Genomic DNA, 72,089 nt, shown 5'->3' with positions numbered 1-72,089 from the left:
CCTCCCGAAACCTGCAGGGAAATTAAAGGCGGGAGCAACCTGGAGAGGGCTGGGAGAGTGGGAATGTTGGCATAAACAGGCCTTGGCACATCTGAGATATCCTATGCTAATCAACGAATATTTTCCAACTAGATCAGAGCTGACCCCCTAAACACATTGGGAGGGATTAACTGATTAGTTTGCAAATTGACTCAAATTGATGTGAGGGGTTTTCCTTGTGATTGCCTTGAAACCTCTGATTGAGGCTGGTGAATGACCTCTCATGCTGACAGGACAACAAGTGCCAAGTCATCTAATGACTACAGGAGCCAATAAAACCAGAACATCCAGTATGATCCCATGAGTCAAAGGAAGAGAGAGAGGGAGGGAGAGAGAAATAGCTTGGCTGATGTACCTACATAAAGTGAAATAATCCCCAATCTCCCCTTAAACCTAGGCAGTCGTGGTTTATGCAGGGTAATTAAGAAAGAGAAAAGTAATCAAAAAATCTAATCAGGACATGCTGTAATATCTGGGAGAGAGAGGGGGGGTTGCAAAAATTAGATCTGTTGAGGAACCATCAAGGCAATTGCTTGGAAGCATTTGAGATGCTGCGGATTTGATTAAATGTCACCCATTGCATCTCCAACAAAGTTTGTGCTGCAGTCAGAATTAGGAATGTAAGAAGTTGCCTAGCCCCAAATGAGGAGTGCAGAGGTGGTATTCAGCTGGTTCGGACTAGTTCGCCCAAACCTGTAGCAGAAATCGTGGGTGAGCCTGCCCACCCACCCCACCTCTATGCCATCCTATTTAGGCACATTTTTGAGGCCAGGCGCATGCATGGAAGGCACGTGCACAAGCAAAGTGCATGCGCAGAAGACCGAGTGCATGCCCCGAAGACCGAGTGCATGCGCAGAAGACCGAGTGCATGCGCAGAAGACCAAGTGCTTGTGCAGAAGACCGGGTGCATATGCGGAAGGGGTGCGTGCTCCTATGCACAGGGCGAACCAGTGGTAACAAAATTTAAAACCCACTGCTGGAGGAGTGGGACAGCCACTTCAGTACTTTATGGCTAGTACTGATTGAGTTTTGGATAGAAAAAGCTGGGAATTATATGAATCCCACAGACCCTTTCTTTCCAAGTTTTTCCAATGAGTTGGCATTTCTCCCTGTGATGTTTACCATCTCTGCACCAAGAACTGTCTGGGATACATGAACCTCTAACCATTGTGGATAAAAGCTCCCAGAACATTCCAAAATTTGATACCGATATTAATTTCACTGGAAAAATATAAGTGGGAAGTAATTATGTTTACTGTAGTTCAGTTTAACTAAATATAAATAGAGTAAAATTATTACAGTTGTATATCAATCAGTATAGAGCTGGAAGGGATCATGGAGGTCTTCTAGTCCAACCCCCTACTCAAGCAGGACACCTTATACCATTTCAGACAAGTGGCTGTCCAGTCTTTTTTTAAAAAAACCTCCAGTGATGAAGTACCTACAACCTTTGAAAGCAAACTATTCCACTGATTAATTGTCCTCACTGTTAGGAAATTTCTCCTTAATTCCTAGTTGTATACTATGTATACCTCTATACTATGTATATAAGTTTAGCAATTTTGCTTCAGTGAATCCCTGAATGAATAGAATCTGATATTACATTTATATGGTGCAAAGCTGAATACAATTTCATTCTGCAAATTTGAATGGATGATTGCTATTTATGTGCAGTTGTTTAGATTCAAAATAAGAAAATCACAAATATGGCAGGGATGGAAGTTTTCAATCAATTTAATGCTATTTATTTCCTCCCTCAAAGAAGTTAATAATGTAAATTGATTTGGTAGGTCTACAATTAGCCAGGTGAAGAAAATCCCTTAATGGACAAATGTTATGGCACGCTGACCAGAATGTTAAAATGAAAACAACATCAGAAACACCTAGAAACAAATTTGCTAGAGCTATCTGGAAACTGAACAGACCTGCAAATCAAAAACCACAGATCCTCACAATTGAAAGTTTAGTTGACTCTGGGGTCATCTACAGGCTCAGAGAACAGCACTTCTTATTGTTCAGAAAGAAAGTTGTCAGAAGGAAATATTTTCTCTGACTTCATCATAAAAGTCATCAGCTAAAGTATGCAAAAATATTGATAATCCCCAAATAGTTTGGAACAAAGTGCTTTGAACTGCTGAACAAAAAAAATGTACCATTTGGTCACAAGTGAAGAAGAGACAGAGAAAAAGTGAAGCTCTTGAAGGAAATAATACTTTTTCAACCATTACGTATGGGATGCTAGCCTTATTACACTTTGAGACAATATGGCAGCCAAAGGCACAGAAAATATTGTGTGGATGGAAAAAGGAATCCATTCAGGCATATATAACAGCCTCATGATGGTTGAGAGAGAGGGGGACTGGCCCAAAGTCACCCAGCAAACTTCAATGCCTAAGATGGGAATGGAACTCACCATATCTTGGTTTCTAGCCTTGTGCCTTAACCCAGGATGGCCTGTAACCAGTTTAACAACCGGTTCAGTGAGTGCGCGCACCTTCAAAATACAGCAATTTGAAGCTCAACTGCTTACCTTCTAAGGCTGCCCTAGTAAGTAGAACAGCTGTGCTATGCGAATCAGCTCAGCCAGAAAGAAGGAAATATAGGACAGGATAGGGCGGGAGTTGGTGGGCAGGGCCAGCTGATCGTCTGAAATACCGGTTCTCCTGACCTGGTTCGAAGAGGCAGCAGCCCCCCCTGCCTTAACCATCAGACCAAACTAACATACCAACATAGCTGAGAAGTTGCATCTCACATTCTGTAAAGAAACCGAAGCTGAAAGAAGCTGGATATTTCAACAAGATAAATCATCCAAAATATACTCTGAAATTAAACGGGAAAGAAAAGGTTTTGGGAATGGCCTTCATATTTCCTAGACTGGAAAATTATTGAAAAACTGTGGGAAGAGCTCACATATGCAATGCATTCTAGAAAGTCTAAGGCTATTTCTGAGCTAGAATAGTTCTGCCAGGAGGAGTGGGAAAACATCCCAAAAGCAAGAATAGAAAGATTCTTAGTTGGCTACAATACTTTTTTTTAAAAAAAAAATTCATTACAAAGGAGGTGTAAGAAAGTACTGACTTTTACACATGTTGCCTTCACTGGTTTCGAGTCAGATAGCAATAGAGTCTATCCACACTGTTCTCATGGCTCCATGTTCTTTCTAATATTGTCCCTCCCGATCTCAGATGACAACGTCAGACAGCTCAGGAATGGAATAAGATAAACAGGCCATTGACTCCTAGAGATGTAGTGATACATAAAATATATTAGACTCTCTAACTTACACCAGACTTACTTAAGTCTAGGAAACCAATTCAGGATACATACTGCAGTCTTACGATATAGATGAAGAATGGCAATCAAAATCGGCAACTTTTAATAACCACAACCAAACAGATCATGCAAATCTAACAAAACCACTTCCAGGAATGCAGCTCCCCCCCCCCCATCTAAAAATCTAGAAAGAGTACAGAGAAGAGCAACAAAGATGATTAGGGGCTGGAGGCTAAAACATATAAAGAACGGTTGCAGGAACTGGGTATGTCTAGTTTAAAGAAAAGAAGGACTAGGGGAGACATGATAGCAGTGTTTCAAAATCTCGGGGGATGCCTCAAAGAAGAGAGAGTCAAACTATTCTCCAAAGCTCCTGAGGGTAGAACAAGAAGCAATGGGTGTAAAGTAATCAAGGAGAGAAGCAACTTAAAACTGAAGAGAAATTTCCTGACAGTTAGAACAATTGATCAGTGGAATAACTTGCTTCCAGAAGTTGTGAATGCTCCAACCCTGGAAGTTTTTAAGAAGATGTTGGATATCGATTTGTCTGAAGTGGTGTAGGGTTTCCTGCCTAGGCAGGGAGTTGGACTAGAAGACCTCCAAGGTCCCTTCCAACTCTGTTATTCTATATGGAGCCACCTGAATAGAATTAGGACAGGCTATGCCAGAACTAAGGAAAAGCTCTTTAAGTGAGGAATGTGGTTGTGGTGCATCGGAATAAACAATAACATATCTAGTTTGAGAATGCCTCCTCAGGATATTTCAAGGCATTTGGGATGATCTCATTGCAGCCACACCAGAAGCAGTTAGATTGTTACTTTCCTTAAATATTGATTTATAACATATATTCATTTTGACTCTATGGCATCATATTATGGTGATTTTATTATAGTTTTTTTTCTTAATTTAATATTTTAGGTGGTATGGTGTATTGTCCACATACCATATAAGTTTGCTGATGCTTTATTTAAACTTGTATATAAGTGATTGCCTGATCTCTGCACTGTACGCTAAATAAACAAATAAATAAACAAAGCAATAAGAAATAAGGATGTAGATTTTTGTAGATAAAGGTTGTGTTTAACTTTGAAGCATGACAGGTTGTGTCAGCTTCTGTTCACTGAGGGATTCATTGAAATATGCCACATGACTAGAGCTGTTAAACTTTTTGATCTTGCTCTGTGCAACCCAACCTTTTATTGGAAACAAAGTCTTTTGCTCTGAAAAAGTTGCACATCTCTGATATATATGAGGTAATATTTATCTAGTTGATGTAACTAACAGTATATACTCTCAGGCTGTGGCCTATTTGGAATTGAGCCATGTGAGTGACTGGCCAGAGAGTGCGTGCACGCGCGCAGTTCATTTCCATGAGTGACGGGCCAATAGGCACTCACACACATGCATACCAGTCCACATCTCATGCCAGTCTGATGTTCATGTCAGGGCTGCATGCTTGTGTGGACCAGTTCCCCTCTTCCCCTGCCAGGCCGACAAGCAGCAAAGGATGGGGACCACTGTGTTAAAGGACTCTTATATGTATAAAATCCAGCTTTCTGTTTGGTAGAATATTTGACATGTCAGCTCCCAACCTGAACCACTAACATCCTGTCCTTCTTTCCATAGTTACGAAAAGCTGGTAAAAATCCATCATAACCATGGTGATGGTTAATGAGCCACAGTGGCGCAGTGGTTAGAGTGCAGTACTGCAGGCTACTTCCGCTGACTGCTGGCTGCCTGCAACTTGGCAGTTCGAATCTCACCAGGCTCAATGTTGACTCAGCCTTCCGTCCTTCCAAGGTGGATAATATGCTGACTCTCTAAACTGCATAGAGGGGGCTGTAAAGCACTGTAAAGTGGTATATAAGTCTAAGTGCTATAATGAAACTGTTGTGCAGGTTTCAGTCTATTTCAAGACAAGATAAATTCAAGATGCTACAATCTAGAGTTGTTTGCAAAGATGTATGTATTAAAATCTGCACAATGACAGATGTGATGTCACAACTGGAGCCCCACCCTGTTGTACATCCATATACAAAAGGTGTAGAGCTTTATCATGACACTGTACTACAGTGGTGGGTTCTGGATCCTGTTCCAACAGGTATGGTTGGAACGGGCCCCGCATTGCCCACATGGATGCGCACAGCACGCGTGCATGTGTTGTACCTGCCAGCAATGCTTCCGCAAGCCTCCACGATGCTCTAGCTGCTCAGCGGAGCGTCGCACAGGCGCTGTATGTGCCATGTGCATGCACGGAAGTGCCGAAGGCTTTAAAGGACAGGTAAGGACCTCGGGCAGGCAGGCAGGTGTTAGGAATATAATCTAATGGTTGGGTTGGCAATATACAAATCATGTAACAATGCTATACCTGTTTCTTTAAATCATACTGTAAAATGTGATTGATTGCTGTTTTCCTCAATTGGCCATAGGGGGGAGTCAGAATGTCTGTTAGCTCTCTTTGTTTGTTAGATGCTGGTCTGATCTGATCTGAGGTTTTTTGGAAGCTGGCTGTTAGAAAGTGCCGTGAGCTATTGTAAGTTTTGCAACTGCTAGCAAATTTTGAGTACTGAACTGAGTATATGATACTGGACTATGTTATTTGGATTATCCCTTAACTGAAAGACATTGATGACTGACTGTCTTATCCATGTATGACTTGGACTGTTTGATGGACTCTGATACCTCTATTTCCACGAAAGTAAAAGCCTATTTAAACTGCAGTGTCTCTGTATGCTAGCTTGTGTGTTCTCCAACACAACTCTCACAACACTTCTCTGAATGTACTCGCTCTCCCAACGGGGAGCTTACGTAATAGCAGGCCCTCCAGAGCACCGTACCGGAACAGTACACAGTGCTCCGGGCAGGCTCCAGTACACCCGTACTAGGGTGTACTGGCTGCAACCCACCACTGCTGTACTAGCACTTGCAGAGTCTCTGTGAATGTCCATGCAACAGTCCAAATATTTATCACAAAAAACGAGAAACCTAAAAAGGACCTAAATCCCGGCATCGATCCTTAACAGTGATGTAATTTAATAACGAACTTCAGGCTTCAAGATGGGTGTTTGTGCAATTAAGGCTATGAACATAACATACACAAACACAATTCCCTCATGAATGAAAATCTTTTGTGTGATAATTAATTCTCTGACCTATGGAAGCTAAGCTGAACAATTAAGGTGTCTATGTATGTTTTCATAAGGGACACATGGCTCAGTGGCTAAGACGCTGAACTTATTGATCAGAAAGGTCGGCACTTCGAATGCCTAGGACTATAGGGGAACATGGTGGCTCAGTGGCTAAGATGCTGAGCTTGCCAATCAGAAAGATTAGCAGTTCAGTGGTTCGAATCCCTAGTGCTGCATAACGGAGTGAGCTCCCGTTACTTGTTCCAGCTTCTGCCAACCTAGCAGTTGAAAAGCACGTAAAAAATGTAAGTAGAAAAATAGGGACCACTTTGGTGGGAAGGTAACAGTGCTCCGCATGCCTTTGGCCTTTAGCCACATGACCATGGAAACGTCTTCAGACAGCGCTAGCTCTTCGGCTTTGAAATGGAGATGAGCCCTAGAGTCAGGAATGGCTAACAGATATGTGTGAGGAGAACTTTTACCTTTCGGTATGTTTTCAAAATCATTTTTTAAACTACTTATGTTTTTTGAGTTGTCTCTGACCTCTGGCAAAGCTTCTTTTAACATACGCCAAACCTTTTATCTAACATAGAAATCAAACTGGCTTCTGTTTGAAAATAGTTCAGGGAAGAAGTTTAAGCACCTTAAAATATTGAGCAAAAACAAAAAGCAGAAAAAGGCAGGAGAGAAGGAGGGGGGGAGAACTGTTCCATATTGTGCTATACCAATGCTTTAAAAAAAAGCCGAATTGGCAATATTGCTAAAATATTATAGTTAGAAAAGGAAACTAAGAGTGGCAGCAGCTTGTATGCTGAGGTGGATAAAAATAATTATAGGAAAAGGCTCCTAAATTGAATAAAATTGATTACATCCTTATTACTGGAACTAATGTCTAGGATTCCTCCCCCCTCTTTTTTTAGCAGAAGCTACCATATTTTTCGGAGTATAAGATGCACCTTTTTCCCTCAAAAAAGAGGCTGAAAATCTGGGTGCGTCTTATACACAGCATTTTTTGCCTCCTGAAACCCCACTCCCTTCGCCAAAATGGCCATGCATAGCCTTTAGGAGGCTTCCAGAGTGCTGCTGGGAGCTGGGAAGGGCAGAAATAAGCGAAAAATGGGACTTGGTGCTTCTTATACTCCGAAAATATGGTACTTCTTGTCTTTAGTTCTGAATATTTTTTTGCACTGTAATCATGAAAAGTTTACCATTATACAGGTAGTCCTCGACTTATAATAGTTTCTTTAGTGACCATTCAACATTACAATGGCATTGAAAAAGGGGGAGTTATGACCATTTTTCACTCTTACAACTGTTGCAGCATCCCCATGGTTATGTGTTCAGAATTTGGATGCTTGGCAACTGACTCGTAGTTATGACGCTTGCAGTGCTCCCAGGGTTGTGTGATTCCCTTTTGTGACCGTCTGACAAGCAAAGTTAAGGGGGAATCCAGATTCACTTCGCAACCCTGTTACTAACTTCACAACTGCCGTGATTCATTTAGCAACGGTGGCAAGAAAGGTTGTAATATGGGGCAAAACTCACTTAATAAATTTCTCGATTAGCAATATAAATGATGGGCTCAATTGTGGTCATAAGTCGAGGACTACCTGTACAGATTTTGCTCCATATTACTATTAGCTATATTTCTCTACCCACTGGCATAAAGGAAAATATTTCAATCCTGCCTCCCTGCCATAATACCAGTGGTGGGTTCTGGCCGGTACAGCCCGGTACGGTCGTACCGGTAGTAGGTTGGAGCAGCGGCCACCGTACCGATACGGTGGCTCATTTGGCCCACCGGGCCACCCACATTCCATATATGTTTTTGAGGGGTATACCAATTGCACACGCACACACACTGTGCGGTGCCTGCACAACCTCCAACGAGCAGCTGGGTGTCACAGGGGCGGTGGAGTGTGCATGCATGCACAGCACATGTCAGATGCATGCACAGCGCATGTCCGGCATGTCCACGAATAGACCACGAGCAACGTACCAGTAGCGATGGTCAGAGCAACCCACCACTGCATAAAACGATCAGACTTGGGCAAGCCATGGCAATCCTTGTGCCACTCTCTGGAAGCAAAAGTTGGACTTTGACAGTGACGTGCAGTCATCTTTCTTTTCATCATGAAAAGAAAAAAAATGTAAAAGGAAAAAGGCTGAGTTAGTTGCTGCCAGAGTCACAGTGGATGACTCTGCTTAGTGCTTAACTGTTTAAAAAAGCCTCTAAAAAAGTGTCCTCTACAGGAGGAGGCAGGAGAACCTGCCTGACTTTATGATCACTCAAGCAGAGTTAAGCAAGGGTTAAAAGCCGAAAAATTCCTTATGTAGATGAGGCACGTGGTTCTCTCGCCTCCTCCTGTAGAGGACACTTTTTTAGAGGCTTTTTTAAACAGTTGAGCAGAGTCATCCATTGGGGACTCTGGCAGCAACTAGCAATAGCAATAGCAGTTAGACTTATATACCGCTTCATAGGGCTTTCAGCCTGCTCTAAGCAGTTTACAGAGTCAGCATATTGCCCCTAACAACAATCCGGGTCCTCATTTTACCCACCTCGGAAGGATGGAAGGCTGAGTCAACCCTGAGCCGGTGAGATTTGAACAGCCGAACGGCAGAACTGCAGTCAGTTGAAGTAGCCTGCAGTGCTGCATTTAACCACTGCGCCACCTCGGCTCAGCCTGACCTCAGCAGCTTTTTCCTTTTACATTTTTACATTTTCATGATGGCAGGCAAGAGCAGAGTTGAAATCCTCTGTGAAACAGCTGGAAAAGGTATGTAGGTTGGAGGGAGGGGGAGGAATTCAAAATTAATCCTTCTGGTGCAACTTTGTGTGTGTGTGTGTGTGTGTGTGTGTGTGTGTGTGTCTGTGTGTGTATCTGTATGTGTTTGTTTGTTTCTTCACTCAAACTCTCAATTTGAGAGAGAGTTTGTTTGAGAGTGAAGAGAGGGAAGGGGGTAGGAGAGGCAGGGAGGGCAGCCCGCCAGCTTTCTTTCTCTGTGTCCACGGCAGGCCGCCATCAGAGGCAGATCTTTTGCCTGCTTCTGCTGGCAGGCTGCCACTTTCTTTTGCCCAGAGGCGGGCAGCTGAGGCAGGCTGGCGGGCTGCCACTTTCTTTCTTTTGCCCTTTCTTAATAGCCCCAGTGGGACTGGGCCAGCCTATCTAGAAGACAAAAGACCAAATGACTATCTAGGGTGATAGTCATTCCCGACTCTAGGTGTGTGTGTGCTCATCTCTGTTTCAAAGCCGAAGAGCCAGTGCTGTCCGAAGACCTCTCCGTGGTCCTGTGGCTGGCATGACTAAATGCTAAAGGTGCACAAAATGCTGTTTACTTCCCATCAAAGCTGGTCCCAATTTTTCTACTTGCATTTTTACATGCTTTCAAACTACTAAATTGGCAGAAGCTGGGACAAGTAAACTGCTGACCTTTCTGATCGACAAACTCAGTGTCTTAGGCACTGAGCCACCGCATCCCCAATCCTCTATCGACCTGCTTTAAAGAGTATTGAAGACAATGGAATTTCTGAAGAGTAAGTAGGGGTGCTCTGAATGGGCCAGATTCAGTTTCATTATTTGGTTGTCAATGCAGTTCTGGGAGCTCACTTTGTTACGCAGCACTAGGGATTCGAACTGCCGAACTGCCAACATTTCTGATTGACAAGCTCAGCGTCTTAGCCGCTGAGATGCTGCACTCCTTTGTAGTAACTTAGTTTATTTTATTTATTTTATCAAAGTTATAGCAATAGCAATAGTTATACGACAGCCCATCGGAAACAAGGTGACTCTGGGAGGCGTACAATAAAACCAAGTACTAAAACATTATAAAACCATTTCAAACTCTTAATAATTAAATATAAGATCCAGCAGTGGGTTCCAGCCAGTGACACAGGCCGCCGAACCACTACCGGTTCAGCTGAATCAGTCCGAATCAGTAGGAACCCATCACTAATAAGATCTCAAGAGCATTGAAATTGGAATGCCTAGATCGTGCAATCTAATCTCTTTTTTTTTTCTTTGCAATAAACCTGAATAGTAAGTGTGAGAATCTTGCTTTCTTGGTTATTGATTATGACCTGAACAATTCATTTTCTTTCCCTGAAAATAGAATCGTGCAGGAGAAACTTTTCTATGTAAATCTGTTGTACGCATACACTTTCTCCAGAAAGGCATTGATCTTGTGGGAAAGGAGAAAGAGGATGGCGGGCAGCTTTCTGTTATTCACATATTTTGTTGAGGTTCATCAGTGCAAAACTTTCTTTGCTTACAGCTAAAACCATCTGTGCATCAGTGAAAGATTATGTGTTTGGGCCATACAGATATGGCTTTATCAATTTCAAAATTTGTGTCTGACGAAAACACAAAGGAGAAAAAGTCACTGACACGCAGCACACAGTGAGATCTTTTTCAATATTTTAATATGCACAAACTACTTAATATTCCACAAGTTTAAAAAGTGTGTCTCTTTTAACATTCATCATCTTCTTTCTAATCCTTTAAAACCCTTAATTAAATCGAAGCCTGGCTTTTTTAAAAAAAAATTGTTATCAACTTCTTTGCAGGCCATATATTTTAATCACAATTTGATGACAAAAATTAGATACCATTTGCATTCAGCATATAATCAAGAATAATAATAACAATAATAAAAAGATTATCCAAACAGAAGTTTTGTTTTGATTTTTGAGGCATGAGGATTAAGAAATAGATCCAAAAGAGGCCATGGGGCAAAAAACACAGACTTCAAACATTTCCATTCAATAATCAAAGACAAAAACTCCTCTAGTTTTTACAAATAATGTTCAAGAAAATAAATTTGTCGACAGTTTCTGCTCCAGAGAAATTCCATCATTTCATCGAGCTTACTGATTTGCTTAAAATGTCTTTGAAGTTTTTACATTGAAAGAAATAACAATTTGGTACTGTATATATTATTTACAGGGACAAAGTAAATAAATGCCCATAAAAAAATGGGAACTTTTCACCCAATCAAATTAAACAACTACATCTCACATTCTTATATTTGTGTTAAAATGAGCCCTTAGAAGTCTATGAAAATAAATCTTTCTCTCTGAAAACGTTGACTGTGGAAGTGCAAGATTTCGTAATTGCATGGAACTTTTACAGTGGCTTTTAGACTTTTTTTGTCATTAAATGTTTAATTAATGCATCTGTTACTAGATTGTGCCTTTTAAGGCTATGGATAGGTAACAGATCAGATGCTGCTCACACAAATGACTTTACGGTGTGTATAAAGGCCTGATGGAAGGCCAGAAACTTCACCCTTTTGTTCTGACATGTTTTTATTAATGTGGGACCCACTTCTGCTTTGAAAGCTTTTACGAATCCAATAAGTAAAGGATGAATATGCAGGATTAGACCACGATCCTGACTATAACAAGCGGTCAGTGTTTAACCTTGTTGAATTCAACTGAATATGGTCCCAGAGGATCTGTATTGCTTACAATCTGAGGTCTTACAATTGTAATCTTGGGATCAGATCAGTGGTGGGTTCCTAACCAGCTTACTACCAGTTTGCTCATCCTCATGCATGTGCAGAAGCATCCAGGCGGGTGAGCGGAGCCTCCTGCCACCACCACTACCAGTTCACCTGAACCGGGCCAAACCAGGAGCAACCCACCTCTGGGTCAGATCCAGGGGTGGGTTCCTGCTGGCATTACTACCAGTTTGGTGCCCAAAAAACTTTGCTCACTTCACTCATGCCCACGCCAGACACACGCTCCACGCACATGTGCATTTGCACTTAAAAAGGTCTGCGCATGCACACAAAATTATAAGAGGGAAAAAAATTTCATTTATTCAATGAAGATTGTTCTGCGCCTGTGCAGAACAGAAAATCAAGATTGCAGCCCCCAGGATAGAACCGGTTCGGTCACGTGTCCGACTGACTTACTACCTATTCGGCTGAACCGGCCCAAACTGGTAGGAACCCACCTCTAGTCAGATTCCATCAATCTAAAAGGATGCCCAAACAAACACAGGCTTGTTTAATGAATTATATTTTAACACACCAGCATTGTTTTTGAAGGTTTTAATGAACATTTGCAATTTTTGGGCCAGTTTTAGGAAGCAGATATTCCCACCTCCTCACTCCCTACTCCCGGTTTAAAGAAGAACCTGCCCCATCTCTGCTTTTCAATCTAATGCCACCTGTTCAAACGTTTCTGGCTGAGATCTTCATCAAAGGGGAAATGAATCTAGCGGCATTCAATTCCCCAACACTGAAGGGGGAGGGAAACATATCCGACTAGCATTTATGATACAGTGTCAATAGGTTTCCCCCTGCCCCCTGCCTCCAGCAGCAGCGGGAGAAGGAGAGGATGCCAATCACATTAAAATGTAATGTTTATCAATGCCATGATAAAAAGAGCAAACTTTCTCGTTCCTTTCCAGGCCCCACACATTGACAGTCTGAATACGCTGGTAATGTGAGGGCCTGATTAGTCCTGCAAGGCTGCCTACAGGTTAGCAGGCCTCATTTCAAATCTCTGGCAGAAAATATGCGCCGCCTCCTGTTTTGCCCAGATTCTCGGTGTTCAACACCAACTGGGGTCATTCTATATATGGAAATGACTGTCTTCAGGGCAAAAAAATTAAAAAAGGTGAGATTGCCGCTTTAACCTCACTGGCCTCAGAAAATATGTTTTAGTCCGATACATTATACTGGTAGGAATTATTTATCAAGAAGATACAAGCTTGATATTTCAGAAATAATGAGATGCTTCGGCTTTGCAGCTGAAATTTTATGGTCGAGGGAGCATCAGCCCTGAATCCAGAAGAATGAAGTAAACTTGCAGGGAAAATGATACATAGACTAGACGGCTAAAGTAAAATGCTTCCGCAAAGGAGGAATGGGAGAGCTATGGTACCATGAAAGATTTCTCCAGCGTCTTCGATGTTCAATGGACCCAGTGATTCGAATCTGCTCTCCAGCAATGGTCACCTGAGACAGTGGTGTTCTAGTTGTGTAACAATTAAGGACAATAACTTGGGGTTTTTTTTTAAGCAAAACAAATTGTAACAAATCTGGATCAGCCTCTTTGGCCCAACCAAAAAAGAAATGTTTTGTCATAAATGCTACATTGAGGGATTGGTCTGCATTTATTTATTTTTTGGCCTTATATTTTGACGGGTTTTTAATCTAGATTGGTTAGGTAAAGGTAAAAGTTCCCCTTGCGCATATGTGCTAGTCGTTCCCAACTCTAGAGAACGGTGCTCATCTCCGTTTCAAAGCCGAAGACCCAGCGCTGTCTGAAGACGTCTCCGTGGTCATGTGGCCGCCATGACTAAACGCCGAAGGCGTATAGAATGCTACTACCTTCCCACCAAAGGTGGTTCCTATTTTTCTACTTGCATTTTTACATGCTTTCAAACTGCTAGATTGGCAGAAGCTGGGACAAGTAATAGGAGCTCACTCTGTTACGCAGCACTAGGGATACGAACCGCTGAATTGCCAATCTTTCTGATCGGTAAGCTCAGTGTCTTAGCCACTGAGATTCATTAAGCTAGATATAGAAGAATGTTGATGCATCAAGAAGCCAGGATTGGCTGGGTATGGAGAGAAGGGCAGGGACAAGGACTTGCTCAAAACTATCTGAAAGTCTGTTTGGATTGCCTCTACAGTCTCTGTCTCTGTCTGTCTGTCTGTCTGTCTGTCTGTCTGTCTGTCTGTCTGTCTGTCTGTCTATCTATCTATCTATCTATCTATCTATCTATCTATCTATCTATCTATCTATCTATCTATCTATCATCTATTCTCTTTCCTGCATTTAAAAAAACACTCAAGGTGGCAAACATATATAATACTCTTTCTTTCTCCTATTTTACTCAGAACTGCAATCCTATGAGTTGGGTTGGGCTGAGAGAGAAGGACCACCACAGAATCACCCAGCTGGCTTTTATACCAAAGGCAGAACTAGAATTCACAGCCCCTCAGTTTCCAGCTTGGTGGCTTAAGCACTGGGCCAAATTGCTTACACTATTGGTGCGCTTGTGTGATAGTGTCTTCTATTTATAATGCCATTTATTTATAGTAATAATAGTAGAAGGGCTGCTCATTTATGTCTTCCACCCTCCTCCAAGGTAGCATTTCTCAATCCCAGAAACTTGAAGATGGGCTGAGGAATTGTCGGAATTTAAAATCCATGGATCTTTAAGTTGATGAGGTTGAAAAACGAACTGAAGAGGCCCAGCTCAGAACCCACTGTGCAAAATACCTTCCAGGGGTGGGCAGCTACAGGTTCACCCGGGTTCAAGAGAACCCATAGCTAATGTTATGGCTGGTTCAGAGAACCTCTAAATCCCACCCCTCCCACTCCTCCCTGCCCCACCCAGGAGTCTCCACACAGCCCATTTTGGATACGAGGTAAGTGCAGGGCCTGCATGGAGGCTCAGGAAGTGGGAAAACGGGCCTCCCGGAAGGCTGGAAACAGGCCCGTTTCCGACTTTTGGAGGGCCTCCGGAGCCCAGGGGAGGCAGTTTTCGCCCTCCCAGAGGTATGAGGAAAGCCTCTGAAGGTTGGGGAAGGTGAAAACGCCTCTCCCCCCACCATGGTGCAGGAGGCCAACTAGGCCACACCCACCCTGTCCATGCCCACCATGGCCACACCCACCCAGCAACCAGGCAGAGAACCCATTGTTGAAATTTTTGAAGCCCATCCCTAATGCCATCCCAAATTAAGAAGGTAGTCCTCATCTAGCAAATGCCTTATTTAGTGACCTTTCACAGTTACGACAGTGATGAAAAGGTAACTTTGGGACCAGTCCTTAAAATGGTGATGTTTCAATGAACAACCATTTCACTTTACAATCAAATTTCTGGTTTGGTCACTAAATGGTGTTTACCTGTACTTCCACCATGAACTGTTTCGTTACGAACAATAAAATTACAATGATGGGAAAGCAAACTAAATTTTCAGGCAGAACAAAGAAATGTTGGATAAGAATATTAAGTGGGATCAGTAAGTTTAAAAACCCCGGGGGAAAAATGTAGAGCGATCTTGCCATAAGGCATTCTTTCAATGGCAGTCTCTTCTAATACGCAATTTATAAACTTCCCTCAAGCCCATTTTGAAGGAATAATTCAAAACCCAGAAATCTGGACTCAAACAATTCCTCCTTTCCAGTCTTCTCGTATTCCACTTTTGCCAGTAGCAAATCCTGCTTATTAATTGCTTGTGATTTATTACTTGCACTCACATTCCTCATTAGAAAGGGGGCCAAAACACCCCAAAGAACAGTGATCTGAACTAGAGAAAAGTCAGGCCGGGACAGAATGAGCCAGCCGATTTAGGGTTCATGGAAAGCAGCCAACAGTTATTTATTTAATCAGTTCTGTTATTCTTTTTTGTATTCCCAAATAAATACATTTGAGATTCCCCACCCCCACCCCCCTGCACCAGTCATTTAACTCAGCCTTCCTGGGTGGAGATTGGCAACTTCAATTATTCTGCCTAGAAGCAGACTTGATTTTCAGGAGAGTCCATCAAAAAAAGTTAAAATGGCAACTCTCACGCCCCCTTTTTTAGGATGCTTTGATTGCAGAGTTGATGGAGATCTTGAATTTTCTGATCTGCCTTCTGAATGCCCTTGCTGCATACCTTGCTAACATTTTTTTTTCTATTTAGTGCATGTTTCCAACGAGGCACAACACAAAGGAAAAATTCAAATGTTAAAGAATCACTACAGGTAGTCCTCATCTTATTGGGACCAGAGTTTCTGTTGGTAAATGAGCCATACCTGACGATCTTATGACCTTTTTTTGCCATGGTTGTTAAGTCAATCACTGCAGTTGTTAAGTGAATCAGGCTGTCGTTAAGGAAATCCAGATCGCTCCGTTGACTAGACGTCTGGGAAGATCACAAATGCTGATCATAAGATCCAGGAATTATTGTAGTCCTTGTAAATACATGCTAGTTGCTAAGCACCTGAATTTTAATCATATGTCCCAGGGGATACTGCCACAAATGTAAGTGCACTGATTGGTTGTTAGTCACTTTTTTCAGTCACTAGACAAATGGTTATTAAGTACCTGGCAGGAGTTACTGACATATCTGGTGTTCTTTATTGGCTTTGGCACCAGGCTAGGACCCGTTTTGGGAGCAACACCAGTGTCATGAAAAAGGAACATGTTATGAGCTATTTAGTTGTTTATTAATGCTTGTTATGAGTAGAGTAGAGTAGAGTAGAGTAGAGTAGAGTAGAGTAGAGTAGAGTAGAGTAGACTAGGGTAGGATAGGATAGGATAGGATAGGATAGGATAGAATAGAATAGAATAGAATAGAATAGAATAGAATAGAATAGAATAGAATAGAACAGAGCTGGAAGGGACCTTGGAGGTCTTCTAATCCAGCCTCCTGCTCAAGCAGGGGACCTTATACCATTTCAGACAAGTGACTGTTCAGTCTCTTCTTTAAAACCTCCAGTGATGAACCAACCACAACTTCTAGAGGAAAGCTGTTCCACTGGTTAATTGTTCTCACTGTTAGGAGTTTTTCCTTAATTCAAGGTTGCTTCTCTCTTTGTTACTTTCCAACCATTGTTTCTCGTCTTGCCCTCTGGTGCTTTGGAGAATTTGGGACAGGGAGAGGAATCAGTGGAGTTCTTTTCCCCTTGTGCCAGTTTAATTTAGGCCAGGGATCAGCAACCTGCGGCTCTGGAGCTGCATGTGGCTCTTTCATCCCTCTGCTGCAGCTCCCTGTTGCCGGTCAGCTCCACAATTGATAGGGCTTTCGGTTAGGACAGGTAGAGGAAAAAGGACACTGTACTAGGAGGAGATTCTACGGTGGGGGAACCAAGCTTCTAGTCGACTCCAGAATCGAATGGGGGGGCTTCCGGTTAGGACTTTTGTGGTTCTTTGAGTGTTTAAGGTTGCTGACCGCTGATTTAGGCTATTCTCACCTTGGTGAAGTGGAGAAGCCATTCTGGCCCTCCAACTGCCTGCTGCCCTCCCGACTCAGGCTCTCACCATCTCCTTTCGAGCGCAAAAGACTGTCATGCTTCTCTTGGCCAGGGGAGCTTATCTGCAGGATGCCCGATTGTGTGCTCCCACATTACTCAGTTTTGAAATCCATTTTTCACTTTGCAGGCTTGTGAGTCTCCTTCGAGGCGCTCGTTTTGAGAGAGCAGAGGCAAAGGGCAGGGGGAGGGAAGGGAGGCAGGAATGAATGGTCATCATTAAAAAAGAGAGAGAGAGAAAGTCCTCGCCAAACAAAAACAGTGTTTTCAGAATTCCACTCTGCTGCTTTCAGACTGTTTCTATCAACCCTCTTATTCATTTTGATTTATTTCCATCCATAAGCAGACTAACGCTTTTCTATGCTTTTATTGTTCTTGGAGAATAGGCCTTCTATTGGTGAAACATAATGTCTGTGCGACCACTACTATGCTCAATGCAGATCTTCATTAATCTGCAACCACAGTACAGGGGCTTTTAGCAACAAGCACTTTTGATGGGAATTGAATTTGATACTGCATTATGGTCGTGGGGCCTCCCCACAATGGGCTGTGTTCTTTGCTGTGTCTATGCACAATCAGAGAGACCCAATTAAATAATTTGGTGCAATAATGGAGAACAAAAGCGGACGAAGGCTTAAAGTGAGGGCTGGAGCATTTGTAGTCTCCTCGTTCTGTATCATGTTAATTAATTTGCTTCAGAAAACACACACACACACACACGCACGCACACACACACCCAAAAGAAAAGGACATAATGTGAAACTGCACAGCTCATCTACAAGATGGAGGCGCTTTAAATGCAGATTCCATACCAAATAAAACACCGAACAAAAGGACATTCTCTGCATTTCTATTGAAGGGAAGTGAAGGGAATGCAGAAAAAGAGGAAGAAAAGAAAGGAAGCGGGTGATGCTAATGTGAGCCATTGAAAGTCCTAGTTGAATTCAAGGAATACGACATTCGTGGAATCTAATAAAATGGAGCAAACGATATTTGTCGTAATTGTTGGCTATATTTCAAGCCACTAACTTGAATTTCTATTTATTTTACTGTAACATCGGCATGCATCAGAGGTTGGGTTCCTACCAGTTCGGATCAGTTCGGCCGAACCGGTAGTAACTTGGTGGTCTGGGTCGCTGAAACTGGCAGGCCTGCCAGGCCCCTCAACCGGTTCTCCTACGGTGGCGGCATCTTGATTTTTGGCTCTGCGCATGCACAGAACAACTTTCTTTGCGGAAATCTATCTATCTATCTATCTATCTATCTATCTATCTATCTATCTATCTATCTATCTATCTATCTATCTATCTATATATATATATATATATATATATATTGCATTTTTAACGTTTTGTGAAATGCACTGACCTTTTTATGTGGAAATGAGCACCTGCATGGAGCATGCATTTGGCATGTGCATGAGTGAAGTCAGCGTACGGGCACAAAAATTTTTGTGCACCGAACCAGCAGTAATGCCAGCAGCAACCCATGCATGACTTAGTGGTTTCATTTTTGCCACCTCTTTCTGCGTGTCACATAACATGGACCATGTCCAAGGGAAGACGTAAAGAACTTCCATTGACTCCAGAGCTATGCTAAGCTTTGAGGAATGTGCCAAGGGTCAATCTCTACAGTAGGCATAGCCAAAAATCTCTTCTTCTACATCTAGGGTTTAAAGAGTTGGGTGCCTTCAGCAGCTTCAAGGATTTAAAATATTATTTTTACACTTTATTCTTCCGCCCAAAAAGTAGAGGGACGGAAGGGGGGAATCAACAATTTGGGGTTTGAGTGGATTATGACAGTTATCCGTATGTAGCTCCTTAGCCATATAGTTTTTGAAGCTCTACTCTGTACTCTTTACAGAGGTGGGCTGCTGCTGGTTCGGACCAGTTCGGGTGAATTGGTAGTTCTGATCATCGGCTGGGCCTGCCTCCCTGCCCTGACGCTATCCCGTCCGACCCCCTGCCCCGACATTATCCCATCCTCTATATCTCACTCTCAGGCTCACTCGCCACACCTATGCAGCCCAGCTGATTTCCGTGTCTCACCCTCTCTACTCACCATGGCTGCCCAAGAAGGTTTGAAGCCGCGTGCGCGCTCTCATTTTCGGTTCTGCACTAGGCAGACCAGTTGTTAAATTACATGAAGCCCACCTCTGACTCTTTACATTTACATCCCAATGAACCAGTGGTGGGTTTCAAAATTTTTTGGAACCTACTCTGTGGGTGTGGCCTCCTTTGTGGGAGTGGTTTGCCGGCCATGTGACCAGGTGGGAGTGGCTTGCCGGCCATATGACCGGGTGCAGTGGTGGGATTCAAATAGTTTAACAACCAGTTCTCTGTCCTAATGACCAGGTGGGTAGACAGAGCTTAGTGGTCATGTGACCGTGGGGGCATGGCCAACTCAACATTACTCAGGTCAATGGGCACTTTGCCTTAGATGTTACAATGTAATAAAGGTTAACCGGAGAGACAGTTTCTGTAAGCAGGCCAATAAAGATTAGGCTAGAAACAACATCAGAATGTTTCCTTCCTGCCTTCCTTACAGGATTAGCCCTGTAAAGCAGAAAAAAACCCAAAAGAATATTTCTTCCACCAACCGGTTCTCTGGACCTCTTAGAAAGTTACCAACCGGTTCTCCCGAATAGGTGCAAACTGGCTGAATCCGACCACTGCAATGAACCCTTTCTTCAATCTCTTTTTGAGGGATGCACATTTACCAATAAGTAGCATTTCTTCCATGGTTCTTTGCTGAGAAACCTCTGGGCTACAGGTACCATGTTTTATTTGTAAGAATAATGCTGTTAGCTCATGCTCTTCCCCAGTCACCCCCCCTCCTCTCCAAGTCACCCATTGTTACAGCATCAAGGACCACGGTAGTTTCCCATTTGTGAAAGAACATGAAGATTTTTTTTAGAAATCAGAAAAATCTAACCCTTGGTTTCTATATTCAGGTGAATTTTGGCATCACTACTTTGGCATCTGAGCAACTTTCACCATGGAGTGGCTATGTGAGGTTTCCCTTTGCAGCCAAATAGATCTTTTTTGAGACCCTTGATTGGACCATGGCTCAAGGCTGTTCCATATTGAAATAGAAATTAAAGTCCAAAGCAGTCTCGATTCGTGATATACTTTTATTTAGAAGAATTAGGATTGGAATCTCAGTCCTTCAACACAAAAGCAGACTTAGTTTACTCAGATTCTTTTTTCAAACTTAAGTTCTATGCGCAAGTGATTCTTCCTTTTTAAAAATGTATATACTACTGCATCTCCTAGGATGCCCAGCAGTTATCAATGTTGGTTATATCAATAATTCTTGGCTCAAACCATTTTCATGGTATTGCCAAGAAAACAGTGAAGTTTCACCCAGTGAATTCACCAGGAGTTGAAAGTGAAGGTGTCTTCGCCTTCCTGTATCCAAAAATGGGCTTCAGCAAATAGATGGAACCTTAAGAGAAAACTTGTGCTCTCTGAATTTAGAACATAGAGTAACAGAATTGGAAGAGACCTTTCAAAGTCGTGACCCGACAAAAGTGCGAATAAGCGTGCCGACAACACCGCGGCACTAAAACCGCGATGTCAAAAGCGTGCCGACAACAGCGCGCCGACAACAGTGCGCCGACAGAAGCGCGATTTAATTTAAGGTAAGGTTTAGGGTTAGGTTTAGGGTTAGGTTTAGGGTTAGGTTTAGGTTTAGGGTTAGGGTTAGGTTTAGGGTTAGGTTTAGGATTAGGTTTAGGGTTCCGTTACAGCGCGCTTCTGTCGGCGTGCTTTTGTCGGCGCGCTTTAGGGCTAATTAGTCGCTCATTCGTCACACGGTTTTGTCACCGCACTTTAGTCACCGCGGTTTAGTCAGGCGCACTTTTGTTGTGCGCGCTTTTGTGGTGGAACCTTCAAAGTCATCTAGTCCAACTCCCTGCACAAGCAGGACACCCTATACCATTTCAGATAAGTAGCTTTCCAGCCTCTTCTTGAAAGCCTCCACTGATGGAGTACCCACAATTTCTAAAGGCAAGGCATTTCCCAGGCAAATTGGCCATGGCAAGTTGACTGTGCTAAGTTGGACAGGGAAAGTTGACTGTGGCGAGTTGGCCATGGTAAGCAGGCCAGGGCAAGTTGCTGTGGTGAGTTGGAGGAAATGGGAGGTAATGAGGTTTGCCTTGGACATCAATTTAACTGATGCTGCTACACTCCAATTCTTCAAGCCTTCTTCCATTTCAAGGAACTGAAGCCCCCAAATTATCAAATGTGCGTTATTCCTTCTCATCCCCCTTTGCTAGAGCCTGGGATTCACTTCACTTCTCTTGCAAGGTTTCAGCAATCCACTCCTTCTTTCTTTGGGCAGTTAGTTAACTTCAACATGCCCTTTGATGGCCATTGTTCTGACCTGCACTGGTAAGGGTGGCTAATAGCAGCTTGGGTCACCTGAAAAATGGATGAGACGAAACAGTCCAGATGATTGGGCCCAGTTGGCAAAGGGAGGACACGAACAGAGTTCTCAGCTGGGTATTATTTTTAATAGGGTTCTTGGCAGTGGTGAAATTCATTTTTTTTATGGTTCGGTGGGGGTGGCTTGGTTTGGCATGGCAAGGGAAGGATGCTGCAAAATCTCCATTCCCACCCCACTCCAGGAGAAGGATACTGCAAAATCTCCATTCCCACCCACTCCTGGGGGAAGGTTACTGCAAAATTTACATTCCCTCCCCACTCCTGGGAAAGGATACTACAAAATCCCCATTCCCTCCAGGGGAAGGATACTGCAAAATCTCCATTCCCTCCCCACTCCTGGGGGAAGGATATTGCAAAATCTCCATTCCCTCCCCACTCCAGGGGAAGAATACTGCAAAATCTCCATCCCCTCCCCCTGCAGGGCAAGGATACTGCAAAATCCCCATTCCCTCCCCACTCCAGGAAAAGGATACTGCAAAATCTTCATTCCCACCCCACTCTGGGGCCAGCCAGAGGTGGCATTTGCTGGTTCTCTGAACTGCTCAAAATTTACGCTACCGGTTCTTCAGAACATGTCAAAACCTGCTGAATTTCATCCCTGGTTCTTGCCATTCTTTGACAAGAGCCAAGGTGCTGAGTGGCACATGCAATATCTACATTTCCTAGTAAGAGGGTACAGAAATAAGAAACAGCTCCGGCTTTTCAGACATCCCAAGCCAGCCTTCTCATCTTATACAGTCCCAGTGCTTGTGTAGATGGAGAATAAGGTGCAATGGATGCAGACATTAGGAGAAAAGCTGGGCCTGAATTCACAGTCAGTTAATTCAGCCACAGTTTAAACTCTGGCTGGGATGAGAGCCTGGCAATTTCCAGCTAAACTAGAGGATAATTAGAAATGCCTTGTAGCAGGCAAGTCAGTGCTTCAATTTATTTGCTGTTTATTACCGCGTTCCTGCCCCCTGGGTGTAATGATGATAAAGCAGCACCTGCAGCTTTCCCAGGTTTTGATTTAGTGCAGTAAATGGTGCTCAGAGAGTAGATTAAGCTGGAATGTGATCAAACCTTATTTGCAATCCGATTATACAAACTGCTCCTTGCACTGACCAGATTGAAGTAATTTCCCTATAGAAACGTTACACTCACTTTGGTGTAAAAGTGATTAACATTTGCTGACTAAGGGTCAGCATTTCACTTCCACTGAATTTTTTTTTAAAAAAAATCAGGCAATGGGTTTCCCTTCCTTTTTGTCTTCTCTTTCCTATCATTCTCCACCTGTTCCAAGCATTCTGGCTATATTTGTATAGAAGGTGACAATTAAACAATGGGTTTCATTTCTAAATTCATCTCCCCCCACCACCACTCTGGCTTTGCTGATGATGAATGATTAGACGAGGTAAGTACTCCAGCATAAGTAGATTAAACTTTATGCTCCCCACTTCCCAAGCCCCTAGATTGTTCAGTGGTATCGATGGGCTTAATGATCGAAAGGAGACAGACTGGAGAATGATGCAATTTCCATGTTTTGCTGAAAAGGGCTATTGACGTCTTTATAAACAAGCAGTCTGTATGCACATGGCACATTAACTGCAATTCTTGTGATGATTTATGGGAAGTACATCAATCACGGAGCTAACTATGCACTGCTCACTCTCTCTCTCTCTCTCTTTTATTTTTTTTAGAAAGCTAAAAAGGGCCATTTGCGTTTCAATATTCAGCGATGCCTCATTGCTGATGGCCTCCGCTATAATTTTTACATTTTGCAACAGGTCGCAGAATTTAAGAGCCTGTTTTTCGTTAGACAATGAGACTTTACTGTGATGGCATTCTATTTAAAAAAAGACAAACAAAAGGCTTTTCATATTTGTATGCCAGTCAAAGAAACCAGTATTGTCTGACCATGTATCTTGGGGAAATGCTAGAGAACCGGGAAACGGATCCAGGAAAATACAGCACCTTTAATGACCCCTGGGGAAAACTGGGAACCAGTGCAGTTCACACAGCAAACTGAGAGGTGACCAGTTCTGGTGGTCTTCAAGGATAACCCCATATAGTGTGAATTGCAATAGTCCAATAGTTCAATAGCCCAGGAAATAATGAAGGTATGGCCTCCCAGTTTAGAAATGTGCACAATTACTGCACAAGATACAAGTACTGCATCCAGTTTTGGTCACCACACTATAAAAAAGATGTTGAGACTCTAGAAAAAGTGCAGAGAAGAGAAACCAGGATGATTAGGGGACTGGAGACTAAAACATATGAAGAACGGTTGCAGGAACTGGGTGTGGCTGGTCTAGTGAAGAGAAGGATCATGATAGCAGTGTTTCAATATTTGAGGGGCTACTATAGAGAGGAGGGGGTCAAACTATTTTCTAAAGCACCTGAAGGCCAGACAAGAAATAATTGATGGAAACTGAACAAGGAGAGAACTTTCTGACAGTGAGAACAATCAACCAATGGAACAGCTTGCCTTTGGAAGTTGTGGGGGCTTCGTCACTTGAGACTTTCAAGAGATTGGATTGCCATTTGTCAGAAATAGAGTAGGGTCCCCTGCTTGAGCCAAGGGGGAGGGTTGGATTAGATGACCTATAAGGTCCCTTCCAACTTTGTTAACCTGTTAAAGATGTAAAGCCACCTAGCCACAGTTGCCAGCTGCTACTTGGTTAGGCCATGAGTCGAGGACTATCCCCAAATTCCTCACCAATTCTATCTAGGGAATTGCTGCTTCACTGAGAGTCACATCAGTGGTGCAAAATCCCAAAACTGCTATGCTAAAACTAGAGTTCAGGGAGAAAAAGTTCCTCCCCATCCAGAACTTCATATTGTCCAAACACTGAGTCAGCATTGAAATACCCTGTTTCCCCAAAAATAAGACCTCCCCGAATAATAAACCCAATCAGGCTTTTGAGTGCATGTGCTAAAATAATCCCTCCTCTAAAACATTTACATGCATGTTTTAGGTAAGCTCCCCATTGGGAGAGAGAGTACGTTCAGAGAAGCATTGTGAGAGTTGTGTTGGAGAACACACAAACCAGCATACAAAGACACTGCAGTTTAAATAGGCTTTTACTTTCATGGAAATAGAGGTATCAGAGTCCATCAAACAGTCCAAGTCATACACAGTTAAGACAGTCAGTCATCAACGTCTTTCAGTTAAGGGATAATCCAAATAACATAGTCCAGTATCATATAATCAGTCTGGTAGTCAAAGTTTGCTAACAGTTGCAAAACTTACAATAGCTCATGGCACTTTCTAACAGCCAGCTTCCAAAACACTCAGATCAGATCAGCCCAGCATCTAACAAAACAGAGAGAGCTAACAGTCATTCTGGCTCCCTCTTATGGCTGATTGAGGAAAACAGCAACCAATCACATTTTACAGTATGATTTAAAGAAACAGGTATAGCATTGTTACATGATTTATATATTGCCAATCCAACCGTTAGATCATATTTCTAACAGCATGCGCAGCAGGTCCCTGACCATTTCCTTGGGGGGGGGGATGAGGGGAACATGCCCCACACATCCCACATGCACCTGCCATCCACACGGAATGGCCTCACGGAGGCCGCTCCCACAAATCCTAGTCACCGTGCCCCTTCTCTTAGTGGCAACTGGAAAAAAAGCGGCATGCCCAGTGACGCTAGGGCTGGCAAGAGTGTGCCTGAAACAGAGACAGAACTTCCATCTCTCTCTGGATCCGCTGATTCGCGGGCCGAGGTTAAGGGGCCTCCTGCACCTCAAAATAGCAATAGCAATAGCAATAGCAGTAGACTTATATACCGCTTCATAGGCCTTTCTAAGCGGTTTACAGAGAGTCAGCATATTGCCCCCAACAATCTGGGTCCTCATTTTACCCACCTCGGAAGGATGGAAGGCTGAGTCAACCCTGAGCCGGTGAGATTTGAACCGCTGACCTGCTGATCTAGCAGTAGCCTGCAGTGCTGCATTTAACCACTGCGCCACCTTGGCTCTTAGTAATAAGTCCTCCCAGAAAATAAGGCCAAGCACTTATTTCAGCGGGTCAAATGAAAACAAGGACCTGTCTTATTTTGGGGGAAACACGGTAGTGTCATCTGCCTTACTAGAGGTCAGATATATAACTGGGTATTAGCAACACACTAATAGCAATAACAATAATACTTAGACTCATATACTGCTTCACAGCCCTCTCCAAGCAGTTTTACAGGATAAGCATACAGGGTAAGCATATCAACTGGGGTCGCGCAGTTGACCCAGACATTACAGACAGTAGGTAAAAAAGAAGGGTGGGGGATCCCAAATCCTTTATTTTGAAACTGATTTGCACTGGCTGACTATCATTGTGTTTTCATACATCAATACAATAGAATACAATAGCAGAGTTGGAAGGCACCTTGGAGGTTTTCTAGTGCAACCCTCTGCCTAGGTAGGAAACCCTATAACGTTTCAGACAAATGGCTATCCAACATCTTCTTAAAGACTTCCAGTGTTGGGGCATTCACAACTTCTGGAGCAGTTTGATCAAATCCAGGCGGAATTTGGTTTTTTGTTTTGTCCAAGTTGGTTTTGAAATCGTGGGCTACCCAGAAGCACCTGCCATTTCCATACTCTCACAGTCAGATACACACACACACATACAAACACACACACACACACACACACACATTTTGCTAAAAGTGTTATTTTGGATCTGAAAACTGTGCACATCATACACACACACCTGGCCTCTGGTCCTCCCCCATGCACAGTGCTACAATTCCAAACACACATGAGTTGCTGAAAGAAGAGTAGACTAGATTTTTTTTTTTACCCTTACCTATACAATGCTCAGAGATCATGACTCAGCCTGTATCGCTCTGTCATCTTTGCTTTTGCCTCTTGCCAAAGAAAATCCATTGCATAACAAGAATAATATTTATCACTTTTTAAATTATAAAGTAATTATATTTTTTTAAGCAAGCCCTTCTTTGGAACTGAAGGATAATGAGATGTGTTGATACAATTCTTGTTTAGAAATGTTTTACAGGTAGTTCTTGAGCCCAAACTTTATGTTGCTAAGCGAAACAGTTGTTAAGTAAGGTTGCCCCATTTTATGACTTTTCTTGTCACCGTTGTTAAGTGAATCACCACAGTTGTTAAGTTAGTAGCATGGTTGTTCAATGAATCTGGCTTTGACTTTGCTTGTCAGAAGGTCACAAAAGTGACTCCAGGACACTGCAACTATCATAAATATGACATCTTTGCCGAGCTTCTCAGTTTTGATCACGGGGGGTGCTGCGATGGTCGTGAGAAAAATGGCCATAAATCACTTTTTCCAGTGCAGTTGTCACTAAATGAACTGTTGTAAGTCGAGGACTACTGGTATTTTAAAATTTAACCTAGCCAAGAGTGAAGGAGTTTGCACTTTAAAAAAAAATGTCCAAGAAGCCCAAGCATTCTTGCTTTTTTTTAAGGGGTTTCTTGGAACAACATTATGACAATGCTGGTAGGGAATTCTGGGAGTTGTAGTCCTGGTTGGGTCCTTGGATGAGGCTGCCTGATGATTGCAGAGATGAAGCAAGATTTGGACTCGGCTTGTGCCTTGAAATGCTACACCTGGCAAGCACTGAGGTGTTTTGCTTTCTTGCAACACTTAATTAAATATTATTCTTTCTGTTTTGCACAGTCCAGTATGACAAAGCCAAATTCCTGTCATCGCTTTTTTAAAGGGAAATGACAACTTGGATGGGACATCCAACAATGAGCTGTTCTGTAGCCTTCACTTCTGTGTAGTAAAATTCACAAACCAAGCATGGCATCCTTACAGCCTTTAATTCCTTATGGTAAAACCAGCAAAAGTATCTTGTTGCAAAATGATAATACTAATAATGGCAGAAGCAGCAACATGGCATTCAAGTCCTATTGAGGACAAGCCACTGCTTACGTCCCACTGGAATCAGTGAAGAATCAAGTGTCACCTCCAAATTTAAGCCTTATTTTTCCCCAGGGGTCCCTTGCCTAGAAACATTGCTATTTGGAGTAAGGACTCTCTGTGTTTGAATGGCTGCAGAATTTTGTTTTTATTTTCATTTTTGGTGAAAAGAAAAAGCATGAATGTTATGAAATAGAAGTATTATGTAGGAACATTGTTATAGTTCAGTCTCACTGGCATTGTCCAATCAAGGCCAGTCGTGGGTTCCTACCGGTTCAGACCGGTTCAGCTGAAAATGGTAGTGGTCTGGGTTGCTGGAACTGGCAGCAGCAACCCAGGCCTGCCATGCTCCCGAACCGGTTTTCCGGTCTCTTCTGCCGTCGCAGACATATTTCTGTGCATGCGCAGAACAGTTTTCAGGCAATTGTGCATGTGCAGCAATGTGCGGCATTCACACAAGCAAAGCAAGCAGTGCACATGACAAATGCCCTCTCATTGAACTAGTAGTAAACCAGTTAGGAACCCACCACTGATCCAAACCTCTCTGCTCATGAAGCACCCTGGAGATCTTGCTGTTTGACTGTTGGTTTGAGCCTCCGCGCTTGGCAATTTGGCTCAAACGTTTCATCACCATTCGAGGAGACATCGTCAGTGCGCTTTGAATTGTGCTCATCTGTCACAACACCTTTTTTTTATGAGATGCAAATTCGTCTGAATATTGTTTCAAACTAATTTGCATCTCATGAAAAAGCGTATTTAAAGATCTATGTTCTCACAGGCGAGCCCAACTCAAAACGCACCGACGATGTCTCCTCGAATGGTGACGAAACGTTTGCAAGCAAAGTGCCGAGCTCGGCGCTCAAACCAACAGAACTAACTACCAACCTGAACTACTAATATTCAAACACATTTCAATCTTACTGTTTTTCTGTAGGTGCAAACTGGGGCCTGGGTTTCGGTTGGCCAATTAAATAGTTTGGGCCTGCTTGGAGTCTCCACATCCGTTAAAGCCACAAACCTTCACAAATCATGATAAAAAAAAACCCTAATGTCAAAATGTTGCCGTGCAATTATACTTATGTTGGGGCATGTGCGGAGACTGCATATCAGACCTTTTTCCCCCTTTCCTTGGGAAACCTTCGTTTCCCGAGACACAATATCCTCGGTAACCTTCATGCACACTGTGCTTACTGAACTAAAGCCTCCTTTAGTTCTCCCCTCTGAATAGGGCCCGTTCTTGCCCGTGCCTTGTGCAGCTAGGGATTTGAGCGCAGTAGCCCATTTCAAAGCCCGTCCTTTTCTGTTTAACAATCGGTGCATTAGGCTAAAATATTCACACAAATGTGCTGGCAATTGAAAAGGGGTTTGCGGAGTAGTGACAAGGTCCTTCTTTTTACCTGGGCCTGCAGAATGATGAATGAGCATTAGCAGAATATTCTCTTTGGCCTTTAGGTTTACCTTGATCTTCTCACAGAATGCAAATTGACATTATACCCACATTTCTATGGGATTTTATTACCACGGTCACGACGTGAGGGCTTTCTCTCCCTTTCTCTTCCTCCCCTTCCTCCACCTCAATATGAATAGTGTAAAAGGGGAAACATATGATTGCAAAGAAGCATTATTGTGCTGGGAATGTATAAACAGCTGAGAAGAATAGCACGACATGCTCATAATGGAAGTGAAAGCTCTTCATTTTGTTCTGATTGTCTACCCTTCCTTTTTAAACAACCTTCCTCTTTTTCTCTCTTCCCCCCCCCAGCTATCAATACAAAAAAGGGTTGGTGTTGGGGGGGGTTGAAAAAGGAGGGCATTCACGCTGCTTGAAAGAAGCTTTTAAGTTGATCTGTGCCCACACAAAAGGGATGTCATGCAGGAGCACACATCAAGTTGAAGAAGCAAACTTGGTCAACCTCCATCCCTCATTGGCCCAGCATTAGGAACCCTGCTGCTGATGCTGCTGTAGAATTTTTTTTTTTTTTTTTTTTTTTTGGCGTGGAAAAAAAAAAGGATCAGATAAACTTTTCCCCCTGCCATGATAAACAACTGAAATAATTTTTCTTAGCTGTCAGGCCCTTTCCTAGTTTGTTCTCACACACTGTTCCCAGCTCGTAAAAGGCAACCAAGCGCAGCTCTTTGGTTTGATAAATGGTTCTTTTTCAATTGGTAGCAGGCTGCAGGAAAAAGAGATAATCCTGGATAATATGGACACAGTTTTCATTTAATGTCACCCAATTAAACCGCAATTATCTGTAGGGCAACAGCAGAAAGAGTAGAAAGAATGGCTGGAGAACGAAAGCTCTTGCTCTTTCTTCTCCTCCCGCCACCCACCCGTGTTTTTAGACCACATACATTGGTTAGCAACGCTCTACTGGTAGTCCTCGGCTTACGACCCCAATTGGGCCCGAAGTCACTGTGGTTAAGTGGGGCATTTCTTAAGGGAATTTTGCCCCGTTTTACGAACTCCCTTGCCTCGGTTGTTGTGTGAATCATTGCAGTTGATACGTTAGTAGCCAGGTTGTGAAGTGAACCTGGCTTCCGCATTGATTTTGCTTGTCAGACAGTCGCAAAAGGGGATCACATGACCTTAGAACACTGCAACCGTCATAAGTATGAATCAATTGCCAAGCATCTGGATTTTGATCACATGATCATGGAGATGCTGCAAAGGTCATAACTGTGACATGTAATTTTTTTCAGTGCCGTTGTAACTTTGAATGGTCACTAAATGAACTGTTGTAAGTTGAGGACTACTTGTATTACAGGCACATACAATATATGTATGCATAGATTTGTCTGTACGACAAACTGATTCTCTCTGTGCTTCATTGCGGTTTTGAGCTCGCTTGAGTAACAAAGTATAGGGCAGTAAGGAACACATAGAATAAGAATAAGAATAAGAATAAGAATAAGAATAAGAATAAGAATAAGAATAAGAATAAGAATAAGAATAAGAATAAGAATAAGAATAAGAATAAGAATAAGAATAAGAATAAGAATAAGAATAGAATAGAATAGAATAGAATAGAATAGAATAGAATAACAGAGTTGGAAGGGACCTTGGAGGTCTTTTAGTCCAACCCCCTGCTTAGATAGGAAAACATACACCACTTCAGACAAATGGTTATCCAATCTCTTCTTAAAAATTTCCAGTGTTGGGGCATTTGCAACTTCTGGAGGCAAGTTGTTCCGCTCATTAATTGTTCTAACTGTCAGGAAATTTCTCCTTAGTTCTAAGTTGCTTCTCTCCTTGATTAGTTTCCACCCATTGCTTCTTGTTCTGCCCTCAGGTGCCTTGGAGAATAGTTTGACTCCCTCTTCTTTGTGGCAACCCCTGAGATATTGGAACACTGCTATCATGTCTCCCTTAGTCCTTCTTTTCATTAAACTAGACATACCCAGTTCCTGCAACTGTTCTTCATATGTTTTAGCCTCTAGTCCCCTAATCATCTTTGTTGTTCTTCTCTGCAGTTGTTGTTCTTTCTAGAGTCTCCACATCTTTTTTACATTGTGGCAACCAAAACTGAATACAGTATTCCAAGTGTGGCCTTATCAAGGCATTATAAAATGGAATTAACGCTTCATGTGATCTTGATTCTATCCTCTGTTTATGAAGCCTAGAACTGTGTTGGCTTTTTTGGCAGCTGCTGCACACAGCTGGCTCATATTTAAGTGGTTGTCCACTAGGACTCCAAGATCCCTTTCACAGTTACTATTATTGAGTGAGGTACCACATATAATGTACCTGTGCATTTCGTTTTTCTTGCCTAAATGTAGAACCTTACTTTTTTCACCATTGAATTTCACTTCACATAGGACTGTGCAGAATTCTACATTCTCTGGATTTTTGTTCCCCCCAAAAGTTCTGAGCAAATTCGGCATCTTGGGAGGGGGCAAATGCTTTGTGGGTGTTTGGCAGTGTGTCCAAAGGCTCCGGTCCCTTTTATTTCCTAGGGGTTGGGTTCAAATCTGGTCTACCCTTTGATCTTCTGAAGTAGGCACCTTACAGAGGAGAAGGAACTTCGGTTGCCACATCATAGGGTGATGTAAGCAGAGATGCATTCCCACCTGGGCTGCTATTACCATCCCCAATTTTAAATGAATCCTTTTTTTCGGTGAAGCCAGAGATTGCTCAAGCCAACCAGAGTGATATAAGCGGCTGAATACGAGCCACTTGTTTGATATTGATAGATCTGTGTGGTATGCAGGCAACACCCTCTCCTTCATAAGGGTCTTTTCAGTATGTTGTCTAACCAGTTATCTGATAAGTTATTGGCCAAATAAAACATAATTCTTTTGTCTAAGGTTCAAGAGGTAGTTATGAATGGTTTCCAGGTGGCTTTTCTTTTTAAGGAAGTCTTCTTCAGTAAACTTTGCTACAGGAGTTTATGTCACTGGGACAATCAGCATATTTAAGAGTTTGACTTTTGTCCCTGTGTCATCTGTCCTTCAAATTACACATTTTCTTATGCAAGGGAGATGGTTGCCTAGCAGTCCTCTAACACAACAGCCTCTATTAGCTGCTGTTTGGCTTTTATATAAATAAACATTTACTGCTGATAACATTATGGTTTCATCTTATTAGAGATGGAGTCCTTTTGAGACTTTATTTCATTTTGAAACTTTATTTCCAGTCTATGTGAGAGGTGTTTGCAAACTAGAACCCAACTAATTTTGCAAGTCTGTATTTTTTTTAAGTTTTATTTATTTTATTTTTATAGCATCTGATTTTCATCAAACAGTGTGTGTTCTGGGTACAATTTTGCTTATGTAATCATATTATACATGTTTGTTGTTATAATGCCTCACCATCATATTAATAACATAATAATATTGTAACATTAATATTTAACATTTAACATCATCTTATTTGACAGTTCTCCTTTTTACCATTTCCTCCAGTTGTATCTCTCTTCCTTTCCAACCTCTATTATTTAGCCATTGATATAATATGTCCCACATCAAAAAGTATTCCATTTCTTCTGTGTCCTCAATAACAAGAGTTAATCTATCCATTTCTGCACAGTCTAAGATTTTCTTAATCACATTCCCCTCAGATGGGATCTCATGTTGCGCAAATACAATTCTAGTTGCCGTTAAGATATGCAAGATCAAGTATGTTATCTTTTTATTGTATGTTTCAGGTAGAATGCCCAACAAAAATATCTCTAGTTTCAAATCTGTATGTTGTTTTGTCATTTTCTCCAGCCGTGTATGTATTTTCGTCCAATATTTTCTTGCTTTAGGGCATGTCCACCACATATGATAGTATGAACCAAATGCTTGCTTATACTTCCAATAGTTAGCCGATCTATCTTTAAACATTTTTGCCAGTCTTGCCTGTGCAAAGTGCCATCTATAAAACATTTTATACAAATTTTCCTTATATGCAGTCAACATCGTCAATTTAATATTTCTGTCACAGAGTTTCTGCAATTTATTTAAGTCTATTGCATAACCAAAATTGTTGGCCCAAGTAGGCAAGTCTGTATTTTTGACATATTATACAAGGCTTCAGTTATAATGCGAAGCTATTTATCTTCTGTTATAAAAAATGAGTATCCTTTGAAAGCCTTGTCTCCACTTCCTTTCAGAAAGTGGCTTTAACTCGCTTTGATTTCAGACATATTTTATTGTTTAAATTCTAAGTCGTTATTAACCTGGCCATAAAGATAGTAGCATTTTAAAATCTAGATAAATAAATCAAGCTGGAAAACATACTGAAATAGGTTTTCAATATGAACCTTGCCTTCTCCGTAGAACTAAGAGTTTTTTATTTCATCAGTAGCTTTTATATTTCCCATTTCTCTTTTTATTTTTTCCCCATTTCTCTTTAGTAGATTACATCAGCATTTAAAAATGTGCATTGTTTACATTATTTGTATACCTACAAGGAAATGGAGGAATCATGCATGGCATCAAAGGGGCTTTCCACCCACAAATTCGGTTTAAGATAGTTATCACACATCGGCCAATTCAGAACTTAATCAGATCAAATTCTGCCGAAAAGCAGATGTACGAGCATAAATTGGCTGCATTTCCGGTGTAGCTACGGAACCAGCAGTTCTTCCTTGGTGGGAATTCCCACATCGTCCCACTCAGTGGTGGGATTCAGCTAGTTCGCACCTATTCGGGAGAACCGGTTGGTAACTTTCTAAATAGTTCAGAGAACCAATTGTTGGAAGAAATCTCCTTTTGTTTTTCCCCACTTTACAGGGCTAATCCTGTAAGGAAAGCAGGAAGGAAACATTCTAGTGTTGTTTCTAGCCTAATCTTTATTGACCTGCTTACAGAAACTGCCTCTCCGATTAACCCTTATCACGTCCATCGACCTGAGTGACCTTGAGTTGGCCACGCCCACCCAGTCACATGACCACCAAGCCCCACCTACCCAGATGGTCATTAGGGCAGAGAACCGGTTGTTAAATTATTTGAATCTCACCACTGGTCTCACTCCATCTTATGCAGGCAGCAACCACACTTTGATAGTATTCCACCTTCAAAATCCATCCTCAAAGACCATTAGCATTAATCTTTACACACCTGACAGAGGGACTTCTTTCGTTCCCTCCTGAAATATCATTCTATAAATCAGGGGTATCAAACTCAAGGCCCGCAGGCCAGATCCAGTGGTTAGATCTGCCTTCGCCAGTGAAAACGGGGCTCAGGACGGCCATGTGTTTAGATCTGGGCCATGGGGCAGCCCTGGAAATAGCAAATGACTTGCCTGGGGTGCCTCTGCCAGTGAAATTGGAGCTTGGGAGGGCTGCATGCTGGCAGAGAGTTGCAGGAGGCCATTGGCACCAAAAACATAACTCAGGCATCCATTTCCCTAGAAGAGCACTCGAGTCACCACAGGTGCCCTGACACAATACAATACAATAGCAGAGTTGGAAGGGACCTTGGAGGTCTTCTAGTCCAACCCCCTGCCTAGGCAGGAAACCCTATACTATTTCAGACAAATGGCTATCCAACATCTTCTTTAAAACTTCAAGTATTGGAACATTCACAACTTCTGGATTCAAATTGTTCCACTGATTAATTGTTCTAACTGTCAGGAAATTCTCCTCAGTTCTAAGTTGCTTCTCTCCTTGATTAGTTTCCACCCATTGCTTCTTGTTCTGCCCTCAGGTGCTTTGGAGAATAGTTTGACTCCCTTTTCTTTGTGGCAACCCCTGAGATATTGGAACACTGCTACCATGTCACCCCTAATCCTTATTTACATCAAACTAGACATACCCAGTTCCTGCAACTGTTCTTCATATGTTTTAGCTTCCAGTCCCTAATCATCTTTGTTGCTCTTCTCTGCACTCTTTCTAGAGTCTCCACATCTTTTCTACATCGTGGCGACCAAAATTGGATGCAGAATTCCACGAGTGACATCAAACTGGCCATGCCCCCCCTGTCCCCCGAGGTCAAACCCAACTCTGATGCGGCCCTCAATGAAATCGAGTTTGACACCCCTGCTATAGATGAATTAAGTTATGTTGCATTTTCTCACATTAGTGCCATGTTAGATCTGGTTTGAAACTATCATTATGCAAGTGAGAGCAGCACCTCTTCCTTACAGACCAGGATGCTCTGACATTTTATTAATATAGGATTCTTAAATACAGGAGAACATTTGATCTGTATGTATTTCACTTTACATGAGTTGGGCTTTTCAGAAGTAGATTCTCTAAGAGGCTAATTGTTTGTCGAACAATGTGTTTGAGCTGATATCCTGCTGAACTCTGAGATATGGTACCAAATTCCTTTTAAACCTTTAAGCCGATACATTTTCCAAGCACTGAGTTTTCTGAACTATCTGTAAACTAAGTAGGTGTATAATAAACCCAAGGAGACATGACAACTACTTTTGTTGCTATTCCATGATAAAAGAGCCACCAAAAATGGGGAAATATTCTTGGCTTACTATAGGTAGCCAAAATGGCAGGGAAACAATCATTTTACCAGAATGTACTTTTTATAAAACACAGTGGTTCAAATAATAAAGGTATTTGATAACAAAGGATAAAGTTAAAGAGGTAAAGACTCCCTTAAGTCAAACTTTACACCTAACAATTTCTGATAGGTTTCATGACATCAGAGCCAAAATATTTGCCATTCTTTCTCCCAAGATGTTTGTTTGTTTGTTTGTTTCCAAGGCCTATAGTGAACAGGAAGAGTTGTTTGGCAGGGGAGTTCAAATGAAAAGAGGGAAGAGGCAGGGTAGGGGAAAGAAGTAGAGATAGAGAGAATGCCGACCAATTGCTGTTTCCAACTGTTTTCCTGTATTCTGCTGATTGCCTATTGTGTATGATTGGAATATTGACTCCTACTTACAAACCCAGTACTTGGCATTGTCAGCCCTTTTGAGTTGGCCAGGTCTGGAAATAGGCAGAGTAAGAAACACTGCTTTGCTGTTACAGGGCAATAATAACTATCTCAAAGCCTGTCAGAGCATCCTTCTACCCCTTTAAATTAAACAGAACCCAACCCCAATTTTGAGTTTCTCTCTCACACATTTTTCTTTTCCCTGGACTGAGATGTCATTTACCTGTATTTTTTGGAGTATAAGACATACCTTTTTCCTTCAAAAAAGAGGGTGGAAATCTGGGTGCGTCTTATACATTGAATACAGCATTTTCTTTCACCCAAATGGCCGTGCATAGCCTTTAGGAGGTTTCCAGAGTGCTCCTGGGGGCTGGGGAGGGCAGAAATGAGCAAACAACTGGCTGTTTTTTGCTCAGTTTCCCCCCCCCCCAGGCTCCCAGGAACACTCTATAAGCCTCCTAAAGGCTATTCATGCCCTTTTTCTGAAAAAAAAATGGGCCAGTTTTCGCAAAAAAGGGCCATTTTGGGGAGGCCTGCAGAGTGCAAAAACTTTTTTAAAAAATTTGCCTCTTCAAAATCTTGGTGCATTTTATACTCCGGTGCGTCTTATACTCTGAAAAATACGGTACTTAAGAGTTCTTGCATGGGTCCTTCAAGGCTGTCTCTGTATTCCTCTACCAATAATTCCTAGACTTTTTTTTCCTCCCTCCTGCTTAAGATTCAATTTGAAGCCCTCCAGAACAGACTAACCTAGCACCTTCCAGATTCCTTTTTCCCAGTTCTTGTAAAGTATACCCAGTGGTGGGATTCAATAATTTAACAACCGGTTCTCTGCCCTAATAACTCGCTGGGTAGGCATGGCCAGGGGGTGTGACAGGCAGCACTCGGACTCCTGCACCCACCTGGGGGCAAAAATGGGTGTGGGGGTAGAGGGGTGGCATAGGTCCCCCATGCCCCATTTTAGGCCTAGTAGGTCTCCCTGCACTTGGGAGCCAAAACGAAGTGCTTGGGGACTCCTGGAAGGGGGGGGGAAGGAAGGGGGCAGCTAGAAATTTAACAACCGGTTCACCCAAACTGGCCCAAACCAGCTGAATCCCACCACTGAGTATACCCCTCCTGTTGCCCAGAGTCCCTTATCTTGGATATGCAACCCATTATCAAAGAACCCAAACTCTTTCCATTGGGAGTGTTTGTGTAACCAATTGTTCATTTCCAGTATAACAGAGTGGCTACTCCTTTTCCAAGCACTACCAAGGTCCCAGCAAAGCTCCAAGCCAAACCCCCAACCAGAATAGCAGTAGCAATCGCACTTCACAGTGCTTTACAGCCCTCTCTAAGCAGTTTATAGAGTCAGCATATTGCCCCCAACAATCTGGGCCATCATTTTACTGACATTGGAAGAATGGAAGGGTGAGTCAACCTTGAGCCACTCAGAATTGAACTCCCCGAGTGAGCAGTGAGTTTGCCCTGCAGTAATGCATTCTAATCACGGTACCACCATGCCTCTATATGCTGCTTATCATAGCTTGTGGTCCTGACAGTTGAATAATAGTCCTCTCACCTACTTATAACAACTGCCAGTCTCCAGATGTTGCCTACACTTCCCGATTTCCATGCCATTTGCTTTCTCCTTCTTCTTTCCTCTTACATCCTTTCCTACTTTTGTAAGCTAAGGTTCTGGATGGGTTGAAGCTGCCTCTGGATTTCACCACATCCTTGAATACCCAGGGTGTCACTCAATTATTACAGGTAGTTGAAATCTTCAGAAATGATGTATGGTCTCCTGCTTGAACAGGGAGTTGGACTAGATGATCTACAAGGTTCTATTCTATTCTACTCTATTCTACTCTACTCTATTCCAGAAAAATGGAGATATGATTTTGAATTAAGTAACCCGGTCCGTTTCCTTCTTTCTTCCCTGTTCATTTTTTGCCCTTTCTGTGACATTTGCCCCATGCATGGGGAGGCAGTATGTATTGTTAGAGCTACTCCACATAGTAAACCGGCAACAAAGAGATGGAGAATTATTTTTTTATGACATTCCAAGTTTTCATCTGCTTCAGTGCAATTGTACAATGTTTAATTTTTAGAGTGTTTGCTGTTCTTCCAGCAGCAAATGGATATAGTGTCCCCATTATATCACCAGCCAAAGAGATAAGGGATAAAAGAATTTTGCAGAGCTTGAACTGAGTTGCCAACATGGATTATACTGACTAAAATATTCTTACCTCCAGGGACAAGTTGCCTTTCAACCACCAATTGGACACTGTTACCAAATACTTTTCTTGGGCGTATACATTGAACATATCTGGGGAAGAAGGTGTGTGAGATGTCTTGGCTACAAATATGCCTTTTTGAATCTCTATAAGCCTGGCTTATTTAATAAAATACCATGCAACCTGACCAAGTGGCCAGAGGATGGTTCCCTTGTTTACAGTGGACTGAATTTGACTTCATCAAATGGAAAAACTCTCGTTCCACTAGCATTCTTTCAGGACGAATATGAAAGGGAGGGCAAGGATGGTATCATTTCACTTCTGCTATTCCTGGTGTTTGGTGGCACTAGGTTGTTATTATACATGTGGGCCAATCCCAACTGAATTGTTTCCATAGGCATCTACAGATTTTTCCAGAACTGAATTCCATGGTCTTGAACTGCCAGCAGCACCTTTCTCTTGCAGAAGTAACTGAGGACCATAGAGAATTCTCCTTATCCATAGGTTGCTCCATCCCACTTTCCCCACACTTGACACATTCAGATGAGTATCTATCATCTATCTATCTATATTTATCATCCATCTATCCATCCATCCATCTCTCTCTCATCTATCTATCTCTATCTATCTATTATCCTATCATCCATCCTATCATCTATCTATCCATCCCCATATCTGTCTGTCTGTCTGTCTGTCTGTCTGTCTGTCTGTCTGTCTGTCTGTCTATCTATCTATCTATCTATCTATCTATCTATCTATCTATCTATCTATCTATCTATCTATCTATCTATCTCTATCTATCTATCTATCTATCTATCTATCTATCTATCTATCTATCTATCTCTATCTATCTATCATCATATCATCCATCCTATCATCTATCCATCCATCCATCCATCCATCCATATCCATCCCCTATCTATCCATCCATCCGTATCTATCTGTCTGTCTGTCTGTCTGTCTGTCTGTCTGTCTGTCTGTCTGTCTATCTATCTATCTATCTATCTATCTATCTATCTATCTATCTATCTATCTATCTAAATATCTATCATTTATCATCTATCTATCTATCTCTATCTATCTCTATCTATCTATCATCCTATCATCCATCCTATCATCTATCTATCTATCTATCTATCTATCTATCTCTATCATCCTATCATCCATCCTATCATCTATCCATCCATCCATCCCCTATCTATACATCCATCCCTCTATCTATCTATCTGTCTGTCTGTCTGTCTGTCTGTCTGTCTGTCTATCTATCATCATATCATCCATCCTATCATCTATCCATCCATCCATCCATCCATCCATCCCCTATCTATCCATCCCTATCTATCTATCTATCTATCTATCTATCTATCTATCTATCTATCTATCTATCTATCTATCTATCTATCTATCTTTTATCTATCTATCTATCAGCTATCTATCTATCAAAAGATAAAAGTAAGTTTTTACACTTAGGCAAGAAAAACCAACTGTATAGGTACAGGATAGGTGAAATCTGACTTAATGCCAGTAACTGTGAGAGGGATCTTGAAGTCCTAGTGGACAATCACTTAAATATGTGCAGCAGCAGCAACAGCAACAGCAGCAGCAGCCAAAAAAAGCCAATGCCATCCTTGGCTGCATTAATAGAAGGACAGAATCAAGATCACATGAAGTTCTAATACTGCTTTATACTATAAAGCCTTAGTAAGACCACATTTGGAATACTGCATCCAGTTCTGGTCACCATAATATTAAAAAGATGTTGAGATTCTGGAAAGAGTTCAGAGAAGAGCAACAAAGAATAATTAGGGGGATGAAGACTAAAGCATATAAAGAATGGTTACAGGAATTGGGTATATCTAGTCTAGTGAAAAGAAGGACTAGGGGTGACATGAGAAAGTGTTCCCATATTTGAGGGGGTCCTACAAAGATGAGGGAATCAAACCATTTTCCAAAGTACCAAAAGGCAAGTTGAGAAACAATGGATGGAAACTAACCAAGGAAAGGAGCAACCTACAACTAAGGAAAAATTTCCTAAAAGTGAGAGCAATCAACTAGTGGAACAGCTTGCCTTCAGAACCTGTGGGTGCTCCATCACTGGAGGCTTTTAAGAAGAGATTGGACAACCATTTATCTGAAATGTTATAGGGCCTCCTGCTCAAGCATTGGGTTGGACTAGAAGACCTCAAAGGTCCCTTCCAACTCTACTATTCTATGTTCTGTGAGTAACTTTTGAAGGTGGACTACTTCAGAAGCTTGAGAGACCCATGTTGAGAGGAGCCCAACCAACAGATTCAGGTGCAAAGCATTTCCAAGCTTGCAATATCAGCAACTGAGCAACTTGACAAGAGGTAAAGTGTCATTCTGATTTGGGTTTGGATGAGGGTTGGATTTGGGTGCATGCAGAAGCTGTTCTGCGCTCACCCAAACATGCCCTGCTGCACCTAAGAGAGGGAGATTGGCAGCTCTTTTCCGACCACGGGTAATACCTGGTGGGTAAGAAAAGAAATCGAGGCATCTCTTAACCCGTTTCCTTGTTGTGTCATATGTTAACGCTGTAAAAATCCTATCCAGGGGTGAAATCAACTTTCCTTTACTATCAGTTCAGTAGCAATGTGAGTGCGTGTGAGAGCATGTGGGTGTGTGAAGTCTCCCGAACTGGTAGTTTAAAAATGCTTTTAAAAGTTTTTTTTAAAGTTTGAGTTTGAGTTTGAAGTTTATTTATATGCCGCCCTTTTCCCTGGGGGGACTCAGGGCGGCTCACAACCCAAGGGGGAGGGGGAGACAAACTTTTAACATATAAGACAATACATAATTAAAAAACACAACATTCATACCATTCGGGCGGGTTACAGTCTTAGCCCCAGGCCTGACGGGATAGCCAGATTCTGAGGGCTGTGTGGAAGGTCTGGAGGGTGGTGAGGGTACGAATCTCCACGGGGAGATCGTTCCATAGGGTCGGAGCTGCCACCGAGAAGGCTCTCCTACGCGTAGTTGCCAGTCGGCATTGACCGGCAGATGGAACTCGGAGGAGGCCTAATCGATGAGATCTAATAGGTCGCGTGGAGGTAATTGGCAGTAGGCGGTCTCTCAAGTACCCAGATCCACTACCATGTAGGGCTTTATGGGTGACAAGTAGCACCTTGAAGCGCACCCGGAGATCGACAGGTAGCCAGTGCAGCTCGCGGAGGATAGGTGTTATGTGGGTGAAGCGAGGTGCACCCACAATCGCTCGCGCGGCCGCATTCTGGACTAGCTGAAGTCGCCGAATACTCTTCAAGGGCAGCCCCATGTAGAGCACATTGCAGTACTCCAGCCACAGCCTCCGGACTGTGGGCGAGAGTATCAGGAATAACCCCAAGTTCCGACAATCAGCTGTGTAACAATCAGCTGTGCTGTGCAATCGTCAGAATGTTTTTTAAAACTTTTAACAGCATTTTTTAACTACCAGTATGGACGAACTGGTAGCATTTTATTATAGGTTCAGGCGAACCAGCCAGAACTGGTAGCATTTCACCCTTGATCCTATCTGCTGGCCTTATTTTGAGCTTGAATACTGAACTATGTACCCATCTAGGTTTGACTGTAGATGAACAAATTTAGTTTGGTTTCCTCATATTTACAGAATTTCCATAAACAGGGTGATGATAAAGGAATGTGACAGAAAATCCAAAAGACATATACATCCATCCTAGGAAGGAAGACCTCTTTCTTAAAGATTTTTGAACCCATATTTATCTAGCCATTAGCTGATAACCCATCATTATCTGGGTATTTATTTATTCTAATCCATACATTTGTCCTCAAAAATAATCACGGACTAAACGTAATTTCTAATGTTGGATTTTCCCCCTTACCAGAGGGAGCCCCCTTGTGGAGTACTGTGAAGCCATTACCATGGCAATTCCACTGCGCTGTACAGTAGAAGTCATTTTACGGCAGTACCGTAGAAGCCATTTGAAGGCACAATAGGCTGTATCTTAACAGAACACATACCCTCAGGGTTGTTAGGGGTGTCTTGCCCACACAGTACTTTTTTCCAGAGAGTAAGCCATCTGTGTATATACTGTATATATAATGGTGTTGGAAGAAATGTCCTTCTGGGTTCAGCTCCAAGTGGGGGAAAAGACACTGGAAACATGGAGGCTGCTTGGAAAGATAGTTTAATGGTGGACAGGATCACATGGCTTGAGTTCCTGAACAGAAAAGAGGGATCACATGCTTCCAGATGTTGGGTGAAGAAGAAAAGAGGAGAAAAACAGGGCTTGCTAGGTTTTTATACTCTCTGTTCGGCCCCATCTCTATGTTTCCTGTTCCTGTGTAAGAAATGTATTGCAGGGGCAACTCTCTAGGCTGTTTTGAGTCCAAGTTTGGTTGAGCATTGTTTCTTCCCAGGCCTGTGGTGAGATGGGTAAAGGGCTAATATTATTGTGCCTTAATCCCATCACCCTGGAGCTGAAGGAGGAAAGATAGACTGGCTCATTCTTTTTTAATGGCCTATTGAGAAAGATATTAAGAGTGTGTCTGTTTCCTGCCTAAAAATATGTTTCTCCATTTCTTATCCAGGGAAATATATTCTGCCTTTTCAATATTTCCCAGGATATTTCATTTTTTTCTAGGAGAGCGGTGGGATTTAACTTCCTACAATGGGAAGTCAGACTTCTCTCCTCCCTCCTCCCCCCCCCTTTTTTTTAAAAAAAATAACATATCTTTCTACATAGCTCACTATAGAAAGTGATACTTGTCACATTTGGTCAATAGAGAAGTGAGGATTTTATTTGGCTATTTCTATTTCCCACAATAGAGCAAAAAGAACTTGTGATTAAAAATAAATTCAAAAGAAACAGAAAATGAAACAGACATATTTTAGACTGAATGTTTTTGAAGCATTATACAAGCCCGTGCTCTGCAATTAACATAAAATTCCTAACCATTTAGTCAGGCATTCAACTTCTATTCAATAGGACTACTTCCTACTAAGCATATACGCGGTTTCAGCCGTAAATGTTTTGTGATTGGGCTTTCTCACGTGAATCTATACTTGCACTCTCTCTCTCTGTCTCTCTTTCTCCTTTGGACAAAGAATTATTTATCTTTATCTGGTAGAGCTTCTGTGTGTCTTGAAAGTTTATATGGCCCAATGAGCACAGGCAAAACCACTCCCCGTGAGAAGGTAGAAGGGGGAAAGATTAAAGAGCTTGGGTTAAAAAATAGGGAGAAACAAAGAAGAAAGGAAGCAACTTAGATAACCCAGGATGACTACAAATTGGTTGCTCAAGCTTGTAGGAATAGAGTTAGTTAGGGAAGAAAAAGCTCAGAATGATATGAAGCTGTCAAGGATGCAGAATACAATAAGAAGTAATAATTGAGAGTATGGAATAATTGGCAAGTAATAATTGAGAATAGGCAAAAGGAAGAACTCTTTAATACATGTTTATGTCTATCATATTCCAGAAAGGGGAATTTTCTGGAATATGAAAGACATAGTAAAAATAAAGGTTCCCCTCGGATATATGTGCTAGTTGTTCTTGACTCTAGGGGGCAGTGCTCATCTCCGTTTCAAAGCCGAAGAGCCAGCACTGTCTGAAGATGTCTCCATGGTCATGTCTGACCATGACTGAATGCCGAAGACGCATGGAACGCTGTTATCTTCCCACCAAAGGTGGTCCCTATGTTTCTACTTGCATTTTTCACATGCTTTCGAACTGCTAGGTTGGCAGAAGCTGGGACGAGCAACGGGAGCTCACTCCATTACGCGGCACTAAGGATTTGAACTGCTGGACTGCTGACCTTTCTGATCGACTGAGCCACAGTGGCCCTTTATGACAGACATAAAACATATTAAACATATTCCCTAATCCCAATTATTACTTCCCTATTATTCCCTACTAATATGACTGAAAAAAGGGAGGGAACAAGTTGATTGATAAGAAATGTGGAAACAGCCCTCTTCTGGGGCCAAGTGAATTGTATTCCAGGATGGTGAAAAAGCAGGCAGAAGTGACTCTGAAATGGTTGCCTTGGCAAACTACGGAAGACTTAGTAATGTGATGAAGCCTGGAGAAGAGCAAGACAGTGTTCGAAAATGAAAGGCGGAAGGGCTTAGAAAATGGCAGACATTTTAATGGAAACTAAAAACAATTCACATCTGTTCTGGTCAAGTATCAGAAGAAATGATTGAACATCTTGCTTACAAACAATAAAAGCTACAGTCACCAACAGCTGCCATATTATTTTTTCCTAAAAAGTCATTTTAATTGTGTTAACTAGTTTAGTAGATACAGGGAATTCTGCGGATATAGTTTACTTTGATCTCAGTAATACATGAGGACTTTCTTGATACCCTGGATGAATAAATGTGGACTAGCGCCATAGTTTAATGGATTTGCAGTTGATTGGGGGGGTGGAATCACATCCCAGCATACTTCCTTTACCTTGTCGTAGAGCAGGGACATCAAACTCGATTTATTGAGGGTCATATCAGGGTCATGTTTGACCTCAGGGGACCAGGGTGGGCATGGCAGGATGGGCGTGGCCAGCTCAGCATTACTCATGTCAGGGGTACCTGTGGTGGCCCGAGCGCTCTGCCAGTGAAAATGGATTCCCAAGCTCTGTTTTCGGCTGCCACGGCCACCTGGAACCCTCTGCCAGTGAAAATAGAGCTTGGGAGGGCTGTGTGTGTCCCTCCCGAGCTCCATTTTCGCTGGCAGCCATTCACTGTTTCCAGGGTGGCCCCACAGGCCAGATCTAAGTACCCTACAGGCTGAATCTGGCCCCTGGGCTTTGAGTAAGACACCCGTATTCTAGAGAGCTCTGTTCATATCCAAGAACTATTTAGCATCAAGAAGAGACTAAGGAAGCTTATCAAAATTTCAAAGCTGGAGAGTTCTCTTGAACACTGGACTAGATCTACTATAGGAAGATGATGTTCAAGAATACCCAGTGTAAGGTTCTTCTGCATTTGGGTTGGGGGGGAGGATTCAAATGTAGTGTCAAGAAGAATAATTTGGGCTTCCAACTCAAGCCAGAGCTGCACAAAAATAAATAAAAATGAAAACCAGATAGCTGTGAGGAAAAATATTTTTTTTAATTCCTAAAAGCTAAATAGACTGCATTGGGTACAGCAACAGATTTTTATAGGTGGACCTCATCCCGGATGTCACATGCTGATTCTAGGGTGACACTTGAAGATGTGTGTGTGTGTATGTGTGTACATGTGTACAGTAGGCATGTTTATTCTTGTGAAAATGCCATTGCTCTGGAAGATCTAATTTAATTAACTCTATTGTGTTTCCAGACCTTATCCTTTGATATGTGAATTAGGTCTGGGTAACTTATTTGAGGACGTTTGCTAATTTTATTTGATTAACTTAGTTTCAAGTTGACTGTGTTAATTATCTAGTGGATTGTCAGACCATTGTGGATTCTGTTAATATTTTAAGGGAAAGATGGAAACAATATAAAGAATAAAATATATTTGGATATAAAACGTCTCGCAATAGCTACAGGATTGGAGAAAGCTAGTCCTGTGCTCATACGAGCATGATTCTCATCCAGCTTTAAAAATTCGGCCTGGACTTGCAAAGTATTCAATCAGATTACAGATGATCAGGGTTGCTAACTGGGCAATTCCCATCTGCAGTGCTCTCCCTACCTTTCTCTTCAATGTAAGTGATTGCCAATTGTTTTCCTTCTTGTGGTGCATCTTAACCACCCCCACCCTCCAACACACACACCTGGTTAAAGCATCAAAATGCAGATACATGCCGGCCCTACAAGCAGCTATTTAAAAGTCACCTTTTCTAACATGCATTCTAATGTTTTTATATTCTTCTTTTTTAGCACTACAGAAATAGCATAGTGGTTAATATGGTTGCTTAAGACACGGAAGGTTGCCAGTCCTGCCCCCCCTTTAAAAAAAATACACTTTTCTTTTCTAGAGTACCTAGGTTCTCTCCCTACCACCCCCTTCATTTAAAAAAAATAATTTTCTTAGAAATAGGTAGGAAGATTGAGGTAAGAAGATTCAGCCTGGGAAAATGAAAGCAAAGAACTTTTATTTATTGAATATATGTTTACAAACAACTAACAGCAATGTAAAACACAGACTGCATGGCAAAATAAAACAAGCAATTAAAATCTAAGAAATTGTTTTCTTGTATTCTAAAATTAGGACACCTTATGCTTTCTTATAGAAACTTCTACAGATAAAAACTAGCAGCCTTCTTAATGATGGTAGTTTTCTAAACAGACAATTGGAAACAAATCACTTCTCCCTCATAACGGATTTTATTTTTATCCAGAGAGAGCAAAAGTATATATGTTTCCATAGAAGAGAGCATTTGATGCATATTAATGATGTCAGAAAAAAAAGGAGGCCGACACCTATCAATTGGTGTTGCCCATTAGCAACCCTGCAGCTTTCCTACTTTTCATTTGGTTCATTAATTCAAGAATCTAAGATGGAAAGCTGAAGGACAGAGGGAAAATTATGGGCCTCTCTTCAGAAGATGGTAGATAGAAACAAAGGCCACAGGAGTCTCCCCATCTGGCTGCTGGAATCCTAACTTCCAAGTACTTTTTTCTATCGTTTGATGAGCAATAATTTGCTTCCAAAATAGGACAATATTTTTTTCATGGCCTGAGAAAGGTGCTCCTAATTTGCTTGGGCAAACACTTTTATTCTTCTCTTCGTTCAACTTGTGTAAAGCAGTTTCCGAGCAATTAATTAGTTTCTGTTTTATGGACAATTGTTTGATTAATAAATTTTAAACTGTCTATGCTTAGCTAGGGCTTCTGAAAGGCTTGAAGTTGACAGAGGCAATCCCAAGATGAATGGAGAATAAAACAAAGACCAATAGGTTGACATTGAAAGAAAGGAGATTTGGGCTGAATAACAGAAAAATTACGCAATTGTAAGAGCTGTTACGTCCTCGTGAACCAACCATAGGACTTTACAACTCTCTGGAGATTTCAGGTGGCAGTTAGGTGACCAGTGATCAGAGAAGATTTAGCAGGTTCCTGCAATAAACTAAAAATTAGGGATGATGACCCATTAAATTTATAAACGCCTATGCTTTATGATTTCTTGTCAAAGAGAATAGCTGTTTTAAGTGATAGCATTTGACTTGTGGTTCCCAAGGAATTATTGTCGAAGAAACAATTCTGTTTCCTTTGAAGAGAAGCCAGGCTTGTCTTTCTTTCTCTGTTTTCCCTGTGTCTCTCACAAGTCTCAATCTAGCAAGTACTTGATCTGCATTGGGGAATTCTTATTACCACACGGAGGCTGAATCCCGGAAACCCGTTGCCTTATCGTTTGCATATGCAATCCATGTCAGTGCATGTCATTGCAGTAGCTAACTCCACCCACGAAAACATTGCAAAATGTCTTTGGAACAGGAAATGAGCAGACCCAATTATAACCAATCAGAAAATGTGTTCATCGTAGTAGTGTATCATTACTAGTTAACCCTTGTTGTTTTCATCATATTAATGTGTTCCTTAACCCAACAAGGTTTTTTGAATACTACCCAGTCCGTTCTCTGAATGGAAAGAGAGAAGGATTATGCACTAAGGCAGGGGTCCCCAACTCCTAGTCCATGGATCGGCAGAGGTCCGCGGAATGCCAGAAACCAGGCCATACAAACACGCAAAGTCCCATCTGTGGGATGCAGGCAGCACACAAAACCACAGTCCCCTCCAGTCCGCATCTCTCTCCACGGAACTGGTCCCTGGTGCCCAAAAGGTTGGGGACCACTGCACTAACATGCTTCCCAACCCCCCCCCCAGCATTTCTGTGCAGACGTTTATTTGAGCATTGTGTTTTCCTTGCCTTTGCAAACTTTCTTAACCAGAAATCCAAATGCCAAAGAAAGGCAAGAGGTAACATCCAAAAAGAGCAGCTGTATCATGGACACCTTCAAGGGCCTTTTCTTTCCCATGAGACTATTGTATATCTAGGGATGTATTTATGAATAGTGCTAATGACTCAGTAATAAGGGGCATGCGTGGATAGCAGACAGGCAGGGGATGGGGATATAATTAAGAAAATTCCAGAAAAGGATAATCAGGTAATTGATAATTAATTCTTTATGTTTTTTTAAATTTACTTTCTGTAAGCCGCCTGGAGTCCTTCAGGATTGGGCGGCCTATAAATTTATTAAATACAAATACAGTACAAATACAAATGCCATAATTGGCTAGGACAGATTTTTTTCCCAACAGCTAGTAATGGGGAATGCTTCTTTTCTACACTCTGCTCTGAAGACCTGGAAGGTTTCTTTGCAGTGAAAGAATAAACCACCTTTGCCAACTTTTCTGCAGGGATGGCTGTTTTTAGGTGTTTCATGGAAATACAAGAAATGTTGGTCATCTGGCTTCTTATTGCCTTCTCCAATTGGAAATAAGTTTCTAGAGTTTCACAGATGAAGTTTTTCAAGTCTCCTGTGGAAATGCTTTAGTTTTTTAGTTTACTTTATTGTCATTGCACCTCGTGCAATAAAACACAAACACACATCCTTCACATTCTACACAATTGAATTGAAAAACCCCTGATGCTGCATTAATATTACACTATGCAGTAGAATTCAATATAGTTACTGCTCTGTGGTAGAAGCTGCTTTTCAGCCTATTTGTTCTTGCTTTTAATTGCCCTGTACCAGTGGTGGGATTCAGCCAGTTCGCACCTATTCAAGAGAACCGGTTGGTAACTTTCTAAGCAGTTCGGAGAACCAGTTGTTGGAAGAAATCTCATTTTGTTTTTTTCCCACTTTACAGGGCTAATTCTATAAGGAAGGCAGGAAGGAGACATTCTGGTTTTGTTTCTAGCCTAATCTTTATTACCCTGCTTACAGAAACTGCCTCTCTGGTTAACCCTTATTACATTGTAACAGCTAAGGTGAAGTGCCCATCAACGTGAGTGATGTTGAGTTGACCATGCCCACCCAGTAACATGACCACCAAGCCCCACCTACCCTGCTGGTCATTAGGGCAGAGAACCGGTTGTTAAATTATTTGAATCCCACCACTGCCCTGTACCATCTGCCAGATGGTAATAGCTCAAAAAAAGAGTGCCCAGGATGAGATGGATCTTTAAGAATGTTTTGAACTTTCTTAAAGCTGCGGGAGCTAGAAAGCTCTTCCAAAGAGGGGAGAGGACAACCAGTGACCCTCTGAGAAGTGATGTTAATCCTTTGAGCCGATGTGGCACAGTGGTTAAATGCAGCACTGCAGGCTACTTCAGCTGACTGCAGTTCAGCAGTTCGGCTGTTCAAATCTCACCGGCTCAGGGTTGACTCAGCCTTCCATCCTTCCGAGGTGGGTAAAATGAGGACCCGGATTGTTGTTAGCGGCAATATGCTGACTCTGTAAACTGCTTAGAGAGGGCTGAAAGCCCTATGAAGCGGTATATAAGTCTAACTGCTATTGCTATTGCTTTGGAGCACTGTCCTATGCACTACCACAGTGCAATTGGCAAGCCATACACAGGTGCAGTAAGTTAAAGTTATACTCTCTATAGTGCAATGGTAGAAGGTCATCAGCAATTTTTCATTCAGTTATTGTTTCCTGAGAAGTCTCAGGTAGTATAATCTCTGATGGGCCCTTTTGACCAGTGCTGCAATGTGAGCACTGACCCAGATCAGGTCCTCTTTTATGACAATACCCAAAAACCTAGAACTGCCTATTTGCTCTACTTGGTCTCCATTGATAACCAAGGGCTGGGTGTCTCATCTATTCCTTCTGTAGTCCACTATAAACTCCTTGGTCTTATTGGTGTTAAGGACCAAATTATTGTCTCCACACCACAAAAGCAACTGGTCCACCTCATCTTGATAGGCAGACTCATTCCCACCCACCCCCAGGAGATGAGTCCCACCACCGTTGTATCATCTGCAAATTTAACAATGGTATTACTGGCATGAGTGGGAATGCAGTTCATGTACATAAAGAGTATAGACCCTTGAAAGCGAACCTATGGCATGCATGCCGGAAGTGGCACACAGAGCCATTTCTCTGGCCACATGAGCCATCGCCCGTTGCTCTTCTGTGTTCCTGGTGGTCTTCGCATGCATGGGAGCACCGGAAACCGGAAGAGCAGCCACCCAGTGCGCATGTGCACACCAGGAAGATGATCTTCTGGTTTCTGGTACACGCATGCGCACCGCCCAGCTGGTCTTCCGTTTCTGGCATGCACGCATGCATGAAGACCAACTGGCCAGCACACATATGCCCACTGTAAGCCAGAAGATCATCTTTCCGGCACGCACATGTGCACTAGCTGGCTTTTGTTCCAGTTTATGGTGGATGTGCATTTGAGCACTCCCATTTTGGCACTTGGATTCACCAACACTGGTATAGAGTAAGGGACTCAACACGCAACCCTGTGGTGTACCAGTGTTACAAATAAGAGCCGAGGAGGTTCTACCACTGCTTCACTTGTTTGCATGGCTGGTTAGAGACCCCTCCAATAGTAGATAAAATTTCAGAAATTCTCACTAGTAATTCCAAGATGGTTTGCAAGAAATCAGTCCCTTCAATAACTACTGTATAAGCCTCCACTATCCATCTACTGGGAGCTTTTACAATGCATTTCTGAATAATTTATCTCTTAGAACCACTTCTTAACAATCAATGTTCCCTAAATGATAGCTGTTTCTGCTTGCATTAAATTGTATCATTCAGCCAGCCCCAATGGAGAAAAACAAACCATGGATCTCCTTCAGAGAAATCATCATTTCTGCATCAATCTCTGCCACTGATTTACCCCTTTTGCTTAGCAGATAGTAGCTCCAGGTCCATGGGAGAAGTGGCTTTGTATTGACAAAGGTCCTGGGTCAGATTAGATAACAGAAAAAAGGGGAAAGGTACAAAACACAAAAATACATCCATAATAAAAATACAGGATGGGCTTTTAAAAGAAGTTTAAAAATACAGCAGAAAAACAACAAAATATAAAGTATATGTTGTTCTAGTAAACAGTTATAATTATATATATAATTATCTAAGACAAAAAGTGGTAGAATTCAATTTTTTACTACCAGTTCTGTGGGTGTGGCTTGGTGGGCATGGTGTGGCTTGGTGGGTGTGTCAGGGGAAGGATACTGCAAAATCTCCACTCCCACCACACTCTGGGGCCAGCCAGAGGTGGCATTTGCACAGTGGTGGGTTTCAAAAAAAATTGGAACCTCTTCTGTAGGTGTGTCCTGCTTTCCGGGTCCACTGGTGGAACCTCTTCTAACCAGTTCGATAGATTTGACGAACCGGTTCTACCGAATAGGTGTAGGAACCCACCTCTGCATTTGCAGGTTCTCCGAACTACCCAAATGTTCCGCTACTGGTTCTCCAGAACCTGTCAGAACCTGCTGGATTTCACCTCTGAATACAAATATTATGCAAGTGTGTGTGTGTGGTGTGTGTGTGTGTTTGCTTTTTTAATCTGCCGTATTTTGTCTAAACAAGTCCCATATTTCATTATATTCATCCACACAAGGTTTATATCTATAGGCAATCACTCAAAAATAGCAAGTGAAATCAAGTTTTCAATCCATTGAGTACATGGGATGCAAATTTTACATTTCAATTGTTGAAGTTGTTTAGTTACAGTAAAGGCATAAACTATAAAGAATCTATTTACATTGTCCAGTTGTCAAACTCCCTGTATTAGGTACACAAGTCAAGAGAATATTATCCTCTGAAAGTTTTAGTTTTTGTCACAGAGTCACATTTATGCAGTCCACCACTTTCTCCAAAAATTTACAAACTATAGAACATTGTAAAAAGATGTGTTTTAAAGAAGTATTGCCTCTCCAACAAAATGTTGCTTTTCTATGGTAGTACAAACATAATGGAGTCCAATAAATTCTAAATATTTTTTTTTGTTCAATAAGTAGTGGACTATATAAATGTTAAGCTGACGTCCATAGCTTTCACTATAGAAGACACTTGTTCATTGTCTAGGCAATATAGGAACCTTTTGATTCTTTATTTTGCTCCTTTTGATTCTTTATTCGACTCAACCTTTGCATATCAAATTGATCAAAACAAATATTTACAAAAATTAATTGCAGGAGTTTTGTTGTTCAGAAGCTGAAAGTGCCACTGGTCCAAACTGTGTTCTTAACAAATATTATAGCTGTAAACATTGCCACTGAGTAACATCCTACACACAATGCACTGTATATCTCTTCTGCTAGTTGTAATGTTGTGCTGTAAGGAGATAAACATCGAGCTTGCCCAGGTATTAATACGAGAAAACTGGGGTGATTGCCGGAAGTCATTCTGGATAAGTGACTCTTTGCAGAAGGTCTTTTTTTACACACCGAGAGCTCCCCTCACATATATCTGTGTGCACAACTGTGTATTGTAAGTTTTTTTTTTCCTGGAAGAATGATCGTGACTGTATTTCTTTCCAAACCAGGTGTCAATTTTGGCAGGGAGATGATTAGGTGAAGAAATCCGCAATGCTGATCACATGATTTCACAGCTTGCAGACATACTGTAGCCACGATGTGATCATACCTGAGGAAAACAGCTCCCACATAAAAGTTCAGTGTTTATTAATGGAGGTGGTGGTTCGTACTCTTAATTACCTGGAGGGAGACTGTCTAATGGTTCTACTAATACCTGATTTTGTCTGATGTATAGCATTATAATAGACAGTCTATTAAAGGAACACTTCAGAGAAGCTTGGTGTGGCACCACTGATGGCTAATTAAGTTAACCCTAACCATCACCTCTTCCAATTCTTTGGAATGCAAGCCACACCTGGAATGCCAGGTAGAGAATCTTCCAATCTTTCTATTATATATTTGCCAGAATGAGAATGCAAGAGGAAATTAAATAATTTAAAGATGTTGGGTTTATCTTGATGAGCTGCTAGGAGGATTGTTTTCTTTGGGGATTGAGTTGTTCTAACATCATCTCTTATTTGCTTACTCATTTTTTTAAAACTTTACTCCATTCCACATTAGTAAGAAACCTTGAAACCTCAATATATATTTTTTGCAGCCCAAAGTTACATAACTGATACACAAGTCCAGAACAAGAATTTCTGGAGTTCTCTAGAATACCGTAACAGAATCACCCATCCTGGCCTCGTTTTCTTTTGCTCTTTCTGTGCAATCCCACCACAACCCACAATTTTAGAATCCCTTGTATTGTGCGGCAGGTCTCACATTCATGAAGCACAAAAAAGATTGATCGCTCTTCAGGTGCTATTTTTAATCAGGATTGTAAAGACTTTTCTATGCGTGATTATAGGTGAAGACAAGTTTAAACATCTGCATAGAACTTGCTTTTCAAAGTGCAAATTCCCAATAGGAAGGATTATACCAGGCACACTTGGAAGACATAGGGGGAAAAGGATAGGATATGCAAACTTCAAGTACAGCTTGAGTTCTGACAAGTTCAGCTCAATAACGGAGGAAACTTTCTGTTTAGTAGGTAGTAGATGTGAACTTCCTTCATGCACAATACAGCAATCCCAGCTTTTCATTACCAAAGTTGACAACCGTGTCGGTCATCCAGATTGTTATAGTTTGCACGCTAATGGGAAAATTAGGGTCAATCCCTTGATCTTCGCTGTCTCTAGATGAGGAGTGATCATGATCAGACTAGGTTTCCACATTGTGTAGAGGCACTTAGCGTGTGATGGTTGCAGACTTATGAAAGAGTCTTTGTCGTATCAGGTGTAATCTGTATTGCCACATCCACACATAAGGAAAATTAAAATGATCTGCCTTCATATGAATTACTCATCCCACCAATTGACAATGTTCTAAATTCTTACCTGGAGCTGACATCTTGAGGAAATCCTGGAATTTTATGCTATGGTCTCAAATCACACAGGAGACGGCTAGAGGCAGTGGGGCTTTTCAATTTAGTTCTGAGCAATATGAAACTCTGGGGAAAAGAGATGACACACATTCTCAGATGAGTGTGTGTGTGTGTGTGTGTGTGCGCGCGCATGTGCATGTGATTGTTACAGCATAACTCTGGAATGCCTCAAGCAATTTCAACCAAACTTGGCACACACTTACCCTCTGGAAACAAATACTGTGGGGGTAAGACATCCCTAACACCCCTCGGGGTATGTGTTCTGTTAAGAGCCTGTTGTGCCTTAAAATGGCTTCTACCATACTGCCTTAAAATGGCTTCTACTGTACAGAGTTCTTGAGTTGCCATGGTAACAGCTTCACAGTATTCCACAAGGGCGCTCCCTCTGGTAAGGGGAAAAATCCAACATTAGAAATTGCGGCGACGTTCATAGAAGGAGGGTTGGGATAAATAAATACCCGGGCAGCGTCGGATTATCAGCTAGTGAATAATAAAAGAAAGATGGAAAGGAATACTTTGAACCCAGTTTGCAAGGTCTAGATCAGTCTTCCTCAGCTTTAGCAATTTTAGGATGGATGCAAATTAGCTGTCAGAATTTTCCAGACAGCATACTGTGTGGTCCACCCACGTTAAAGTCCATCCATCTTAAAATTGCTGAGATTGGGAAGCACGAGTTTAGGCAGAAGCTCATTCTTCTGTCATTCAGAAGATGCTGTGGTTCTAAGAACCTTCTTTAAACCTATTGCCTATGGAGAGTCCCCATCATCCAGGTCATGGGTGACTCAGAGGTGCTTTTTCAAAAGGCAACTGGACTTGGTGTTTTCCAGTTGCTTTTTGAAAAAGCACCTTTGGGTTAAACCTAGCATTTTAAGTGTGTTGGAAATACAGTTTGCAGAATTCCCAGCTGGCATGGTCAAGCTTTTTTTTGGTACTGTTTTCCCAGCTGCAATGTATGGCTGTGAAATTTGGACCATAAGAAAGGCTAAGCACCAAAGAATTGACGCCTTTGAACTATGGCGCTGGAGAAGACTCCTGTGAGTCCCTTGGACTGCAAGGTGATCTAACCGGTCAGTCCTAGAGGAGATCAATCCTGACTGCTCTTCAGAAGGCCAGATCCTGAAGATGAAACTCTAATACTTTAGCCATCTAATGAGAAGGAAGGACTCACTGGAGAAGAGCCTCATGCTGAGAAAGATTGAGAGACCGCCTGCTGCCAATTACCTCCACTAGACCGATTAGATCCCACAGATTAGGCCTCCTCCAAATCCCATCCACCGGCCAGTGTCGACTGGCGACTACCCGAGGAGAGCCTTCTCTGTGGCTTCTCCGACCCTCTGGAACGAACTCCCCGTGGATATTCGAACCCTCACCACCCTCCAGGCCTTCCGCAAAGCCCTCAAAACCTGGTTGTTCCGACAGGCCTGGGGCTAAAGAGCTGTTGCCCCCGTCTCGAATGGTATGACTGTTGTGAGTTTTAAATTATATATTGTTATGTTGTTGTTTTTAAATCTTTTGTCTGTATCCCCCTCCCCGGTTCGAGTTGTGAGCCGCCCTGAGTCCCCTTCGGGGGGAAAGGGCGGCATATAAATTTAATAAACTGAACTGAACTGAACTGAGAGCAAAAGAAGAAGGGGATGACAGAGAATGAAGTGGCTGGATGGAGTCACCGAAGCAGTTAAATGGACTCCAGAGGATGGTAGAGGACAGGAAGGCCTGGAGGAACATTGTCCATGGGGTCACAAGGGGTCGGACATGACTTTGCAACTAACAACAACATCAACAACATGGTCAAGCTGATCAGATATTATGCAGGTTGTCTTATAGCACATCTGGAAAAGACCCAATTGGGACAGGGAAGACAATTTGTTTTTTATATTTCAAGACCCAAACATATTTTCATGTTCATTTCTTAAAATAACGAGAAGGTGTAATTTTCAAAAGAATGCTCTTGCCCACAAGTGCCAGACTAAACCTAATAGAAATGGCAACAATACAGTAATTAACTTGCTTTTTTATGACCCTTAATATAAGGCTCTCCAAACTATCATGCAAAGGAGCTGGTAGTGTTTATAATTATATGGGTAAATGGAAAAATTAAGATGCAGAGAAAATGCTTGAAGAATTCAAACTCGCCTTTAAGGTAACTAAAAAAGAGAGTAGATTATTAAAAATACTGAATGCCTGCAGCTTCCATTAAGTTTATGGGGATTAGGCTGTTTTGAGAAACTCAACCCAAGCTAATTTTATTCTGGCATTTAAATATGGAATAAGGTGTTGATATTCACTCTGCCACTGAGCAGGAATAAGATCTCAAAAGTGCCATTCAGGAAATTGTAAATAATTACACACACACACACACACACACTCATTTCATATTGTTTTTCTTCATTTGTCTGTTCAGGTATGTTTTTATCAACTGTGACTTTCTAGTGTTTTCTAAAGAAAAAAGTAAAAACCAAAACATTATAAAGTTGGTTGCTTGAAGAGGCTCCCCTTTGGCAAGCTAGTGAGTGACATTTTCACTATTCTATGCTGCTCACAAGGACTGAGGTAGATGGAAAGAAAAGTAGGTGCACTTTGCAGTGGTTATATATTAGTTAACACAACAATAAGAGCTGAATTTTAAGGAATTTAATATAATGATTGTATAGAACAGTGAATGGCGAATCTATTTTGCCTCAGGTGCCAAAAGCATGTGCGCGCGTGCTATCGCACAAGCATGTGTGCCCACACTGATACTTTAATGTCCCTGTGCCCTGCCCCCTGCACATGCGCATGTGACTTCACCTGCTATCCCACGCATGCGCACATACCTTTTTTGGAGCCTGTTTCCCCACTTCCGGTGGGCCCGATTTTTGCCTCCCCAGGCTCCTGAAGCTTACTTGGAGCCTTGGGAGGGCAACCCCCCCCCAACCCCTCGAGGCCCTCCGGAGGCCGGAAATGGCCTGTTTCCCAATTTCCGGTGGCCCTGGTAGGCCCATTTCTCACCCTCTCCAAGCTCCAGAGGCTTTCCTGGCCTGCAGAGGCTTTCCTGGTGTGAGCCCTATACTTACCTGGCTTCACATGGAGACTCCTTGGAAAGGCAGCGTGGCGGGCCAGATGAATACTAGCTGGGCAGCACGCGCATGTGCGCTGGAGCCGAGCTAGGGTAACGGCTCGCATGCCCACTGATATGGCTCCACGTGCCACCTGTGGCATATGTGCCATAGGCTCTCCGTCACGGGTATACCATAAGAAATTAATGGGCAGGTTTGCACTGCACATTAAACATGTTAAACTATAGTTTATTTAACTTGGTCTTAGCCACTGAGCTTGTCAATCGGAAAGGTCGTCAGTTCGGCAGTTCCAATCCCTAGTTCTGCGTAATGGAATGAGCTCCCATTACTTGTCCCAGCTTTTGCCAATCTAGCAGTTCGAAAGCATGTAAAGATGCAAGTAGAAAAATAGGAACCACCTTTGGTGGGAAGGTAACAGCATTCCATGCACCTTTGGGGTTTAGTCATGCCGGTCACATGACCACAGAGACGTCTTCGGACAGCGCTGGCTCTTCAGCTTTGAAACGGAGATGAGCACCGCCCCCTAGAGTTGAGAACAACTAGCACATATGTGCGAGGGGAACCTTTAACTTTTCCTACACTCAAGGAAGAGAGAACTAGGACACTACATTTTTATATGGAAAATGCTAACATTGTCTAGTCCTTTATTTGATGGAATGTGACCACAGAGATCATGTCTTTCCTAGTTTTTGTGGCTTTAAAAATCTTGGCAGCAAGGACCCTAATCATTAGCATCCTATCAGCAGCAAATGGCAAGGAAATGAAGACACCCCCTCCCTTAACCTACACTTTGCAGGGGGATATACTTTGGGATTGTGATGACTGCAGTTTCCGGCAGTTTTATTTCTGGTCATTCTCCCGCATCCCCATTGCCTCATTTCCCCTTTCTCCATTTCACATTTTATCACAGCGCCCAAAAGTGACCTCAATGTTTTCAAGAAGAGCCGAATAAATCGCTGACAGAATGAGGAGCTAAGAAGTCTTCCTGTTACAAATAAATTGGCAAGTGTATCTAATAATTGCACGGGTTCAGCATTTTCCTGCGATAAATGAGTAAACTTTAAATGTATCTCTGAGATGTTGTATCGCAGGCATTGCTTTGGGCAAGTTTTATCCCGTGATGAAACGGCAGGGCCTAGCGAGATAAAGATGATAGAAGAGCTTCTATCAGGTGGCAGCCGAGTAATTACAACTCTCTATTTGGACTCTGTGATGATCCTGCGTGTGATAAGTGGAGAATAATGAAGAAAAAGGGGCTGTGATAATGGAGAGAGCTAAATGGTAGGAAATAGCCTATCATAGCCCACAGCCCTCTGGGAGCCGAAGGGACTTTGAACTGCCTTCAGTTTTCCACCACAAGGAAGAAGGAAGAAACACACACACACACACCCATGCACTTGCTCTTTCTTTTTTCCCTTTGCTAAATTTGAATTTGGTGGGACAAAAGGAAAAGTAAGAAAGAAATCTTGGCTATGTGATGAGAATATGACCTTTGAAAAGTACCCTGAAGGTCCCTGTGTAATTATTTTAAAATAAAAGTACCCTATAATCTTGTCTATCGCCACAAAAGATGCCATTCCCTTGTTTTGTTTTGTTTTTAAAGGGAAAATGTGACATCTGTACCATTTTGTTGGGGATCATAGTTTAGGAAAGGTCAGCCGATGTGCTTCTCATTACGCTTGCTTGAGCTGCGCCTCAGAAGATCCTAAATGTCAATTATTTTTTCTATAAAGGCAAATGTTGATTAAAATCAAGGACGAGGTGAAAGAGAGAGAGAGAGAGAGAGAGAGAGAGAGAGAAATGCATTCTTTATGTATACATCTCTCTTCTCCTCTGAAAAACTCACAACACAGTGGAATGGTACACTTCAGCAATAAGGCTAGTTGAATAAACCAGGGGTCACCAACCTTTCGGACCTCAGGGACCACTAAATTTGTAATTTTAAATCCCAGGGAGCACTAATATGATCTGCCTAATGACTGGCTGGTGAGCGTGGCTAGGTGATCATGTGACTGGGTGGGCGTGGCCAACTCAATGTCACTCACATCGAGGGGTGCCTTGCCAGCTTCTACTTACTACTCCTCGCCTGCCCTCCTGGGCTCCTTAGGGCCCCAACAGGAAGCAGTTGCTAGAGCTAAGCAGCCACCATGAGAAAGAGTTGGCAAAATCACTTCAAATTGGATCTGACTGAGAAGGAGGCTCAGCAGAAGCACCTCACTGAGGACTAGGAGCATAGGCTTTCGAAGCAGAGGGAAGACATGCAGGAGTGCAAGGCCAGGTACTGGCACCTGGAGGCTCAGCGGGCTGAGATGGTCAGCCAGTTTCAGGTCATAATACAACCCACCAGCGGCATTTCCCTCCAGCCTTTGCCCGAAGCTCCACACCAGGAGGCTGAAGCAGACCCCAAGTTGGAATTTCTCCCCCATCCTCCGACCCATACAAAAGGACCCCAAAGGGGGAGACTCTCTGCAGCAATAGAAACATTCATTGCATGTATCCAGCACATATCCAGCCATAGTTTGAAGACCCCTAATTTAGTGCAATATAAAAAATGCAAATAATTTTTCTGCAGACCACCAAAATTTTCTCACGGACCACTAGTTGGCCACCGATAGAATAAACCATAATCAGAATGGCTTGATTGCCACTGCTGCAATTTTTATGCTGTCCCTCCAGCTAGGAAATGTGAAGAAGGTAGGTTGATGTGACGTTTGAACCTGGGTTAGTATTTGGGGAAAACAAGAAATCTGAGCCTAATGCCAGTTTATAATCCTGGTTTGTTTGATCTCGTTCACATTCTGTTGTCATTTGAAGATACTCCAATTTTGTGTTAATGTTCTTATACAATAGATAGACTAAATGGGAGGGAATTGACTACATGTGCTATCATGCTGTTTATCTACGCAGTTTATTTAGCCAGATTTCCTGGTTATTAGTACATGACAATTGTATAATTGTTTGCCCTCTTGATCTGATGCCTTCTTGAAGTTCTATCATTCCTGCCCATCAAGTCCATTGACTTAACATGAAGCAGCAGAAGCAAATTTTTCTTTCAATAGAAGATCCTCCAAGTTTTCCACTTTCTATCTAAACCATTTGGTCCATATTTGGAAATTTGAGCAACAAATATTTGTTGTTCTGAACAACAAACTTTTTCATTTCTCCCTTACAAAAGCTTGACAAAAAAAATACAGGGCTTAATCGACACAGTCATGAGGAGCCCATAGTCCAAAAGAAAGAAAAAAAGAGTGATATTCTCTGTTATATATAATTCCAATTCTGTTTGATAGGCTTTAACAAACAAGGTATGTGTGGCCCATCTTGATTGATGGTGATGCCTTCTAATCCAGAGAAATTACAAAACTCAGAAGGTAATAACCAACTTTCACAGACAAGCAGCCAGGTTTTGTGCATCTGTAAACCACAGATCACTTATGAGGATTTACTTGATGGAGCTGTGGTGGCTTAAATAAAATAGCTTCCTTAGATTAGAAGGTTCGCCAGCTTTGAGTACAATAGAAGGTATCTCTGGATGTGTAGTGCACAGCTCTATTTTTCCAAGGATGTTGCCGTTGTGTTCTTTCAGGATTCAGATGCCAAGTGAACTTACATTGTTTACTCTAAGCAACTTACGATTAGTACACTATGCACTACAAACAACTGGGAAAAAGCTACAAGATGTTTTGTCAATTTGTTGCTGTGTTGGTTAATGTCAGGGTGGGCTTCAAAATTTTTAGCAAGGGGTTCTCTGCTCGGTTGCTGGACGGGTGTGGCCATGGTGGGTGTGGCATAGTCTGCCTCCTGCACCATGGGGGGGGCATTTTTGCTAGAGCCTCTGGGAGGGCAAAAACACCCTCCCCAGGCTCCCCAGGCTTGCCGAACTTCCGGTAGGCCTGTTTTTTGCCCTCCCCAAGCCTCCGTGTGCACCCTGCACATACATGCATCCAAAATGGGCCAGGTGGGGACTCCTGGGAGGGGAGGGGTGGGCAAGGCCAGCCAGGAGTGGGATTTGGGGTTTCTCCGAACTGCGCAGAATCTTAGAGGTTCTCATGAACCCCTGCGAGCCCCTAGCAGCCCACCCTTGGTTAGTGTCATTATAACACTGATTACATGTCACATAATAAAATCCATGAGTTTATAATCTGGCTCTTGGGGGGTGGGGGAGGATAGAAGAGATGAGAGGGAGATGTAATGGAGATGAGAAAGGGAATCAGGAAAGACACGTGAACATCTCCCCACTTCTAATTCAGTTTTACAAGTGACAGATAGCATGTGAAGCAAATTTACTGAAGGTAAGTATACTAACATTTTCAGTTTGCAGCTTGAATATAACAAATTGCCTGCAGTGCAATCATATTCAAAAGTCCAAGCTGGTTTTTCTGGTATTCCAGAATCACACTATTCTTAGACAGATGTGAATGGAAGGTGTCAGAGAAATAATGTCCATTCTGCCTATCAACTGCTCACATTTTTTTAAAGAGTAGTCACCTAGTCACATGCAAGTTACAAAGTTATAATACGAATTGTTATTAAACAATTAATATGAAAAGCTGACTTTATGTGTTCAGTGCACGCAGGTGAAAGTCATAATATTCTGTCAAAAACTCCCTTTGTACAATAATTATCATTGTTGATGCTGACTGTATGAACTTGGGACTGCATGTTTAGCATCGATTGGATGACATAAAACATAAAAAGAAAACCAGGCTGCCCTGGATTCAAATCTGTCTTCAGTTATAGAGACTTAAATGTGTTGGCTCCTTCATGATTACATATCGTTGCCAAAATTGAGTAGACAATATACAGAGAGGCAGAAGATGTTCAGGCATGCTTCTGCTGTTTCCACCTTTATTGGCCCTATAGGAGTGTTTTCTCTTTCTAATGTAGGATAATGATAACAGCGAATATAGCAAGATGGAAGGAAATGTGCTGTTATTTCACTAATTTCACTAAAGCTCAAACGATGGTGAACGATTGTATATGATGGATTTTGGAATTGCATCATAAGTGAGGTCTTTACCAATTTGTTATGCAAATGGTTTCCAAAACAAATATATTCATACATATGTAATAATACTAAATATTTCAGACAATGAAGCACCTATGAATTATTTTCAGTGTGATCTAGTGGTTTTCAGTCAAATCTTTACAAATAAATTTGAGTGTCCCTTTATTAGGAATTGGAATGTGCTGGTGTTGGCTTAAAATAGATCAAAGTGTTTACCTGTTCAGAGTTTCCAAATTATTCTTATGAAAGTGGGAGACTGTTTCTTAAAGTAGGTTCAACCAAAATATATCCTCTAAAGAAGATGCTTAGCTTTTCAAAAGGTACTGCTGAGACAGATCCATTTCGAGACAGGACGTATTACTATTGCTAGATAGATCACAGCCTAATTGCCTCATATTGTTATGGGTGTGGGCCCACACTTCATGTGACTTGGAAAGGTAATATAACATCTGAATATGAATTGGAGTAAATCACATTCTTCACATCTCTAAAACTGGCTAGTCATATCTTAGGTAAACTAGCCTTTTTCAGAGAAAATATAAAAAATTGGCAAATAAGTAAATCACGAGAGAATTCAAAGAAGGTAATTTGGTAGGAGATATCAGGGCCTCGCTATGTTTAGCTCAGATGATGATGTCTGACCATTGTGTTCGTAGAGGACCTTGACAACAACTTGTGGGCTACCAACGATGTGTCCGCAGGTGGCTGGTAAAGCCTATACAGGCATGAAGTGTTCTACCATAGATGGGCAGACATGTGTGGGCACCATTGTTGCAGCATTTGCAGCTCTGGCTTTGTGGAGTGCTCACTTCTCTTGTGCTATGGTTGTTCTTCTGTCCTCAGATGTCTGGCAACCTAGGTGGATCAGCACACGCCATGTTGACGATCTTGTGCCAGGGTTTCCCGGGAGGTGGTGTCGATATCCAGGGACTTGAAGGAGGCTTTCAATGTATCTTTGTATCGCTTCCTTTGTCCCCCATGCAATCGCTTTCCTTGAGACAGCTCACCATAGAGGAGTTGTTTGGGGATGCGATGGTCTGGCATCCTTGCAACATGGCCTACCTAGCATGTCTGGGCTTTCATCCCAGTGGTGGGTTGCTCCCGGTTTTACTACCAGTTTGCTTCACACACATGCTGCGTGTGCATGCACAGTTCAATATAAATTGAACTTTACACGCTGCGTGTGCACGCGCAGAACAATTTACAGTGAACTGCGCACACATACGCACTACTAAACAACATACTGGCAATGGCAGCGGCAACTGGAGAACTAGTTTGGGGGCGTGGCCAGCCTGGGTCGCTGCCAGTTCTGTGACCCAGGCCAAAATACCACTACCGGTTCGGCCAAACTGGGCCAAACCAGGAAGAACCCACCTCCGTTTCATCCGGTGGCAGGACAAAGTGTCAGACACAGAAATCCTCTCCAGAGCAGGCCTGCCATCAGTTCACACCATCACTTACTCAGAACTCCCATAGCACAAACTCCAATAGGCCAGGACCATATGCAACATCTGTTGTCACTTGAATATATGCAGAACTCAGAGTTTGAAGAACCAGTCTTTGTGCTTGGCAAACAAAAATAAGTTTCTGGACTAAACATAAATCTTCTGTTTTTCTTTGGTCAGCAAATCAGTCTCTTTGTCCCAATCATTACCGTATTTTTTGGAGTATAAGACACATTGGTGTATAAGACGCACCAAGGTTTTGAAGAGGCAAATTAAAAAAAAAAGTTTTTGCATTCTGCAAATTTCCTGAAAAGAGGTCCAGGGTTTTTTTTTTTTCAAAAAAAGGGCATGAATAGCCCTTAAGAGGCTTGTAGAGTGCTCTGGGGGGGGGACAAAAACGAGCAAAAAACACCCCTTTTTGTGAAAATGGGCCCATTTTCTGTCAAAAAAGGGCATGGATAGCCTTTAGGAGGCTTATAGACTGCTCCTTGGGGCCAGGGGGGGCAAAATTGAACAAAAAATGCCTGTTTTTCACTCATTTCTGCCATCCCCAGCCCCCCAGGAACACTCTGAAAGCCTCCTAAAGGCTATGCACGGCCATTTTGGTAAAGGGGCGGGGCTTCAGGGGGCAAAAAAATGCTGTATTCGGTGTATAAGACACACCCAGATTTTCAGCCTTTTTTTTTTGAGGGGAAAAAGGTGTGTCTTATACTCCGAAAAATATGGTAGGGAGAGATGAGAAATTCAGGCCAATCTGAATTGTAGTTGGAGATTATGGTTCTGCTAAACAAGTGGTTTGTAGGCTAATGTCAAAATCTCTCTTTCAAAATTTTGTAATAACAGCTATGACTCACAATAACGCACCACTTACCAGTAATTATTAAAAATGGATTGCCTTCAGAATTCCTTCAAATAAATACCAATGGCGGACATTTTTATCTTAAATTTCACTTTGTGGTACCTTAAAATATTAAAAGAAACAAGAATTTAATTTGTATTCAAGGTCTTGCTTATAAAACAGACATACTATAAACTGATAGACATTTTCCCCCAAAAAATCCTAATAAAGTTACAGCCTGCATTTCATTACAACTGGAGGATATTTAGATTCTTAGAAGAAACAATTACAAAGGATTGACACAGGTTGAAAGAAACATTATCATTATGATTCTTTTGTGAAAAATCAAAACTGAACTTACTCCTTTATCATTATTGGTAAAATAGCTGTAGTTAAAAAAACCAATGGTTTCTAAAACTCATTATCTTTTCAACATTTATTATATGCATAGTTCTTTCTTTAGTTATATATTTTTAAACAAATATAGCCTATTTTTTAAAAAAAAATCTATCACAACTCTTGGATCACTAAATTGATGTGACAGTGTAAAAACAAGGAATGAAAATAATAATAAGATGTTATTAATGAGAAACCTACCTGCTAAGGGAAGTGTCAGCATTCCAAATATCATCCAGAATTAAATCAGAGTCCAAGGCAGAGCTTTCTTCAAAGTTCCAATTTAATAAGAGAGACATGTTGGTACATCTGTGGGAAACCCGAATCTGAAAGCTTCCTGGGGTTCCCATCCAGTTGAAAGTTCATAATCTTGTCCCCACACTCACAAGTCCATCACATGGTCCAATCTTCTACTGCCACGCTGGCATTTCCACCCATCTAGTTCCGGTCAGGTGCAGAGGTGTGGAGACAAAGAATGATCATGGACTTCTAGAAAGGAATGTTTTATTTTGACAACAACACATTCTACAATTCTACTTCTTACTATCCCCCCTCCCAATTACCCCACTAATGAAACAGCATAGTAAAGAAAGAGAGAGAGTGTGGCAGGCCAAAAATCCTAAAAGGAATATGACTGCAGGCCTGACAGGAAGACTCTTAAAATTCCTTTGAAAAAAATGGGGAAAATATTTGGGAGCTGAATTTAATGAATCAGTTTCATCCCCTTTAAGGTATAAATACCCCTTTCAAATCTATTTTGGCAACTCATAAAAATTGAGTACAGCCACAATAATGGCAATACTGTGTCTTAAAATCTCATTGTGTTTATCAAGGATTTAATACATTGTATTGGAGAGACTGCAATCAAATGATTTCTTAACATCATTTGTGGTGGCATTGTCCATGCAGATATTAATTTTGAACAGGGCATGTTAAGGAAATCATAAAATTACAAAATAATCTTTGGCATTTACCCCACTTTAACTTTACAAAAGTAAATATAAAAGAGATTGAAACTCCAATTTTCTGCATAATCTGCAATATCATTAGTTTACACCACCCCAATAACCAGTGTTAGTACAAAGACAGTGCTGCTCAAAAGCAGAATGAATATCTGGATCTGATACACCAAGAGAACTGACCCAAAGGTGCTTTTACATTGAAGGCGTTTTGCTTCTCATCCAAGAAAATGAAGAAGCTAAGAAGCTTCTTGGGTGAAGAAGCTCCTTGAAGAAGCTGAAGAAGCTTCTTGGATGAGAAGTGAAACATCTTCAAACAAAAACCAAAAAGTCCAGTTGCCTCTTGAAAAAGCACCTTTGGGACAATCATGACCTGGATGATTGAGAATCTCCATAGACAACAGCATTGACATTTTTCTTCCTAAGTTCCAGATCATGTAGACCAGCTCCCAATGTCCTTGTTATTAATGCATCCGACTGCTTTGGAAATCCTGCTACCAATTTCCATAATACTTCTTTAGTAACTGCTTTGCCATATCAATGTACAGTAATTACGTTGCCTGATAATGTCTACATATTGCGCAAAAAAGAAAATTAATATGCCACACCTAAATAGGCATAATGAAGTTCTTTCATTCTCCTTCTCCCACAAATCTTTGAGATAAATACGTTCAAGCAATATTTTTTTGTTGACTTTGAAATGTAAATGATAGGAGCATTTGATCCCTCATTGTCAATTGTGCTTCAACTTATAATTAGCATGCAAATATAAAGACAGTGTACCTAAACAGTGGGCTATTGCTTTCACATGAGAATAATATCATGAATAAAGAATGAATTTGGATCTCAGTCTAACAGTGCATAATTCTACAGCACTGAACATGTTAGTCCTACCTAAGTAATGTTTTTAAATGAATGCTGAATAAAGGGGAGCATTTTCCAAAGAACAGGAACTTAGATGACTTAGATGAAGATGATGATGATGCGATGATTGCATGGGAAAGGGGAGGGGAGAGAAGGGGGAATTCCATACTGTGCAAGCTTGAAATGTCCAACTTCAAGCTCAGAGTTGTTGTTCCAACTTCAGAACAGGTTGTTCCAGCTCTGCCAGAAGTTTCCAGAGCTGTAGAAACATTTTGAACATATTTTCAGCTTGAAACGGTTCTGTTTCAAAGAGAAATGGAGGTTCTGAGCTCAAACTAAGGTCCATTTCAAGCTTGGAACAATTCCAGAACAGTTGGGGCTTCACTAGAACTTTTCAGGTAAGACCAGACCATTCCAAACTGAAATGGAGCATTCTGATGACATCATCTTCTAAATCTGAACAATTTTGCCCACCAAGTAGTCCACCCATGAATGTCACTGAATGTTATTGAATGTCATTTCCTGACCATAATTGAATGTCTTCATTAAACCTGACTAGCTTTGGTGGTTGGTCAACATGATATCCCCCCTCCCTTTGGAACCTAAAAATTAGCAGTTGAACCTAGAGCCAAGGTTTTGCTTTAACTATGAACTCATAGCTCAGTTGAAAACTACCTATAAGTCACCATTCTTAAATTCATCCAAGCTTCAGGAATAAAAATGCTAATACTAATCATGGTAAATCAACAAGGGTGCACCTTCTTAGTTTCTTTTGAAGCTCTAATTTTTGGGCCTCAGATGATTCAACAACAGGTTGGCAGAGGCTTCTAGATATTTAAAGAAATTGGAGAATTCTAAGTTTGCTTGACAGTGTATATATTTTGAATACATCTAAAGTCCCATCCTGGAATAACGTATGTATACATTATTTGTAGACTCAGGCAAACTGTCCCTTCAGAAATTCTGGGATCCTCTTCCATGTTTCTGGAAAATCTATGCCAGTAAGAGACAGCTAAGTTTTGAGATTCCCCTGGATTCTGTCTTCTTCCAGAAGTAGTTTCTTCTGTCTTCTCCTTTCCCCGGGCATGCCTTCTACCTCAGAGTGCTGTAAAATGATTCAGACAATGTACCTGGAATGCTAATGTAGCTGAAGTGTAATGTTGCATATTAACAATGGTGGTAGCAATGTATAAAACACAATTAATGACCAGAGATTTATTCTATAGTTGACTGCCAACTACAATGCAGCTGTTGCTTGCCAGCCAGCAGAGCTTGTCTATGCTGGAACCATTTTTGAATAGAAGGAAATTATAATCAATTAATATCAGAATGGTCTAAGATTCCTAAATCTATCATGTGAACCATAGCCTTCAGCAATAAGTCATAGGGATATATCAGTATGTGAAATACAAGTTTTACCAATATACTACAGAATATACTACAGCCCATTTGCTATATTCTGTGCTGAGTATATGATAAACTAGCCGATAACCTGGCATTGCCCCGGTATTTATTTATAGGGGGGAAATGTCCAGACCAAACATAATTTCTAATGTTGGATTTTCCCCCTTACCAGAGGGAGCCCCCTTGTGGAGTACAGTGAAACCTTTACTATGGCATCTCCACTGCGCTGTACAGTAGAAGCCATTTTAAGGCAAAAGCGGCTGTATCTTAACAGAACACACAATCTGAGGAGTTTTGGGGGAGGTCTTACCCCCTCAGTATTTGTTTCCACACAGTAAGTCATCTGTGTGGAATAGCACAAATACAACAAAATGTATTTAATATATATATATGTTATATTTGTGCTGATAAATAAATAAAGGGAGACTAGTATAGATCTATTTTAAGCTATTTAGCTCTCATCAGCTAGCCATACCCTTACTGGGATTTGAACCTGGGCTATATTACATACTAGGCAGACATCTTAGCCATTAAGCCACAGGTCCTCCTCCTTATCAGCTGAAGCCAGGAAGGAAGGTATATATTTAGTGTCACAACCCCTGGTATGCCCCAATTATGGGAGGAAGCTAACTGCTTCCATTCTCTGTCCATCGGCTCATCACAAGAGACCATCCAGACAGAAACCCAATATTTTTACTGTTGCTTTTGTTACATTTGTGTTGTATTTGTGCTGATAAATAAATAATAAATAAAGGAAGACTAGTATAGATCTATTTCAAGCTATTTAGCTCTCATACATATACCATATACCATATACCAAAATTACCATATTATAATCCCCTTGCCCTCCCTCACTCCTTACTTACTGTACTTACTTACTTTTTGGGTGACCAACACTCCTGCAGTTGTTGATTCCGTTCTTGATGAGTTTAAATAAATTTTCAATCCATTTTTACCTGAAAAATATATAAATTATCACTTTCTATGATTTTATGGAGTTAAAACAACAAATCCTCAAATACATTTTTAAGGGAGTCAATCCTTCCTTTTGGAAAAAAAAGAACTAGTTCATCTTTTGCTTATTCCTATTTCATGTTACAAACAAATGTTTCATAGAACCTGATCTAATCAACTCGACGATCATAGTCACATGTCCCAAAAGCAGTATCTGGGATGCCAGGGACTTTAGTGTCCACCAAGTTCTGACCCACCTCTGAAATTTTACTTTCCCCAAATGCTAAGCAGAGTACAAACCGCTAGTGTCATTTTTATTTTCAAGAGTATATTTGAGCACCAAAGATACGCTATAACTTTGTTTTAGCAAACATAAATAATGTACAGCTTCATTTGAAAAAAATATCCACCTACCCAGAAAAAAAAAGGGGGGGGGGGAATGTATGCAAGCAAGGGATAAAACTAGACTACAAGATCTTATTGTAAAACATCAGAGCTCCATAGAAGGCAGAAAACAAACTTTTGGGTATCTCTTTGGCTCCTATCTAGTGGTTGACTTGGTGTCTGCACCCTGAATCACACATCCTTAAGGAATGGAAGGATAGTGGTTAACTGATAGCATTTTGATAAATCAATGCTTTTGAAATGGCTATGCTTCTTTAAGGCATCATGTGAGTATGTAAGCACACACAGCAGCCATTTTTTCAAGAGCAAAGAATTATCAAAAGGTTAAATGTGCTTACCAGCCCAAAGGTTTGTGCAGACACTTTCAAAATGCCAACAGGTTAATGTCAATATGTCACAAATGTCAGTAGTTCTTCTCTATTTAAATTGTTTAAGTGAACCTTCTTGTAACATAAATAAATCTGACCATACCACAGGTTCAAAGCTTTAGACCTGGCATTTCAGGGATTCCAAGATTCCCCCAAAGACTCCTGATAACAGTGTTGTGTTCATAGAGATAATAGGTGTGAATTAGGAGGATAAGTTAGCCTTGAGCTTCTTGAGGGAAACAATCATCCAGCTAAGGAAATACATGCGTGTTGACTTTAGTTCTGCTTTTTACTTGTAGCGTAGCATCTCTTCTTCATCGTTGCTGGATTCTTACGTGAAATGTGGCACGCAGAAATTCAACAAAACTTAAATTCTGTCTTCAGGTTATTCAATGATGGTAGGTACAAAATACTGCCAGGCTAATAAAGCAAGGAGCAAAAGAGATCATACTGATAAGATATTTCAATCTGTAGGAATGATGTTCTTATGTAAGAACCAGAGAAGTTCATTAACAAATAGTTGCATTTATTCCTACTCCTTACTTTTCCGGTTTAAGACACCATCATGTAAGATTTTGCAATGACCAGCCAAGAAATACCAGCGAGCCACATTTTGCTGCTGGAGCAGTTCCCAGAAAAGCAATAAACAAGGCAATTCTATGTTTCTCACCTTCATTGTTTTCTTAACCTGAATCAAGTGTTCATCCTCAGTGAATAAAAAAACAATAGATTTTCCTTCATGTGTTCTCTGGCCTCAGTTCTATGGGTAACTTTGGTCTTCATTTTCAAAATGTTACTTCTTATGATTAGAGAGAGCTATTTCGATAAATACAAACTCCACAACTGAAATGAATGCTAGTGTATGTGAGACTGTGACGTTAGCATGCATATGAATATCAATTTGACTTTGAGATCTATGAGCAGATGGTCTCTTTATATAATTTTAAAGAGGTTTTTTGTTCTTTAAGTAACTTTTTAAAAATTTAAACATTCAGAAGGAAAAAGAATGAAAACATAGAAAAGAATGTAAACATTCATTGTGTCAAACCTGAATTGAACCTGGTTGGAGCCAACATTGAGGCTTCAGGGTTGCCACAAGAGAGAAGAGGGGTCAGGAACAGGGGAGATAGATAGCTGGGGTTTTGTAGCCAAAACAAAAAGTTTTCCTGTGGGAACCAAGGACATTCCAATAGGTGGCTGGGGAGAGGAGGAGTGGGGTAACCAAGCACCGCTATTGGATAATGTGAATATTTAATCAGGTGAAAACCGTGGGAGCATTCAGAGTCGACTTTCACCAGTTGTGCCAATATGATGTACCCAATAAATTATTCTTTAAGGAAATCTACCTGCCTTGGAGTTCTGCTTTCTATGGGTGCATTGCTTGGACTGACACATTGATTTAAAAATTACTTCTATTGATCAATGAAAAGTGACATTTTTATTCAGTTTGATCTCCCTTCCATTCCATGTTTGTATTTTAGCTAAGATGCTGAGCTTGTTGATCAGGAAGGTTGGCAGTTCAGCTATTTGAAACCCTAGCACCACATAACAGAGTGAGCTTCTGTTACTTGTCCCAGCTTCTGCCAACCTAGAAGTTCGAAAGCATTTAAAAATGCAAGTAGAAAAATGCAAGCCACCTTTGGTGGGAAGGTAACAGCGTTCCATGCATCTTCAGCATTTAGTCATGCCAACCACATGACCATGAAGATGTCTTCAGATAGCGCTGGTTCTTTGGCTTTGAAACGGAGATGAGCACTGCCCCTGAGAGTTGGGAATGACTAGCACATATGTGTGAGGGGAACCTTTACCTTTTTTAAAATAAATCTGATGGGGAAAAAGCAAAACTTTCACAATTATAGACTTGTGATTGGCACATGGGTTTCAGCAATGCCATCTGGAAACCTGAAGGGTCACGAAAAAGGAGCCAAGTAAAGCCCACACTTCTACTAAACTTTTATTCTCCAAAAGTGTTGGAAAAGTCCTCCTGGGGTAGCTTCAATTCTGCTGCACAAAGTGCCAAGTTTGAAATACGAGACTTAAGAAATTATAGAGTTGCAGAATCAAAAGAAAAGCCAGTGGAGACAACAGAAAAAAGAGATAGGAAGTTACTCTGAAAATATAAATGCAACTGCACTGGGATAAGAGGGTTGATTGGGTGGGGGGACACAAATGCAGTAAGGTGCTTAATGCACCCAAAGATGCTTTTCCCAGAAGCAACTGGACTTTCTTGTTTTTCTTTGAAGACATTTTGCTTCTCATCCAAGAAACGTCTT

Source organism: Thamnophis sirtalis, unplaced genomic scaffold (genome assembly GCF_051295495.1).
Source record: "Thamnophis sirtalis isolate CommonGarterSnake01/CBP01778 unplaced genomic scaffold, rThaSir2_p1.2 scaffold_12, whole genome shotgun sequence".
Lineage (NCBI taxonomy): Eukaryota > Metazoa > Chordata > Lepidosauria > Squamata > Natricidae > Thamnophis > Thamnophis sirtalis.
This window is presented reverse-complemented; position numbering follows the sequence as displayed.